We start from the raw sequence: 69,305 nt of genomic DNA, 5'->3' as shown, positions 1-69,305 counted from the left end.
ATACTCTTTCTTGGGTTTTGGGCTGATGGGCCGTCACTGTTATTGGGCTCGCAACTAGGGTTTAGTTGTTTAGTTCGTACCCCATCACCACCCCCCCCCGAAAAGCGAAGTGAATCACTTCGGCATTTTGGATAAATGTAAGGGGGAGGCTGACGTCAGGGGACGTGCCATGCGCGTGTCTGCATTAAATGTGACAGTAAATCCGGCCGTTGAATCCAGAAAAAGTGGGATTTGAAACGGCGCGACGGATTTGAAATGCCTTTGCGAATCCGATAAATATTTCCTTTCTTCATCATTGGAAACACTTTTGCGATTATTTCTTCTGTATTCTCTCCCTTTTTCGAAAAATTTTCTTCCGCTTCTTCAAGACTTTCTTCAGACTTTCGACCATCAGAGAGTAAGAATCATGTCTTCTTCTTCTGAATCTGTTTCTGAATCAGGTAGCGGTAGGAAGGGGGGGTAAGGGGTCTTCTGGCCGGAAGAAGTCCGGGGAGAAGACGGTAGAGTATTTTCCGAGCATTTTGAGTAAGGATACTGTGATATCCTTACACGAAAAATATTTTTTTCCTGGGGGGAAGGTTGCGATTCCCGACGACCTTCATAGGGCTGACTCGCCGCCGGAGGGTTACGCCACCGTTTACGAAGCCTGCTTGGAATGCGGGCTTCGTTTCCCTCTTCCCCCTGCCTTTGTAGAGCTTCTTGATTTTTTTTCAACTCCCTTTAGGTCAAGTGACTCCGAATTCTTAGAGGCACTTATCGGCCTTTGCGGCCGAACTGCGTAGATTAGGAAAGGATCTGTCTCTGAGGGCAATCCTTAATTTCTTTCAGTTTAAGAGGAAGGGATCCTGGTTTTACTTGATCCCTTTACAGCCCTTTAGAGCCTTTTGTAAAACCAAATGGCCGAAATGGCAAAATCGTTTCTTTTTTTACAATAGGACAGCGGCTCCGGGCTTTCCCTGGAGAGGGCCGAAGTCCGTAATTCCTCATCCTCGGTTAGAACCGTTGAACGAGCTCGAGGGCGAGCTCAATAAGATTCCTATGATTAGGAAACAGTACTCGGAATCTGAGCTCGTCAAGGGTGACTTCGTGTTCGATATCTCGTCTTCGGACGAAGAGACTGAGGGTGAGGATTTCTTTTTTATGCTTTACTGCTTTAACGACGAAGACTAACCTTGTTTTCTTGCTTTTTGGCAGTGAACATGCTAAACAAGCTCGGTCGCAAATCCTCCGAATCTAATGAGCCGGAGAGACAGAAAGCCACCGGCTCGGCGTCTGATGCCGAGAAGAATCCGAAAAGGCAGAAGACCTCTTCTTCGGATCCAAAAAAGCCGGAGTCGACTTCGGCAAAGGGGAATGGGAAGATTCAGAAACCCCCAAGAGCGCCGGAGAAAGACATTGTCTTGGCGGCCCCTTCGGAACATGTCTGTGAGCCTTTTGCATGGCCAACGGACTTTGTAGAGGTGAATTCTCTTCTTGATTTTCTGGCCTTGCTTTTTTCCTATATTTTTGTGGCCCCTCTGTTGACTTTTTCCTTTTTCCATTTTCAGAGGAACAATATGCTCTCCAAGCTCGTCGCCGTTGAACTCTCCAAAGCGTCCAACGATTATGCTGAGATGCAGAGGAAGTTGAATGCTGCTCGTCACCAGGCCGAACAGGCTCGGGCAGACTTTGAAAAGGCAAGGGCCGCTAGGATCTCGGCTCAGGATGAAGCTCAGCGTGCCAAAAACCAGCTCATCATCCAGAGAGAGCAATCTAAACAGAGGGAGGCTGCCGCCGTGGTTGCTCAGGGGGAGGCTCTCCGTGTTTTCGCGGAGAAACTCTTTTTGAGCAATCAATTTTCGGTCTTTATCGGTGATCTGCTGAAATTGATGACCGATAACGCTGAGCAGGGACCCGAAGTCGTCCTGCCGCTGTATGGCCGAGAGATTTCAGCTCGTCTCCAGAGTCTGCCGCTCCTTGAGGAGCTTGCTTCTTCCTCGGTCCTGCTCTCTGCTGAAAGAGTCCGTAACTGCCGCGCTGACCGGGACGAGAACATGGAGGCCATCTTTGCCTTCTTGGGACCTGTTTCACCCGCTTCAATCTTTAACGAAGAGGGTGGGCAGGAAAACGAGGCCGGCAAGGAGACCGAGCAGACGGATCAGCAGGCCGGCGACGGGCATGCCGAGCAGGAGGTGCAGCAGATCGGCGATGGGGGCACCGAGCAGGCTGGAGGGAGTAGGGAGGCCGAGGCTGAATCCGAAGTAGGCAAGGAGAAGGAGGCTGAAACCCACAGAGGAGCCGGAGACGAAACTGGCGGAGTATGATTTCGTCTCCCTTCTCTTAGTTTAGTTTCTTTCTCTCCTTGTAAAATGGCCTTGAAGCCCTCCTTGTGTAAAAAATTTTTCTTGTGAATGAAAAAATTCTTCTTTCTACACTCGTGTCTTCTTTATAGCTTTTCGTAATCTCTTTTACTCCTGTTGTGGTTTACTGCCTGCTCGGTAAACTGAAATGCCGAACTGACATAGCTGCTTTGTATTCTTAACTCTAAGGAGCTGGAGGTACTTCACTGGAAGCGGCTATACTCTTCGGCTTTAAACGAAGCTGAGAAAAAAGCCATAGATGACCAGGTGAAGTATGACGAACTCTTGGCTCGGTTAGTGGAGCTGGAGTCCGACAATAAGGACTTAAAGTCCATAAAGAAAGATCTGGATGCCGAGCTGAACACTGTCATCGCTGAGAGGACTGCATATGAGGATTTCATCTGCGGGCGCGGGGGAATGACCATATCTGAAGTTCAGAATCAAGTTGATGAACTGTGGGAGGAGCTTCATGTACTCCGGAAGAACAATGCGCTGGAGAGCTCGGCTTGCCAACAAGTTGTGAAGTCATTGCGGCGCTTGGCTTCTCGGTACGACATCATTCTTTCCCGGCGTCCCTCAATCGAGAGATTCCTTAGGCGTTTCCCGCCAACAGATGCTCACACTCCAACTCAAACCTCTAATCCACTTGCTCAAGATTCTACTCCAAACCAACAACGGACTCAGGATGAACCGGAAACGTCAAGACGAGAACGTACTCCAAGTCAGCAACGGACTCCGGAGCAACCGGAAATGTCAAGACGAGAACGCCCTGAAGTTCGTAGAGGAGTTGTGATTATGAGTGAGCAAGATCAGCGGATGCTTCGTGAAGAGACTCTTCGCCGCCGAGGTGCTAGAACTTCCCGGACTCAGGGAAGGGGCGGTAGGTCGATCAGAGCATCTCGTCGACCTACTTATTCTTCAACTGTTCGGAACACCCGAACTCAGCATCATGAGGATTTTTTGGATAGGTGGCTCAACTTTAGCAACCGTGGACAGTAGAATAGTCCTTTGTAATGGTGTAACGCCTTCTCGTAGGGCAGCGAAATTGTATGCCGAACAAGACTTAATAAATGAAATTTTTTCATTTCGCTTCTATCGCTGCGTATTTACAGTTCAGCGATTTTTTATTTCATTTATTGTACTCGTCCGCGGTCTTATGAAGAAAACTCTTCTTTGGCCGGACTCGTCCTCAGTCTTATGAAGAAAACTCTTCTTTGACCGGACTCGTCTTCGGTCTTATGAAGAAAACTCTTCTTTGACCGGACTTAGTTTGTGTCCTTATTTGGCGAGTTTTATCGCTTGGATTGGACTTTCCCTTTGTGTCCTAATTTGGCGAGTTTTATCGCTTGGATTGGACTTTCCTTTTGTGTCCTAATTTGGCGAGTTTTATCGCTTGGATTGGACTTTCCCTTTGTGTCCTAATTTGGCGAGTTTTATCGCTTGGATTGGACTTTCCCTTTGTGTCCTAATTTGGCGAGTTTTATCGCTTGGATTGGACTTTCCCTGGTTGACCGAAGTGGTTTTCGGCTTATTGCAGTCCGTTTCAGACGAACTGCTTGTTTCTTAAGCTGAATTGTGGTCTTGTATCTTCCTTAGAAGCTTGGACTCACAATTGTCTTTAATACATGATCTAAAAAGGGGATCAGCCTTTAAAGATCAATATACCTCAGTAATATTTATAAGAGACAAAACGCACATAGAGACTAAACGCACATAAAGACAAATAAAAAAGACGAAAAAGATTTTAAACTTTTATAAAACGACCAGCATAAAGGACAAATAGAAACATGAAAGCACATATCCCTAGGACCGAACTAGATACAAGACTGACCGGACCTTGTCTCTTACAAATGGAACTTCTTGAGGTTGGAAATATGCCATGTTCGGGGTACTTGTTCTCCTGACATGTGAGTCAATTTATAAGACCCTTTTCCCAGGACTTCTGACACCCGATACGGACCTTCCCATGTGGGTTCAAGTTTGCCCAGCTTTTCTGCTCGGCTTACTTCATTGTTTCTCAATACGAGATCTCCCACTTGAAACTGCAGCTTTTTCACCCTTTGGTTATAATACCGGGTTACTTGCTCCTTGTACTTGGCTGCTTTTATGCAGGCCAGTTCTCTTCTTTCTTCGGCAAGATCTAGTTCGGCTCTCAGTCCGTCATCATTCAGTTCTGTTGAGAAATTGAGTGTTCGGGGGCTGGGTATGCCGATCTCAACCGGAATTACGGCTTCAGTGCCGTACACTAGACTGTACGGAGTTTCACCGTTGGAGGTTTTTTGTGTAGTTCGGTAAGACCATAGGACTTGAGGAAGATTTTCTACCCATTGTCCTTTGGCTTGTTCTAACCGAGCTTTTAATCCTTTCACCAAAATACGGTTTGTTACTTCCGTTTGTCCGTTTGCTTGTGGGTGAGAGACCGAAGTGAACCGCTGTTGAATATTCAACTCTTGGCACCAATTCTTGAATGTCTTGTCGGTGAACTGAGTCCCATTATCCGAAATGAGGATATGGGGTATGCCAAATCGGCAAACTATGTTCTTCCAAACAAAATCCAATGCCTTCGAGCTCGTTATCGTAGCTAATGGTTCAGCCTCCACCCACTTTGTGAAGTAGTCCACGGCAACGATCAAGAATTTCATTTGCCGAGGAGCTTGTGGTAGTGGTCCTACTATGTCTATGCCCCATTGCATAAAAGGCCAAGGGCTTTGCATAGCACATAGATCGGTCTGCGGCATCCTTGGGATATTTGCATGGATTTGGCACTTCGTACATTTCTTAACGAGCTGTACTGCTTCTTGTACCAAAGTTGGCCAATAATATCCCCATCTCAGAACTTTTTTAGCTAAAGCTCTAGCTCCGATGTGGCTGCCGCACGATCCTTCATGAACTTCTCTAAGGATGTAGTCTGTCTCTTCTGGTCCTACACATCGCAATAACGGTTGAAGGTAGGACTTTCTATATAGGACTCCTTCATGAAGTTCATACCGAAGTGCTCGGCATGTGATTTTCCGAGCTTCTCTCTTATCCTCGGGCAGTTGTCCTTGATCTAGATACTTTGATATTGGCGTCATCCAGTTCGGCGAGCTGGTTACTGAAAGTACCTCAGCATCATCAATGCTTCTGTGCGGTAATTCCTCCACTTTTGAGCTCGGATATGAGGCTAACTTGCTTAAAGTATCTGCTCGGCCATTTTCCGCTCTGGGAATGCGGATTATCCGAAAATAAGAGAAACTTCGGCTAATGCTTTGCGCTTTGTCCAAGTATTTTTTCATCCTTTCATCTCGGGCTTCACTTGTACCCAACATGTGATTCACTATGACTTGTGAATCACAATGGATTTTGAGAGATTTGATAAATAGACTTTGCGCTAACCGAAGTCCGGCAAGAAGGGCTTCGTATTCGGCTTCGTTATTAGTGGTTGGGAATAAGAACCGAAGTGAATAAGTTACCTCGTGTCCGTCGGGAGCGATAAGTAGAATACCAGCTCCACTTCCCGTCTTATTCGAAGCTCCATCTACGAATCCAATCCAACAGTCCGGCGGCTCTACTTCGGGTTCCTGGGGCTGTGTTGGTTCATCATTGGTAGGGCTTTTCTGTTCGGCAATAATAGGGATTGCTTGATCGAACTTTGCCTCTACCAGAAAATCTGCCAAGGCTTGTCCCTTGATGGCTTTCCGAGGTAGATATTCTATTGAATGTTCTCCCAACTCTATGGCCCACTTGGCAATTCTGCCTGATGCTTCAGGCTTAGTCAAAACTTGCCGAAGTGGAAGATCGGTTAAGACGCATACCTTGTGAGCATAGAAATATGGCCGCAGTCTCCTTGCTGCATTTACTAATGCCAGAGCAATTTTTTCCAGAGGTTGATACCTTGTTTCGGGACCTCTTAATGCTCGGCTTGTAAAGTAGATAGGACGCTGCTTTAGGCCTTCTTCTCGTACAAGTACCGCGCTAATGGTTTGATCTGATGCCGCTAAATATAAGAATATCACTTCGGCATCTGTTGGAGCAGAGAGAATAGGGAGTTCGGCTAAATAACTTTTGAGTTCGTCAAAAGCCTTTTTCTGTTCGGCTCCCCACTCAAACTTTGGTGCCTTCTTCAAAACATTGAAGAACGGCAGTTGCTTTTCGGCTGCTTGGGAAAGGAATCTATTCAGTGCGGCTAGACATCCAGTTAGCCTTTGCACATCATGTATGGACTTCGGCATTGCCATGTTCTGAACAACTTGAACCTTTAGGGGATTTGCCTTGAGTCCGTCCTTTGAAACCCAACAACCCAGAAACTTTCCCGAATCTACCAAAAAGGTACATTTTTGGGGATTGAGTTTGAGGTTGGCTTTTTTGAGCACGTCGAGAGTTGATTTGAGATTGTCTTCGTAATCCGAAGTGCTTCTACTTTTAACAACTATGTCGTCAACATAGACTTCAACCTCTTTTCCGATCAGGTGCCGAAATAGCTTGTCTACCATCCTTTGATATGTGGCTCCGGCATTCTTTAAACCGAATGGCATCTTTTTATAAGCAAAAATGCCGAAGTCAGTAATGAAAGCCGTTTTTGAAGCATCATTCTCATTCATTAAAACTTGGTGGTATCCTTTATACAAATCAAGAAAACAGAAAATTTCGAAGCCTATCAAAGCTTCTACTTTTTTATCTATGTTCGGAAGGGGGTAGCAATCTTTAGGACAGTGCTTATTTAGATCGGTAAAATCTATGCACATCCGCCATCCTCCTTCTTTTTTCTTGATCATCACAGGATTGGCCACCCAAGAAGGATATTTTACTTCGAATAATACATCCGCTTTCAGTAATTGGCGGACTTCGTCATGGATGACTTGATTTCTTTCTGCCGCAAAGAGTCTTTGCTTCTGTTTTATAGGCCGGACTGAAGGATCAATATTTAACCGATGTGTAATTACCTCGGAAGACACTCCGGTCATGTCCAACGGAGACCACGCAAAGACATCTTTGTACTCTTTGAGGAGCTGGATGGTCTTTTCCCGGAGCAGAGGTGTTCCCGCGAAACCGATCTTGACCGTTCTGGATGGATCATCTTCGTATAACTGAACTGTCATCGAGTTCGGCTCCGGTGTGACTTCGGTCATTTCGCCTGCCTCTGACTCCGGCTGCTGTGATTGCTATGCTTGATGGTGCCGATCTGATTGCTCGGCACTTTTAAGCGCAATCTGCAAACATTCTTTTGCTCTCTTTTGATCACCTCGGATGACTGCAATCCCTCCTTTAGTGGGGATCTTGATTGTGAGGTGATAAGTAGAGCAAATGGCCCGAACTGTGTTGAGCCAGTCTCTTCCCAGGATGATGTTATACGGGGACCGAGCTTTTACCACAAAAAACTCGATCATCGTACTGGAGCTAGTAGGCGCTCTTCCCACCGTAATCGGAAGGCTGATAGTACCTTCAGGGCGGGTGTCTTCCTGGGCGAAACTTTTCAGAGAAAGTGGGGCCGGACTGAGCCGAGCTGGATCCACTTCCAGTTTATCAAAACATTCTTTAAAAAGAATGCTAACCGACGCTCCTGTATCCACAAACACTCTGTGGATCAGTTTGTTTGCCACTCCGGCTTGAATGACAATCGCGTCTTGATGAGGAGAAATGGCCGGGACGGGATCTGCATCTGAAAACGTGATTACTTCCTCCTTCTTCAGCCTTTTATGTGTTGGCTCCTCTCGATTGAAGCCTCTGCGCTCTGCTTTTAGAGACGATTTAGTCTTCCCGGCTGGGAGAGCGTCAATAGTCTGGATTACTCCGTCATATTGCGGCTCGTCATCGTCTTCGGGATCCTGTTGCCTTTTAGGATCCTGAGGAGCGCAGTTCGCACCTCTCTGTTTCTTATTCTTCTTCGGCAGCTTGCTTTGGTATTTTTTTAACGTCCCTGCTTTCACAAGAACATCAATACCTGCTGCCAAATTTCGGCACTCCTCGGTATCGTGACCGTGGTCTTGATGGAAGGAGCAGTACGTATCCTGACTTCGGCGCGTGGCTGATTTCGTCATCCGCTTTGGTTTTTCGAACATATCAGAATGCAGTTCGAAAATTTCCGCTCTCGACTTGTTCAATGGTACGAACTGAGCGGGCGGTTTCTCAAGATCGAGACGTGGTCCCAATCTGCCTTGTACCGGTGCCCTTTGGATTCTTTCAAAAGGAGTCCGGCGAGGAGGATGCCCCTGATCGCTATGATCGGGCTTCTTTTTGTCTCCTCTGGATGAGCTGTCTAAAGACCGTTTTCGACGGTCTGCCTCATCGGCACGAGAAAACTGGTCCGCAATGTCCCACATCTCTTGAGCTGTTTGCGGACTGCACTCAACGAGCTTTCTGTAGAGAGCTCCGGGCAGAATTCCATTTTGGAATGCCGAAATGACAAGTAGATCATTGAGATCATCTACTTGTAGGCATTCCTTGTGGAATCTCGTCATGAAGTCGCTAATTTTTTCATCGCGACCTTGACGTATAGAAAGCAGCTGAGCCGAAGTGATTCGGGCTTCCGCTTTCTGGAAGAATCTCCTGTGAAAAGCATCCATTAGATCTCTGTAAGATCTAATGCTCCCTTGAGGGAGGCTGTCAAACCACCTTCTTGCGTTCCCGATAAGCAGCTCGGGAAACAGCTTACACATGTGAACCTCATTGAGACCTTGGTTCGCCATATTATACTGATAGCGTCCCAGGAAATCATGAGGATCCACTAACCCGTCATAAGTCATTGACGGAGTTCGGTAATTCTGTGGCAATGGAGTTCTGGTGATATCATCCGAGAATGGAGTCTTCAGCGCTCCATACATAGCGAATCCGACATCTCTCCGGTATGGTGGAGATGGAGTTCTCCTGTGATTTCGGTAACAAGGAGGAGAAGGAACATGTCGGTGGTGAGGATTCTTTCTCCTGGAAGGTGCGACACTACTGCGGTAGTGACTTTCATGTCTGGAGGGGGAGGGAGAATCCGCTGTTTTCTTCTCCGGCTTCTGGCTCTTTTGCAGGAATGTTAGGAACTCATCCTGCTTCTCAGCCAAGAACAACTTGACAGCCTCATTCAAAGCGAGCTGCTGGGGAGGCTCGGTGCGATGACTTTTTGAGTGGTTTGTTCCTTCACCGTGAGAACTGGAGGCAGATTTCTCCCGAGGCTGTTTTCCAGACCTATGGACTGGACTAGCTTCCTCACCTTCATCACGGACGAAAGTATGGGTATTATGTGATCTGGTACGCATTTTTTTTTTTGGTAGAAAAGGATCAAAAACTCGCTTTTATCACAGTTTTGGTTCTCTGTTTCCCACAGACGGCGCCAGTGATGATGTGGCGAATTTTTGATGGGAATAAATGCAAGTAATAAATGATCACAACACGGAAAATTACGTGGTTCGATTTACTGAGGTAAATCTACGTCCACGGGAAGAAGAGAGGGCAAATTTGTATTGCTTGGTCTCGCTTACAGATTACAATACTGATTTGCTATAAGATTCAAGATCTAGAGAGCTTAACCCCTGTCTATCTGATCTAGGTTCTATTTATACATTGAACTAAGATCGTGGTTTGCAGCACCACTCACTAGATCGTGGATGGTTGATAACTGCTTAACACCACTAAATAGATCGTGGGTGTAATGGAGGTCGTGGAGATCCTGCATGGGTCCACTATCTCCTTGTTCGGTCGAACACTGAGACCGAACTGCTGAACTTTGCCGATTAGCTTTTGCCGATCTGAGAGTAGAGCTTGATTGGTTCTTTTGCCGATCTGAGAGTAGAGCTTGATTGGTTGGCTTTTACCGAGCTGTAGGCTGCGACCGAACTCTTTGGTTGTGCCGAACCGAACTCTTTGGTCATGCCGAACTGATACTCTTTCTTGGGTTTTGAGAGTAGAGCTTGATTGGTTGGCTTTTACCGAGCTGTAGGCTGCGACCGAACTCTTTGGTTGTGCCGAACCGAACTCTTTGGTCATGCCGAACTGATACTCTTTCTTGGGTTTTGGGCTGATGGGCCGTCACTGTTATTGGGCTCGCAACTAGGGTTTAGTTGTTTAGTTCGTACCCCATCATTGAAAATCCTCTATTTTCCTTATATTGTTTGAATCATCATATAAGATGATTTTTTTTATGTGAAAATAGAAAATTCACCTCATTTTACTTATCATAGTCACATTTTTTAGCCAATTTTTTTTTATATGGTAATAATTGAAAATGGTTTAATTATAGTTTGATCTCAAGCTTTTACACAATTTTCAAAATCTATTCCAAAATTTGTCAAATATTTTTACACCTTATCTATTAAACTTTTATCAAATTTATTGCTTAAATTAGTTTTTGACATCACATTCATGACATAGCATGCCGAAGGATGTACTATTATCTTATGTATCACTTTCCAAAGAACAAATGTTTGCCTTTGCCATGTCATGTCTTCGATATGATGCTTGAAATTGAATTTAATGATGGATTTAATAAACATTTGAAATAATATGCATATACAGATATTTTACCGAGATCTAGTTTGCTTATATTTTGGAAAAAACACTGAATTGGAGGAGCTTTGCAAAAGTATTGAATAAGATGAAAAACAAAGAATGTAAGTCAAATTAATTGACAAATAAGTCAAATTAACTGTAACTCATTGTTTAGTGAGCTCAGCCCAGGCCCACTTTGTTTCACTGGTGGGCCGGACTGGCCTGACCTAGTTGACCACTGTAGATAACACAAACGAAATTGGATGGACTATTTCTGAAAAGCATAGATACAATTCTATCAACTCTCTAAAACAAAATGTATGTTAATAATCGAGTAACTGGTGCGTTGGTTTGGAAAAACTGACCATCTCTCTGTTCAAAACATAAATAGGTCTTGGTAATTAGTGATTTCTCGACGGTCTAATCCCAACAAAATTAATACTTCATCCGTCCATAAAAAATAGACAAGTTTTACCATTTTTGGCCGTCCACCAAAACTAGACTAATTCTAAAAATAAAAGGTTTTAAACCAATACTAACCCTACACATCATTGTAAATATGGATTTTCATACACCGCGGTGTACCGCGGCATACAGAAATTCAGTATATACCGTAAGTTTGAATATAATTATATTAAAAAAATATTTAATACATTTATAAGTTATAAAATCTAATGTGAAATATATACTAGTATATGACTATATACTCCCTCCGTCCCATATAAATAGTCTTTTTTTTCATTTTGATCTGTCTCACAAAAATAGCCCCTTTATAAAATCTAATGTGAAATATATACTAGTATATGACTATATACTCCCTCCGTCCCATATAAATAGTCTTTTTTTTCATTTTGATTTGTCTCACAAAAATAGCCCATTTTCTATTTTTGGCAAGTATTTTCTCTCTTATAATGTTGGCCCCATTGTCCATTAACAATGTTTCAATCACTTTTTCTTTTTACATCTCTCCTATTTACCAATTTGATAAGCCGAGTTTTGTGCCTTGGTTATTGGTTGGTTTACTATGCTTAAACAGGCAATATGTGCAATTTAGTTGCAAGTGTGTAGGAAAATGATCTAAGCTCATGCAAGAGGCGCCGAAGGCAAATCAAGTAAAAAAGGCAATAAACTGGTCAAATATACATTTCTTATATGAGCTCAAAACAAATTAAATTGTTGCTCCAAAATACTCTGAAGGCCGAATCATATTAATAGGAACCCAAAGTGCAGCCTTTAGTTCAAATTTCATCAAATGAAAAATACAAACAGGTCCACCAAGATAAAAGAGTAGAAGAAGAAATTACGACGACGAATATTTTGTAAAATTAGGAATATCATAATCCAAAACTGATTAGCTTTTATTTTTTAAAAATCAATTGTTGATATAATTAGCTATGATATAAATAAAATAAAAGGCAACACTAATCCATAAGGTTGTGCGATGCCATGAAATTGAAGCAAAGGAATTACATAGGATGATGCTTGACGTGGGAAATGAACATGGAATTTTCAACTTTCTATTACAAGAAGCAAAATCTTAACTTTATTTCTATTAGTTCCCATTATAGTTACCAATACTGTAAAGCAACACCAACATATGTTTATGCACGTTTGATCCAACGACATGCATTGTCTTTTTTTATAAAAAAAATATAAAGAGAATAAAGTTTGGAGCAGTAAATCTCGTATGCATATTTATGTATAATCGTACGCAATAATTTATTTAATTTTATGTCTAATTCTTTTGTTTAACAATATGTAAATTTGTATGAATCTTAAAACAATTTGAGTTGCGATTATACCCTACTACAATAAATTAGTGCCTCTCTACTTATAAGAGCACCCGCAACGCGTCGCGCGGGTGTCTCGTATCTCGTCCCTCCGAGACGAGACGGCAGCGAGACGCGTTGCAGCATCCCGTTTCGTCCCGGTCTCACCGAGACGCCCGTCCCACTGAGACGGCTGGCGCGCCTGCGCGACGTGGCGCGCGCTAGCGCTAGGCGTGACGCCCACTCGCCGGCCGCGAGTGGGCTTCGTCACGCTGACGCAATAAATCATTTTTTATAAAAAAATTCGAATTTAATAAAAAAATATTAAAAATTCAAACGGTAATGTTACAGTTTTCGACCGTTTTTTTTCTTTTCTTTTTTTACTCTATAAATACTCCTATTCCATCCCCATTATACACACAAACACACATCTATTCTTCCCAAATCATCTCAATTTCCACTCCAATTTTCATCTAACCTCTCCAATTTTCATCACAAAATGTTCGGCGACGGAAACTCTGGCGGCTCCGGCGGGTTTGACATCAACGCGTTTGGCGACTGGGGGCATATACAATGTCTTGGGTGGTTTCGGTTCCGGTTCGTCGACGCCGGCGGGGTACCAACCACCCCATTTTGATGTGGATGCATACGCTCGTCCCTCCACCCCGAGGTATTCGCAGGGATTATCCCAAATTAGGGAGGATTATCCGGATGAACCCAATCCGGAAGGAGGACGAGGCGGTGGAAGCTCCAGGGCATTCGACGCCGTGGATGAAGAGGAGGAGGCGACCGAGGAGGAGGAGGATGTAGGCCTTCATCCGTACAGGCGCAAGGACACGATGGCTCTGTACAACGCCTGGATCAGCGTCTCGTACGATCCCATCGTCGGGAATCAACAATCCCGGAAGTGCTTTTGGGAAAAGGTCACCGAGGCCTACAACGAGATTAAGCCGAAGGGGTCCCGCCGCCGCACATTGAAGATGCTCCAAAGTAATTTTGACCGAGTCGACAAAGAGGTCAAAAAATTTTGCGGCATCTACAAGAATGAAGCGGCTCATTACCAAAGCGGAGCCACTGGAGCCGACATTCTGAGATCGGCTTTGCGAGTCTATTTCAACGACAACGGCAAAGAATTCAAACATGTCGATGTTTGGGAGGCCGTCAAAGACGTCGAAAGGTGGGACGGCGGTGTCCAGTCCAGCACGGGCTCGACCTCGAAACGCACGAAGCACACGGCGGGTGGCCAATACTCGTCTAGTGGGGGCGGTTCAAGCAGCGCCGCACAAGAGGTTGCCTCGCAGGAGGTTGAGGGCACGGCAGACGATGCAGGGGGTCCTCCCGTGTGCGCTGTCGGCCGCAAGAGACCAAGGCGGCGAAGGCGGCTAGAGGGAGGAGGGGCTGAGATGAATCAAGTCAGGCGGGTTCCCAAGGGCCGCCCTCATCCCTAATGTCCATGTACTTCACCGCCACGATGGCGGACACTTCCCGGATGACGCCCGCCCAATACCAAGCCCATCATGCCGGCATTGTGTATCTGGCGGGACAACTTGGTATTCCGCCTCCATTCAGTGTACCACCACCGCCTTCGGGGGATGATTCGTCGTCGGAGTAGTTTTTATAATTTCTATAAATTTGTATTTTAAATTATGTCTTTTTTTATTTATTTTGCCACGAATTTAATTATGTATTTTTTTAGGATTTTAAGTTGTAATTTTATTTTATTTAATGAAGTGTGTTTTTATTAGTTGAATTTGTTGGAAATAAAAATAAAAAATGAAATTGAATGAATAGTTAAGGGATGAGATGATTAAGAGACGGATAAGAGATGGAGGGTTGCAGGTGCTGTCTCCTAATTAAGAGATAGAGTGAAAGTACAGTGGGACCCATGAATAGTTAAGAGATGAGACGGTTAAGAGACGGATAAGAGACAGCGTTGCGGATGGCCTAAATTGCTAATCCTAACCTTAGTTTAAAATGATTTAATAATTATTTTGTTCAATTTTATTCTACTAGTATTATTTATCACCTAATATGAGACCATTTGATTTGATTTGATTTATAATTACATATCAATGTGCTTGATCGGATCGAAGACAAATTAGGCACACTCTGTTGCATTCAATTGGACATCCATCCACCCTAATTAATTAACAATCGATAAATAAATCATAACAAAAGATTAATAAACTAGTATACCTAACAATGCATCCATATTATTATTATCTTAGTTATGATATTCATGTGAGCAAGCAACACAATTATTCTTTCCTTGGCAAATCACTTTCCCAAATCAATTTAGCTAGAACATGTGAAGGATCTTTTTAAAATGTGCATCTAATTGCTAGTGTTGCTTGTTTCGTTCAAAGCGTGACAGTGATACCAAAGAGAATAAACTGAAGCAATAAAACAGAGCATCTGCATAAGTTTGTACTTAAATCTTCATTACAACAGATAATTCTAAAACTAATTAGCAAATGCTACAGAAACTTTACTTGCACAATTAGATTCTTTACTGGAGTAGTGAGAAAGGTTACCCTTGTCATTGTTTGTATTGGAAGGCCATTTCTAAGCTCATTGCTACTACCTCATAACATCACTTCACCTTGCTCCTCAGAATTCTCGCTCTCACAAACACATTCAAATGTAGGAACAAAACAGAGAAATGGAGTAAACCAAAAAAAGAAGCAAAAGATGAGAGATCATATCTGGAGAATGTTCCTCATCATATCACTCGTCGCGTCATTCAGGGTCCAAGTAATCAATGGAGCACAATCAAACTGCCCGGAGCGTACATGCCAGCACAACAGCAGGAGAATTCTGCACCAACCTCTGTTTCCGGTGGACTCAATACCGCTGCCTCCACCTCCGCCTCCCATGCCAGACATCCCGGATGAAGGCGAGCCGTTCTCAAATGAAGTTCCAGCATTTTATCAGGGCTATCAACCCCCGCCTTTGCCAGACATCGGTACATCAGTGGCCAGTCCAGCCACCAAGGCTCCTCCACCACCGAACCCAGTCAAGAAACCGGTGATCATAACAGCATCAACACTTGTAACGGTGGGAATGCTGTTAGTTTTGGCATTTTTTCTCTGCAAGAACCGCCGAGAACACCACAGCGACGAGTCCCAGAAGCTTGTTGGTGAAAATCTACAGAGGATAGATGAAGAATCAAGACTGCCACCACCTGCATTCCCCTGCCTTGAGACAACAGAGCCATCCACCACCAGTGGTTTGGTAAATGAAGCCAACATTGCCAGTGGCTCACCGTACCACAAGCTCAACTCGGGTAAAAGATTCAATCATTATAGACCCAGTCCCAACCTTCAGTCAATGCCACCATTGACGAAGCCACCACCACCTCCAAGAATGAGCTCGCCACCGCCCATGTCATCATCAGATGATGAGGGCCATGATACCTGTTTTGTCACCCCACGAGATATGTCTCCAAGTAACGAGTCCCCAAGTTCGCAACACTACAATGTAAGCAACAAAACCAGCCCAGTGAGCCAGGCCAGACCAGATAATCCTGCTTCTAAGCCTCTACCTCATTCCAAGAGGACTCCACCAAAATCTCGATTTTAGCGTCTTCTCCAGATACAAGGCCTGCGAATGTACCATCAATCAAACCGCCTTCACCACCACAACCAACAACTTCCTTGGGACCGTTGCAGTCATGCAAACCACTGCCACTTTCTCCTAGCAGGACCAAATTTTCAGCATCACCTCCATTGCCAGTCATACAACAGTATCGATCTGGATCAGTGGCCAATTATGAGCAGAAGGCATCAAAATTTACAATTCCACACCCACCACCACCACCACCACCTCCACCTCCCCAGCCATCAGCAATGACAAGAAAACATGCGGCGGCAAAGACATATACTTCACCTATTTTCAAGCAAACAAGAAGGTCAAGCTCAAAAAGTCCTAGCCCGAAAGCAAGTCCATTGTCAGAGAAGACAAGGCATGTCAAAGAAGTTAACAAAGGTGTCTGTTCACCAGAAAAGTTTGATGCTGAGAGCAAGGAATCAAGAACCAAGATGAAGCAATTGCATTGGGACAAAGTACGGGCCACTACAGACAGAGACACTGTTTGGGACCATTTAAAGTCAACCTCATTTCAGTAAGTAAAATAAAACCTTTCTTATAGGAACTAAGAGTGGTTCTATGATATTTCTTTCGTGTGCCCACAGGTTGAACGAGGGTGCCATGGAGTCGTTATTTGGATGTAATTCTGCTACTCCAGTACCAAGACAAGCACCTAGGAAATTCGTCCTCCCATCTTTTGAGCAGGAGAACAGAATACTAGATTCCAAGAAGTCCCAGAATATTGCTATTCTTCTTCGTGCTTTGAATGTGACAAGAGATGAAGTCTCTGAAGCACTTTTAGATGGTATGTACCCTTTCCCCTATTCCAGTTTCTATAGCACAGGAATAAAAATAAGTTAGCAGCTAGCTAGCTGTTAACCTGATGTCCTATACATGTATCTAAGGAAAACATGAATTTGAACTTGGTAAAAATAGACTATAACCAGAAAAGTACAAAGATGACTTGATATGTAAAGTAAATTTTCAAATTTGAAGTCCATTCAGACAGAAGATTAAAGTTTTTGGTGTCTGCAAAAGAAACTATTACCTCATTAACTGCAGGATTTATGTCCAAGCGAGTCATTTGTAAAAACTATATGAAGCAACAATCAAGGTTTGAGGGCCAAATGCCAATCAGGGATAAGACTGTGTGTAATCAATTTCTAGTTAAGAGGCAATCGGCAGGGTCCACAGCCACGAGCCATCAGAGTGAATTCCAATAAAACTATATGCCCACATTTGAAAACCCACATGCTAACTCATCATAAAAAAATTGAACTACCAAGATGCAGTAACATAATATGATAGTTAGAATAGCATCATATTGAGATAAGTGAAGATGATAAGCACTTGATGCAATAAAACTTCATCACTAGGTCCATGAGAAGGGATTGGAGTGTTGCTGAGTGCACACAGTTTTATAATTCTACTGCACCGGGATGTACAATCTTCCTTTGCCGTTGCGCAGCCTCGGTACCAAAGAAGTCGCCTGCGGCGTTTGTGTACACATTCAACTGTTGAAGCACCCTATCTTCCTCTGCTTTTGATGTCGCCAATCGATTAATACATGCATATAACCCTTTAGTCACCACACTGTCAAAGTTCAAGTCCCTGTTATCATAGAAGATGCTTGGATTCAGAAAGTATCCAGCTGCATGCAATGGCCTATGGAGTTGACAACTCCATCTTTTATCAATTATCTTGAAAACATCTTCATATTTTTTTTCAATCCCATTGAAAGACTTCTTGATCGCCTCTTTCGCCTTCTCTATTGCCTCATAGATGTAGCCCATCGCTGCCTTCTTCTCACCATCCACCATTCTAAGCACTCTTACAAGGGGACCCATTATTTTGAGAATGTAGACGACATTATTCCAAAAGGAAGTCTTCATGACGGTCTTTGTTGCTTCGATCCCCTTCGCCTCCTTTGATAGCTTGTTTTGCATCCACTCATCACAAGTAAACATTTTCCTAAGGTTCTCCCTTTCCTCTTGAAGCCTTTGCAATGATAGATAGGACGTAGCAAATCGAGTGATGGCCGGCCTCACTAACTCCTTCTTGTTTGTGGTAGTCCTTAACAAGTTTAAGGTAAAACCATGACTGTAAATATAGCCAACAAGACTAATACTCCTCTTAATTGTATTCTTAATCACGGCAATCTTACCAATATCTTCGAGCATTAGGTCTATACAGTGTGCCGCACATGGAGTCCAATAAAGATGCTCTCTCTTTGCCATCAACAACTTCCCGGCTGCAACATAATTACTCCCGTTGTCTGTTACTACTTGGACAACATTTTCTTCACCAATTTCATCAACCATAGAATCAAGCATCTCAAATATTTTTTCTCCTGTCTTCACAATGCCAGATGCATCAATAGATCTAATAAATACCGATCCACTAGGAGAATTAACTAAAAAGTTAATAATACTCCTCTGTTTCCGATCAGACCATCCATCTGACATAATCGAGCAACCAACCTCCGTCCATACCTTCTTCTTTTTCTCCAATAATGCTTCAGTATGTTCCATCTCTTTGTGCAAAAGAGGAACTCTGATGTCATGATAGCTCGGAACTGGCAAATTCTTGCCAAATTCTCCAATTGATTTAACCATCCGATCAAAGTACGACAACCGAATCGCATTGAACGACAAGCCTGCATGATACCAAAACCGAGCAATATCCTGGTGGACTAGTGCTACAGCATTTTTATCAAGAGATTCTTTCACATTCTGTTGCCTCATATTCTCTTTGCTTAGTTTTCCAGCACTTGCAGCTGCACCCCTTTTCATAAACGCATCCATCGGCCCTCTCACTACTGTAGCATCTTCATCTGCATTGCCAATGCCACTCGTACTATCAGTACTACCTAGATCGACATACTGTGTATACTTCGCAAAATCTGAGCTTCCAAAATTTTTTTTGGATTGGAAGTGATCCCAAAGCTCATCTCGCACCTGTTTCGGACAACTAGGACATGGGGCAACCTTTCCTTTCTTGCCCATCAGATGCTCTTTTGCTCTTGTGATGCCCCCGTTCATCTCTTTGTTGCAAAAGTGGCATTTGACTTTACTAGTCAACTTTTCATCAACGGGAGAACAATACTTCCAGCCCGGATCAGTTCTATTCGAACATTTTCCACTAGTGGCAGCTGTTGAAGCTTCTCCATGAGACATTCTTGCAAATAAAAGAAAACAATAAAATGGGTAAAGCATGTGATATAATTAGAGAGTTGAATAATTGTCTATTTGGAGCAGAAGAAGAGCAGTTGCTGATCTATAAAAATTATTAGATCCAAAATCAAATTCTGATTAATTCACTGGTCAATATATTGTGTTTGCTTTATGTTTAAATGTAGAGCAATATTTTGTAGAAAGGTTTACAACATATGGAAAAATGTTCTTCTCCATTTAAACTTTGAAAGTAAAAGATACTATGACACTCAGGCTCAGCCATCAAAAGATGGCAAGGGAGGAATGCTGAGTAAACAAATACAAAAAAATTCAAGACTGATTTCTGTTCCTTCTTTTCCTATTTAAATTACAGTCGCAAGTTTGAAGCAAAAGAGCAGTTGCTGATCTATAAACATCCTATGATGCTAGCTCATACTACGACATATGAACAATAAACATCGTTGATGGTAAAGCATGTAATAGAACCACAAAATAGAAAAATACCTTGTCGGAAAGCTGAAAGGTGCTGGAAGGTGCTGAAAGCTGGAAGGTGCTGGTCGCTGGACTGTTGTTTGAAGGTGCTCGGCTGCTGTCGGCGGCAACAGTGGGTGGCAGATTGTGGGCGACAGTAGAGATTAAAAGGGTTGTGGAATTAGGGTTTAGAATTATTGGGGTTAGAATTATTTGGGTTAGAATTATTGGGCTAGAATTATTTGGGTTAGAATTATTGGGCCTATGCAAAATTAAATTAAAAAAATAAAAAGCCCAATAAAAGTCAAAATTAGCACCAAAAAGTCAAAATTGGGCTAAAATACCGCTATTGCGGGATATGGTAGCGCTATAGCGCCACGACCGCCACGGGCTTAGCGGCCGCCACAGAAAAATGCTACGTATCGGTGTAGCGATAGCGTTTTCATTAAAAACTGATATGCTATAGCGCTATATCCCCGCTATAGCCGCTATTTGACAACATTGTGCCTATCATACATATATATTTAGGTTTTATTTATTCAATAAGAACAGAATCATTTTGCTTGTAAAATTCATGAAATGCATATTCTATTTCTGTATAAAACCCATAATTATCATATATGACAGAAATTTTAGAATAGTTTACCATAAAATGGAAAAAAACATCTGTTTTGGTGCCACAGGAAATCAAGAAGGACTAGGTCCAGAACTTTTTGAGACTTTAGTGAAGATGGCACCAAGCAAGGAAGAAGAGATAAAACTTAGAGAATATAATGGCGAGATCTCTAAACTAGGCACAGCGGAGCGATTCCTCAAGGCAATACTTGATATTCCATTTGCCTTTAAAAGAGTGGAGGCACTACTTTTTAAAGCAAACTTCAATACGGAAGTAAAGTATTTGAGGAAGTCTTTTCAAACCCTAGAGGTACTACCCATTAATCTGTTTAGTTTAACTTGCTGCTACAACAAGAGCTACATATATTTGTGCACCTGCTCACCTCAGTTACTTGTCAGCCACATAAATGGTCTTATATATGGTTTTTGATGCAATCAGGAAGCCAGTGAAGAACTGAAGAATAGTAGCCTATTTCTTAAACTACTTGAAGCTGTTCTACGGACAGGAAATCACATGAACGGTGGTACTAACCGTGGTGATGCAAAAGCTTTCAAATTGGACACTTTGCTGAAACTAGTGGACATAAAAGGAAAAGATGGTAAGACAACCTTACTTCACTTCGTTGTCCAAGAGGTTATCAGATCAGAAGGAACAGGTACCAATACAAGAAGTGAAAGTCAGCTGCAAAAAAGCAATCTAAAATTCAATGAAGAAGATTTCAAAAAGGAAGGATTGCAGGTTGTAGCAGGGTTAAGCAAAGAGCTTGGCAATGTCAAAAATGCAGCAGGGATGGACTCCGATGTTCTGAGCAGCTATGTAGCCAAGCTCGAACAGGGATTTCAGACAGTCAGGCAGTTCCTGCAGTACGAGAGTAATATTGCACAAGACAAGTTTGTCGACTCGATGAAAGTGTTTCTGGAAGAAGCTGATGATGAAATTTCCAGGGTCAAGGCTGAAGAGAGAAAAGCCTTGTCCTTGGTGAAAGAGGTAACACAGTATTTTCATGGAGATGATGCGAAAAGAGAAGCTCATCCCTTGAGGATTTTCATGGTCATACGAGATTTTCTCTCGATACTAGATAATGTGTGCAAAGATGTAGGGAGAATGCAAGACAAAGCTACGATGTGTTCAGGAAGATCATTCAGAATATCAGCGGCAGCGCCATTGCCGGTGCTTAGCAGATACAACATGCAGAATGATAGAAGCTCCGACGATGATAGCATGTAATACTGCATAAGTCAAGAGATAATCAATAAAACCAAGTATAGCAAGAATCAAACAGCCATATACTCACATTGGAATTAGACAGCTCTGAATGCATCAGCAGCAAAGTGGAATACATACTGAAGATCTTTAGTAGCAAACAAAGGAGACATGTAAACAGCAGGTTTTGGATTCTGAATAAACACATGTTGATTCAACCAAGAGTAGTGAAACAAATCAACAATAGGAAAGAGGCTTGTATTTTTTGGTGCTTAGCTGTAGCCATTGATAATAATATTGGGCTTGTTTCTATTTATACATACCAAGATCATTTCAGTAAATTTCATCTTAATTTTTACAATTACACTCCAATTTCATCCCTACTCTACCTAACAACATTACAATCTATGATGAATGTATATGTATCACTGCATAAAACAGAGTAATCGCCTAAACTGCAGATTGAAGAGAAAAGAATTGCCAAAGCTGCAGCATTATGATTACTCACCCAAATTGGGCTCTCACTACTTTTTGCCCATTCTTCCCCAAACATTTTTACCCCTTTTTATCGACACATTTCACTTAATTTTGGGCAACTTTCGCGGACTGCTTCTCCTAACTGTTGCAGAGTTTCGAGGTTTCACCTCCTTCTCATATTCCGTCAAAATAATAGCATTGCATTCTTCCAAATCATCGCCGGCGGAAGTGAATCAATCTCTGAGATAATAAAAACAGAACTAAATAAAGAGAAAACAATTATTGATATTTTTCTTAAAAATAGTTTTTGACGTGGACAAAAGTAAAAAAATTAATAAAAATAGTTGAATTAAAATATTATCAGTGAAAAACGACATTTATTTCACTATAAAAATAGATAAAATTTAATTTTAATGAATTTACTAAAATAAAATAAAATTTTCAATTAATAGTTAATTACTACTATAAGAGAGGTATATGTAATATGCTGAAGTATTTTAGAATTATGGTCTAATTAAGCAAGATGGGGCATTGAAATAAAACTGGTAAATACTACTCCCTCCGTCCCAAGCTACTCGCACTTATTTCCTTTTTGGGCGTCCCAAGTTACTTGCACTCTTTCCATTTTTAGTAAAAATTTTCACCTACAGCCGTCATTTTTTACTTTCCTATACACTCATTCCTTAATCTCCGTGCCGAAAAGGAAAGGAGCGAGTAGCTCGGGACGGAGGGAGTATTACTTAAGAGATGTTGCGAATATTAGTTCTGTACTTCTGTAGGAGTATTTTTAGAATGTCAATTGGGTCGGTTTAAGGATTTTAGATTAATTTGGGAATTAATTAAGTGCGGCCTAATAACATTGAAATTTTATCATGTTATAAATTTTCAATTATAATTTTAAATATTCAGGATTCAGACTAACCTATCGAGCTAATCGAGTTGCTAACGATAAAATTAACATATGATCAATACAAAATATTCATAGAAGGTAAAACAATTAATTATAAAAAATTACATATAAACTTAAACTCAAACATAAATAATTATTAATAGTATAAACAATACTGACATAAGATAATAATAATAATAATAATAATAATAATAATAATAATAATAATAATAATAATAATAATAATAATAATAATAATAATAATAATAATAATAATAACATGAACTGAACATTGAATATAAAATTTAAAATGTTAAAATAAAACATAAATACATTCTGAAAAAAGTAAAAGCATATTTTTAATTAAATTTTTTTCTAAAAAGTATTGAAATTTTCAATTTATTTATATGTTAGTATTATATTAAAATGATACAAACTAATAGATTAAATATAAAAAGAAAGATTCTGTATACAATTATTTTTATTATAGAAAGTTATCATTGAAATGTCAAATCAGTTATTAAACAAGACGACAAAAATAGTACATTAGGTTCAACCCACTGGGACAGCGTATCAAGTTCCAGGTCAGCCTTATTTGAATTGCAGGTCAATTGTATGCAGACTAATCAAATTGTAATTTTATTTGGTCAAAAATTTCTAACCTGAACCCTCTAAATTTATCTGAGTATTAATTTTATTCAATTAGGTAATTACATGTAGCCATACTATTTGTAGTTTGTACCAAAAAAATTGCTTTTTAATATATTTTATTTATTAGATATTCTTTCCATAAAATTTTGAACCCACAATCGTGCTCTTGCCAACGAGCACGGCTGTGGGCCCGGCCCCACTATTCCTGCATGCTCTTAGGCAAGAGCACAATATCCACAGCTGTGCTCTTCCACAAGGACCAACACAATTCAATTTAAAATTCAATTAAATAAAAACATTTCCATAATATTAAAATTCATTAAAAAACCACAATAAATATTACAAATTTCAAATAAAATAAAAAGATATAATTAAAATCCTAAAAATTGAAAATTACATAATTAAAATAATAAAAATTAAAAATTACATAATTAAACTCCTAAAAATTAAAAACTACATAATTAAAAGCTAAAAATACCCCCCGTGGAAGACTACTCATCCGGCGGCACTACCCCCCAATTGTTTTTGGACGCCCAATATCATGGCCTCGTGCGATCGAAGTTGCGAGGGGGTCATAGTGGACCTATCGGCCATATTGAGTTGGGCCAAAAGGGTCCACAATGAGTTGGTGGGGGGTGGAGGTGGCGCATATGGAACGGGAACGGGAGCATCGGCGGTTGGCCACCGCCTTCTTCCTTCCTTGCGGTCGGCTTTGGGAACCGCTCGTGCCGACGTCGGGCTACCCAAGTTAGCTCCGGCGAGTTGGCTAGCCACTTCTTCGGAGCCGGCGTCGGATATGGATACAGACCTTGACCGTTTGGAGGAGCCGCTAGAGGAGGATGTTATGCCTCCCCTATAATTCGGGTGCGTCCGCGTCTCCTGCAAAACGTTGAGGTACATGAACGGCTTGTAGTTCATGGATTGGTAGGTGCTCATCGCGGCAGTGATGATGTCGACCTCGCTCCGGCCGCTCCCCGCCGACCGCTCTTCCTGGAGGAAATAGCCATTGAACTTGTCAATTTCTTCGTTGGCTCGGTAGATGGCGTTGCGCACCATACTCTCGTTGAACTCGATTGTTCCCGGCGGCTGGTTTTCATTGTACCGGCGAGCGATACGCCACCAAAAGTGATTGCCGGATTGGTTCGTGCCAACCGCCGGATCTTCGGAGATTTCCAAGTACGCCGTGAACAATTTATCCATCCCCGCCGGAGTGTACGGTGTGCTGACACCGCGAGTAGGAGGAGTCGAAGTTTGGGAGGGGGCGGTCGACCTAGGCTCGGGTGTCCACCCGTATCGCCCTTCGGGGGCATCTTGGTCATCGATTGGGTATGGCCGGTTGTCACCCGGAACGCCCGAACTTTGGGTTTGAGGAGGGGCCGAATATTCCGTTTCCGGACTAGGAAACGGTTGTGAACCGAACCATTCGGGGTTCCAACCGTGGGAGCTCGGGGGGTTATCGCCTTGGCCGGACATTGTTGAGAATGGAAGATGAGAGAATGAAGATGATAATGGATATGAGAATGGAAATGAGAGAATGTTGATGAGAATTGTGTAGTGTAGTGTGAATTTTTGGGTGTGAAAGTGAGGGTATTTATAGATGAAAATGTGTATTTTAGGGGGAAAAAATAAAAAAAAATTTAAAAAGTGGTAGAAAACGGTTTAAAAATGGATATATTTTTTTTGGGAAGTGGAAAAATATATTTTTTTATTTTTAATCGATTTTTTATTAAAAACTGATTTTTAATAAAATAAAAAAATAAATTCAAAGGCAACGGCATAACGTTGCCCAATCGCGTGCTGCCACGTCACCTGCTCGCTGGCACGGACGTGCTCGATGCAGCGAGCAGCGAGCAGCGCCGTGCCAGCGTGCACGGACGGACGGACGGACGCCGTCCGTCCACCGTTGCAAATGCTCTAAAAGGAGTAGCTCAATTTTTCGTTTCCAATAATAAGATTCGAATGACGCCTTTTGGAAATTTCATGACTTCATTCTAATGTAGCGTTGGAAAGTTTATATATCCTCAATATCTTTAGCCCATACTATACAAATACAATTAATTTATTTTCTAACTAGTAGTACATAATTTCTCTCCCAAAATTTCTACAAAAGTCAAGAAACATTAAAAATTTAAAACACACACAAAAAAAATGGATTCCGGAAGCTCACAGCCACGTGAAGAAGGCGACGGCTTCTGCTCTATTTCCGATTCCGACCGCCAATACATCGAAACGCTATTGCAAACCGAGCCCTCCGTTCAATCCCAAGCCGACGCCGATTCTGTCTTGACGGACGCCTGGTGGTTTGAATCCGAGCGCAAAGACATCATCAAGTGGATTCTTCGAGTCTGTTTCTCTCATTCTTGAGCACTAATTTCCTCTTTTATGATTGAATTGAAAATTTGAAATCTTACTCTGTTGCAGAAACGGGTTGAATTTGAGTACACAGCGCACACCGCGTATCTATCAGCTCTCTACTTCGACCGTTTTCTGTTAAGAATTGAGATTTCTGTGAGTATGCATAAGTACATTAATCTTGTCTTTTTTTTGCTTATAGCTGATTTTTTGAGGACAGGATGTGGAGCAGAGGGTGATGCTTCGGATTCTGTCGATAGCATGCTTGTCGTTGGCTGCGAAAACAGAGGAGATCGAGGCGATGCCGTTAGGGGAGCACGTCGGAGAGAGGCACTACTTATTTCACTTGAATTTGATCAAGAAAGTGGAACTGAAAGTGTTGGAGGAATTGGAATGGAGAATGCACATGGTCACTCCTTTTACCTTCTTCGACTATTTTGCCGCCGTATTTAGCGTTAAACGTAGTGATCATCGAGATTTGATCGGAAAAGCCAACGATCTTGTTTTATCGATAATGGAAGGTATTTGAAAATTTGAATTACTCACACTTTTTATTTAATTTATAATTTTTTTTTGTGTTGATTGGTGTTTTTTGGTGCAGATATTGATGTGGCGAGGCATCGGGCGTCTGTGGTTGCGGCCGCGGCGGTTTTGGCAGCGCATGATGAGTGTCTAAGTAGAGAAGCATTGGGGAGCAAGATGGATGAAGTTCCTTTTTGGGGTGATGTTGAAAAAGTGAGTTTGTTATGTCAAATTATGAATCGTTGGTAATTTTATTGGTTGATTTATGTGATTTAATTGGTGTTTGTAGGAAAGTGCAGTGTCATGCTACAGCAGGATGCAAGGGATTATGGAGTTGGGGACACCAGAATCGGTTGTTGTTTTACATAATGTTGCAATTGCAGTTGATGATTCAGCAAGCACAAGCAGAGGGGTCAAAAGAAGACTTCACTTTGATTTTTAGAAGACATCAATTGATGAATGAATGTTTAGGTGCTTCATTTTTGTTGTTACTCACTTACAATTTCCTTCAATTTTTGGATTGTTGCAATAATAAGTAAATTTGACTTAAGAGGGATTTACATAGTGAAAAAAGCGTGAAGTGAACAGATAATCAATAGCAAGAATCAAGCAGTTATTATCGAATTGAATTTAAGGATTATTAAATGGTTAGTTATTATTGAATTGGGAAATATTATAGCATTCCGTTTATACAAATATACGGTTGTTTAATACATGTCATAGATGATAGATTCTAGTAAAACTTATGTCGTCCATAACCAAGAGAATTTTTTGTGAAAGTATATAGGTAATTTAATCAAGACATTGGAATATTATATATACTACATCAGTTCCTTAAAAATAGAAATTTTTGAAACGGCACGAGTTTTAATGCACAATTGATAAAATAAAATAGAAGAATTGCTAAAGTAAGAGAAAGGAAAACAAACATGGGCAAAGTAAAAGAGACGAAGAGAAAAAGTATTGTTAGTTATTGACTTATTGTGATGTTTAATTCCTAAAATAGAAAAGTTTTTATTTTTAAATGATGAACTAAAATGAAAATAGTTTTTATTTTTAAAGGACAGGAAGTAGTAGCATTGCAGTATTCAATCAAAAGTATAATGAATATAGTCTATTTACATTTGCATAATATGCTTATCATTTGTGACAGTATCTAAGAAATTAATTATATGACACTTATTGTTGAATTCTGTTTCTATTAGATATACTCCATGACAGATAAATCTTACTTGTAAGTTCTCGAGTAACATCCATTTGCGAAAAGTCTCTTATTCGTCAACCATTACACTAGATTCCACATACATTCACTAATTAAAATTTTATTTCCCCTCAAATTTTCAAAAAAAAGACTTCAGCTAATGACATTATTTTTCAGTTAACCTTTTGTTTTTCTTGTGTTAAAAGAAGTTCTTAAATTGTGTGTGATTAAAAGTCAGATTGCGGCTAAGCTAACTATATTATCACAATAATCTCATTCTGCCGAGCAAAAAAACTAGATTAAAAAAAACTCCAATTTCTGAATAATTTCGTTCATCAATATTGTAAGAATAATGAAGCGAGTGAAAGAAAAAGAGAAAACAGAGGTGGAATTTATTTTTTATTTCTTAAAATTAATTAAGTCAAAATGAAGTTATTTTGATTGTCACATATTTTCTAATTTTCCATTATACCAGTTTTGTTTTTCCGTTTCTGGAGAAATACTAGAAAAATCAAAGTTTATGTATCCATATTTTAAAAATAAAGTTCAAGGGAAAAATAAAAAAATATTAAAGCATATTGGTTTATGTAAATTTCGTTAATCAATATATAAAGCATATCGTAAGTTGTTTCACTGGTTTTCTATGGTTCTTTCCCGGGATCGTAATGAAGAGACAAGTTTTCTATGGTTCTTTCTTGGCTCACGGGTTCGTAATGAAGAGACAAGTTTTCTATAGTTTTTTCTAAGTTCATAATCGAGAGAGTAGAATGCAAGGGTCTACATATTATAAATATAGTTTTTGGCATTAATATAAGAGCATTCACTACGCGTCCCGCGCGCAGCTCGCATTCCGTCCCTGAGGGACGGTTCCGCCGCGGAACGCGTTGCAACGTTCGTCCCGTCTCGTAGCCCGTTCCGTAGCCCGTATCCGTGAGACAAGGGACGCGCCAGCCCGTCACGCGCCCGGGCGACGTGGCGCGCCCCCGATGCATGCGTGACGCCCACTCGCTGGCCCGCGAGTGGGCGTCGTCACGGATGACGCAATAAATCAATTTTTTTTTAAAAAAATTGAATTTAAAAAAAAAACTTTTTATTTATAAAAATTGTTTTTATATTTAAAAACAATTTTTACAAATAATTAAATTCAAGAAATTCGTAATAGCCCACATATATTTGATGGGCTTGCGAATTTATGAAACTCATTCTTGGTTGCTTCTCTTTTATAGAGACAACCTTGAATGTTTTATGTTCCACTTTCGATGTGGGACAAAGTCATTCTTGGTTGCTTCTCTTTTATAGAGACAACCTTGAATGTTTTATGTTCCACTTTCGATGTGGGACAAAGTCATTCTTGGTTGCTTCTCTTTTATAGAGACAACCTTGAATGTTTTATGTTCCACTTTCGATGTGGGACAAAGTCATTCTTGGTTGCTTGATCTCTTTTATAGAGACAACCTTGAATGTTTTATGTTTCACTTTCGATGTGGGATAAAATCATTCTTGGTTGTTCTTCTTTTATAGAGATATCCTTGAATGTTTTATGTTTCACTTTCGATGTGGGACAAAATCATTCTTGGTTATTTCTCTTTTATAGAGACATCCAAGAATGATTTTGTCCCACATCGAAAGTGAAACATAAAACATTCAAGGATGTCCATATAAAATTGTATTTTAAATTATGTCATTTTTATTTTTTTAAGATTTTAATTATGTTTTTTTTTAAATTTTAAGTTGTATTTTTATTTTATGCTGTAATGTTGTTTTAATTTTAATGAATTGTGTTTGTTTAAATTGAATTGGGTTGAAAATAAAAATAAAAAATGAAACTGAATGAATAGTAATTAAGGGACGAAATAAGGGACGGTTAAGGGACGGAGCGTTGCAGGTTCCGTCCCTTAGTTAAGGGATGGAGGAAAAAAGGACAGTGGGGCCCTCAAATAGTGGTAGTAATTAAGGGACGGTTTAAGAGACGGTATAGAGACAGCGTAGTGGATGGCCTAAGGAGAGAAGCCTTAAAAATCATGAACTTTTCCAAAAAATTGGTATTTCCCATAAACTTTGAAAGTGGTGGGAAATACCATGAACTTTGATAGATGTACGAATTTTCCATGAAATGAATTTTCCGGCCAAATTTAAGTAACTAGCTCGCCGAATGTCCTACACATAACCTCCGTAAATAGGATAAATGCAGTGCTTTTAAAATAGCAAAACGTGATCGTTTGAATACTAACTACAATTATAATCATATTCCCCAAAATCAATGAACTTGGATGGAAAATTCATTTCATGGGAAATCCGCACATTTATTAAAGTTCATGGTATTTCCAACTGCTTTTAAAGTTTGTGGGAAATACCAAAATTTTAAAAAAATTAATGATTTTGAAGGCTATTCTCCCTTAATATGAATACAATAATTTTTTTTGTCAATATCTCTTCTTTCTCTAAGTTCTCATCAACTAGGGTTTGCAGCTCCTATCCTAATACATCATCCAACACAGTCTTCCAGAATTTTTTCTCCTGTTTATGAATTTTACCAAGTAAGTTATGTTCTAGTTAACAATATTTTTGTTCTTTATTAAATTATGAAAAAAGGTCTTCTAAATCTCAATTCATCTCATTTCACTTATTTTCCGTTGTCTCGTTTAAATTGTCGACACGTGGCTTATCTTCTGTTGTTTCAATTAGAATTTATTCTTTTCTCTCGAGTCATTGTTTTGGTAGACGCTGCAAATTACAGTGTCTACTATGTCACAAAAACCTAGAATTATGTACTATGAAATTGCTAAACTATTGCATAATGAAAAGAGTGATGCTAAATGGCCATAATGTGGCCGGCCATAAAAAGTTAATTTAGTTCATTTACACGTATAAAAAAATTAGAATTACCAATATAAACTTATATGTGTGTGAATGGACTTGTGAGTTGATACTTATCTTTGAATTCCATTACGTAAAACACATTAATATCACGAATTACTGTATACGTTGAGCAACAATCAAGAAATGACAGTAGTAATAAGTTGAGCAAAAACTACGAAAGAACAACACTAACATGTTGAGCAACATATAATGAAGATGATATAAAAGTAAAATCAAATAGTATTAAACCAAAAATTTGAAAAAAAAATCAATTTTTTTTGTTATTTACTTAATTTATGGCTGGCCATAATGTGGCCGCATAGCATTATTCTAATGAAGAGTGATGCTAAATGGCCATAATGTGGCCGACCATAAAAAGTTAATTTAGTTCATTTACATTTATAAAAAAATTAGAATTACCGATATAAACTTATATGTGTGTGAATGGACTTGTGAGTTGATACTTATCTTTGAATTCCATTACGTAAAACACATTAATATCACGAATTACTGTATACGTTAAGCAACAATCAAGAAATGACAGTAGTAATAAGTTGAGCAAAAACTACGAAAGAACAGCACTAACATGTTGAGTTTTCCTAGAAAATTTGGGTGTTGCATTTTATTGATCAACGTTAGCACTTAGCAGGAGCTTTTGGAGCAACTATTGAATACCCTTGGAAACTGAACTTTGCATGATCAACAGAGTCAATATCATAAACCAAAATCTGCATTTGATCGGGAGCTAGGCGGATAAATGAAGTGCACAATTCTACGATGGATCCCATCACCGGTGGCGGATCCATGGACTTTTTGAGTTGAGGTGTGAATTTTATGATAAATAAATATATAAAATATTAAAAATAAAATAATATTCTCTCTGACCCAAAATAAGATTCACACTTTGCCATTTGGTTCGTCCCACAATAAGAGTCACATTTCATTTTTAACATAAATGGTAAATAGGTTTCACATTCCACTGACTCACTTCACTCACATTTCTTATTCCTCTAACTTTTCCAACTCACTTTCTGTACATTTCTTAAAACTCGTGTCCACAATAAGAGTGACTTCTATTGTGGAACGGAGGGAGTATTTTGAAAGTCACATATATTAAAATACAAAACAACACCTATATTATAGCATAATTAAACTAAAAATTTGTATTAAGTAAAAAATTACTCCCTCCGTCTGCCATTAGCAGTCCCATTTGATTTCGACACGAGTTTTAAGAAATTTAAAGAAAAAGTGAGAGAGAAAAGATAATGAAATGTATGATCCATTTTTATACAGTAGTTTTATAATAAAATGTGAGTGAAATGAGTTAGTGGAAAGTGAGATGTACTTACCATTTATAGTAAAATTGAACCCGGACTCCTAATAGCGGACGAACTAAAATAGAAAATCGGGACTCTTAAGGCGGACGAAGGGAGTACTAACTACTAATATAACTACAAAACAAAAAAAAATGTAAATCTAATATCTAAAATGGAAAATACGACCCAAATTGAGTTCCTAAATTCATACTAAAGAAATAAATATTAATTAAAATAAAATATTCTCTCCGTCCCTTCAAAGATGTCACACTTGTAGGATGACATGGGACAGAGGGAGTACTAAGACTATCTCCATCCGTGACACTCACCCAACCCAACCCCAATCAACTTTTTAATAAAATATTCATTTCTCTATCCTCCACATACACAACTCTCCCCCAATTCAACCCCCATTAACTTTTTTACTTCCATCAGTGACCCCAACCCAACCCAATTAAATATTTTCTTTTTCATATATTTTATATTAATATTTTAATTTATAGTTAATTTAGATATATTAAATAATGTCTAAAAATTATAATAAAAAAATATATGATTCAAATTTAAAACAGAAAATATTAGATATTCAAATAATTAAAGCACAATATAATAATAAATTACACACATTAAAAAATACAAGGCTATAATAGAAATAAACAAACCAAAATACAAATGAAGAGTTAAAAAAAAGCTAGCTTGAACAAGATAAACATTAGTACATATTTAATTGTTTGTGCCTAATTTAATCCAAATGTGCTCAATCAAATCTTCTCGAAGAGCAATATGAGCTTCTCTATTGCGGAGTTGAGCTCGATTAGTCATATATGATGACAAGCTTCCGATCCGTTGAGTGGAATAGCGAAAGGCTTCAACATTTTCTTCACGTACTCTTGTATGCGTATCTTGAATAAACTCAGTGGCATCATAATAATTTTGATATGTATCACGTTCATCTTCTACTATCATATTATGCATGATGATACAAGTCATCATAATTTTTCCCATCAAAATCTTATCCCATACAAGACACGGCCTTCGCAAAAATGCGAAACGTGCTTGTAGGACTCCAAATGCTCGCTCAACATCTTTTCTAATAGACTCTTGGTGTTGAGCAAACAACTTATGCTTTTGAGTTTGTGGAGAAGTGATTGACTTGACAAATGTAGCCCATGCAGGATATATGCCATCAGTAAGATAATACGCCCTATTATATTGATGACCATTCACAACGTAATTAACATATGGTGCTCGACCTTCTAAGACATCATCAAAAACAGGAGACCGATGGAGTACATTAATATCATTGCACGAACCTGGAGTCCCAAAGAATGCATGCCATATCCATAAGTCGTATGATGCCACAGCTTCCAAAATGATCGTTGGTTTTCCACTTCTCCCTGTATATTGTCCAGCCCATGCGTTAGGACAATTTTTCCACTGCCAATGCATGCAGTCTATACTCTCTATCATGCCTGGGAAACCACGTTGATCTGCTACATATAGAAGTTTAGCCATATCTTGTTTAGTAGGTCTTCTAAGATATGTGGCACCAAAACATGAAATAACACCATCAACAAAATGCATTAGAGAGTCTCTTGTCGCCGTTGAACTCATCCGCAAATATTCATCGACGACATCGGATGATGTCCCATACACCAACACCCGCATAGCTCCTGTACACTTCTGTAAAGAGGACAAACTTTGTCTCCCAGTAGCATCGCGTCTCTCCTGAAAATACTCATTGTTAGCAGTTACAGCTTCAACTATCCGAAGGAATACGGATTTGTGCATGCGAAATCGGCGTCGGAACACCTCTGGTCCGTACGTCGGGTTGGGACCAAAATAGTCATTGATCAAACGCTCAGCACCAATCTCGCGTTGCCTTTCACAATACCTTTTTCTGAATCTAGAAGCTTGGACCCCTGCAGTTAGATTGGGAATGTTAGATAACATATTCTCAACAATTGTATAAATTTGATGATTTTGTTGAGAAACTCGTTCTTCCCATTGATTGAGTGCAATGGTATTTGAATCATCAGAACTTGAATCTGATGAAAGTGATGAGTTTTCACTGGAAGACATTTTTTGGAAATGGAGTGAGTATTTGGTGTTATCTTCAAAAAGAACTCACAAGCTATTTATAAACTAAATACTGTTTACAAGTGGCACAAAATTCATATTTTCACCTCCACATGTGATAGACACACTTGCAGTAATGCATGTGACATATCAATCACTTTTGCCAGGAAATGCATGTGATAAAGAAATTGCGCTTGTGACATATCAATCACTTTTGCCAGAAAATGCATGTGATAAAGAAATTACTGACATCCCACTTAATTTTGCATGTGATAGAGAAGTAATCTTCCTGACATCTTAATAATTATTTTTACGGGTACATGCATGTGATATCAAAATCATTTCTGCAAATGCATGTGGTCAAAATGATGTTTGTGACATCCCACTAACTTTTGCAGAAAATGCATGTGACACTAATTTATATTCCCTCCGTCCCGCACTACTTGCACTTATTTCCTTTCTGGGCGTCCCAAGTTATTTGCACTCTTTCCATTTTTAGTAACAATTTATACATACAGCCGTAATTGTTGACTTTGTTTATCACTCATTCCTTAATCTCCGTGCCCAAAAGGAAATGTGCGAGTAGTGCGAGACGGAGGGAGTATAACGTAAATTTATATTACATAAAGTGCAAACAAAGATCACACCAAATGAAGAAAATTAAGATTACACAAAACTAACATTACATAATTAAAAGCACACCATACAAATATTACTACAACTAAGATCACACCAAACTAATATTACATAACTTATTCTCACACCAAACTCATCTCAAACTAAAAGCATTCATTTTCCAAACACAATCTCTGTTAGGTTGCGTTTCATGTCTTGATCTTCTGGGGACAAGTGCTCTTTCTCCAACAACTTAAGCAACATTTTTTTGTACATCTTCATAGAGGGCCTATCCAGCTTTTCACGTTCTAGCTGCAGTCGAGCCCTTGCTATTTCGTTCTCATTATCTTTAGCTAGCCTAAGTGCATGAAGATCTGCAGCGCATTGTGCATTAATAGAATCAGATTGTGTTACCTTGGCTTTTCCTTTTCTTTTTGCCTTGTCTCTGCCTATAGGTCGGGAACTAGTTGAATGTCCAGATGTGGGAGTTTTCGGATTTGAAGGGATAGTATACTCGCCGGATTCAGAAGTCTTTGTCCTCTTTGAGTTGCTATCATCCTGTTCATTAGCAAAATATTCATTGTCAGGAAATACCTGTGTTGCAGCATGAACACTCCACTTCTCATGTTTACTCATAACTTCATTAAACACTATCAAATCTTGAAAGCCGTTGCCTCCGTCGCCTTTGTAGATGCTATGAGCTTCATTCTCAACATCCTGGTCACTCATTCCGCTCCTCTTTCGGGCGTTGGAAGCTCTGCAAGCAGCCACCCATTTGTTGCCGTTTCCGTTAAGTCGTTTCCATCGACCCTTCAAAGAGTCCATATTTCTTTTGTTAATTACATCTGGATTTTCTGCTTGGCATTCATGATACAATTTATGGACATTTAGCCATAATGTATCTCCCTTCTGATTTTTACCACGCACACTATCTTCGCTTGCATAGACCCAAGAAGACATAAGTGCTATATCTTCTTTCACACCCCAACTCACATTTTTTGAGCTCCTCTGATTTTTGTTCGCTTGTTGGACATCTCCGAACAAATTGCGGGTGATATTTCCAGACGTGGGAATTTTAGTAGATGTAGGAATTTGGCTTAGATTTGGAGAAAATTCAAGGTTTTGTGAATACTCCGAATTTGAAAAAAATTGGGAGTTTGGTAAAAAAGGACGATAGTCTGGATAATTTGGATCCATGAAACCAAATTTATCAAAACAAGAATGAAAAGAAAGTTAGTTTGTTTGTGAAGAGTTTTGCAATGCTTAGTGGGATATATATAGAAAAAATGAAGCACAATAAAAAAGTACCAAATAATAAAGAAATAATAAAAAATAATAATTAATCATAATAAAATGAACTAGTTCACGTGAATTTTTCAGAAGAGGGGCTCACATGAATGTTTGGAAGAATAATTCACATGAGTTTTGAAATGATATATAAAGACAAAATAATAATAATTAAATAAATTAAATTAATAACTAAAATAAATTAATTCAAATGGCTTTTTTGGAAGAACGTTTCACAATGAGTATTGGAAGGATATATTGATAAATATAATAATAATTGAATAAAACAAATTCATAACTAAAAGTAATAAAAAAATCAAAAATTAATTTAGTGTAAAATGTTCAAGATTAAAAATGTAAATCTATATATGGATAAATATATTTCTTATTGCAATAAAAATATAAGTACAAATTTATACAATAACCAAATTTGTACAACTAGTAATAAAATAAATCAATAAATAAAAGTAAAAGTATTTCAATATTGACCAATAGGATTGTGCCATGTGTACATGACCTCCACTTTTTGCTTGGGCCGGCAGGTTGACAATGGAAGAGGAGGTTGGGTTGGGTTAATATAATTTAGAATTATTTTTATTTATTTGTTTTTTGTCCTATATGGGTGACCCTTTCTCCATTGTCACGGATGGAGGTGGTCTAAGAGCACTTACCTACTATCTAAACTAGAAAAAAAATGAAAATTTGAATTCTCCAATTCATACTTAAGAATTAAAATGTAATGCTAAAATACAATTATATAATAACAGATATATATATGTCTCGTTAATTAATCTCAATAAAAGGTTAAACATTATAATATTTTATTTGCTTGTCCGCATGCTTCACTAGCGCCTATCTTCAATAATGATTGGATATTAGCAGTTCGGAAGCATTGCTAGTAAAAACATTGCTTGAACAAAGTCAGTTGGTTAATTTGTTTCATTTTATTTTTATATTATATATTTTATTTTTAGTATTTTTAAATTTTTGTATTATACTTTTATTTTAAGATATATAGATGGTTTTTAGTGTTAATTTATTATCATTATTAAATTTTTTTAATATTTAATTGACTTTATGGGACTTCCAAATATCTACCGTAAAAATAAAAGAGGAGAAGAATAAAAAGAGATACACTGGCAATAAGAATACTCACATGATTCATCCAATCTCTTGTTCTATTTATAGTTGGTGGATGAACTCATTATATTTTCTAAAGTTTTCTATAATAAGTGGAATATCTAGTTCCATAATTTCTAGATTTCTCTTACAATTGTCTAAATAGATATTTTTCTAAAAGTTCTAAATATTTTTAAATAGCTAATTTAATATTATCTCCGTTCCATAACAATATGGGCACTTTCATTTTTGTTCGTCCCATAAAAATATGTGCATTTCCATTTATGAAAAGTTATCCCAATTTATTACTCATATACATCAAGTTATTTACAACTTATACCACCATCAAAACAGTAATATTAATATAGATCTCACAATTCAGTAACAATACTTTAACTACCATTCTCTTCATCTCTTTTACTTTAACCAACTTTATCTTGATTTATGTGTCATATCATATGCTCATATTTTTATGGAACGGGGAAGTATTCTCTATATCTAAAATAGTAATCCTTCCGTCCCGGCTAAAATGACACATTTCTTAGCCTACACAGGATTTTAGAAGCTATTGGTTAATATGTTTAATTGGAGAGAGAAAATGAGGGTATAAGAGTGTCCACTATAGGCGGACAGCCCCAATAGCCCCGCCCCCTTTTTTGTCCACAGCCCCAGTTTATATGTTTACGCCCATTGACTCAACTTTATTTTACCCAAATAATACCCGCAAGTGTACGGGGTTATCGTAGCAAATAGCAAGCAAGAGTATATCGTATCCCACAGAGACAATTAAGTGTAAACTTAAGTACCACGAACCAATTTCAACTACTATCCAGACAATCAGAAATTTTTGGTTTTAAAACTAACAACTACTAAAAGCATGTAAAGTCAGAGAATAAAATAGAACACTTAAACACAAAAGCAATTAAGAAAGCTGTGTAAGATGGTGGAGAAATATGCAGAATTCAAGGATCCGATGCACAACTCATAGCCTAACCCAATTGAAATCGATTTACCATTTAAAGTCTCTAGAATTATTGAATCAATCACACATGTAGATTAAACCCCCCTCCCGATGTGAGAAACCTGTAGATTAAGTGTAACAATTGAAGTCCCCTTCTAATTCTTAGACCTAACTCCCAATAGATCGATTAGATAACAGATTCCACTCAAAACCTCAACTCTCACGAGTTCTATTGAATTAAGGTGTGAATTATTCTTCTTTCAAGATTAATTATTTCATCTCCCGATTACTCTAAGAAACCCTACACTCCCAATTGGTGATCAAGCAATTGTTAGGAAAAAGCACAAGAATAATTCAAATAATTACAAGAGCAAGATAAAAACGAAGTCAATTGGATTAATAACTATGAATCAATGCATCTTCACCAAGAATTCTACACAAAGTGTTTAGCTACTCATGTTCAAAGTAAAAAAACAAACAAAAACTAAAGAAAACAAAAGAATTCATGATACGGAATACAATTGGCGGATGAATTGAAGCTTGAATCTCCAATCTTCTTCCAAGAGTGCTTCCTAGAGAGAGAGAGTGTGTTTTTGCGGCTTGTAGAGAATGATTTTTCCTTGCCCTAGCTTCTCTCTTTTATTTTTCCTTCAAAAAAAATCACGTTTGGGCTAAAAATCGTCAGTCAGACGGACCCGGCCGGGTGGAATTATTGCACATAAAATCCACCCGGTCGGGTAGAAGTCTCTGGACTCTTTATGAACAAAATTGGCCACCCGGCCGGGTGGAATTATTGCACATAAAATCCACCCGGCCGGGTATCTCCCGGCAGTCCGCGCGGCTTTCATAGATCGGTCATATCTCTCTCATCCGAACTCCGATTGGGGCATGTGAGGTACCCACGCGAAGCTCTTTCGATGATGAAGACAATGGTACTCTCAAAATAGGATTTGGACCCCATCTTGATAGTAAGATTAACGTTTGAAGTAGACCCCAGTCACGGCTTGGCTCATTTTGACCCTTTTTTACCTATTTTTACTTCAAACACTGGATAAACTCATCAAAGCACCTTTATAGTGAAATATGGACGTAAACTCAAGTAATATGCATTTAAACACCAATTATCATCATGTTTAACGCCCAATAAAACAGTTAAAATACGAGTTTATCAACTCCCCCAAACTTAATCACTTGTTTGTCCTCAAACAAGAAGCAGACAACAATCAAATATAAACTCGTACACATAAGTTGGATCTCATCATTGCCTCAGTTAATAAACAATAGCATGCATCAATAACTTCACACACATGTAAACCAACTGATCATTGCTTCAAGTTACTAACACGTATGCAACCTTGTCAATTTGCCCTCACAAGATAGATATGTAGTGTAATTCTCCCACTCTCAAAGTGTATAGGTAAAATACAAGCTCTCAAATCAATCAATCATGCATAGTTTACCATAGGCTTGCTCGAAATCTAACCTCTCCTCTACTATTTTGTGACTATAAATCAAGGATCTGAAAGGTCTTATTTGTAGGTTGTAATGTAGGCTTTTTGGTTAGGTGAGGAAAATTTGGCCAAAGTGACTTATAATCCCTTTCGAAACTATAATAACTTCGTTCTTAAAACAACTCAACTCCTCAGTAGTCTTTATAGACTCTTCTCATCTACCAATTCTCCCCCAAACTTGGTTTCTTACGCATTTCTAGACTTCTTCTAGCTTATACCACCAAATTATTCTTTTTTTTTACAACTCTTTTTTTCACAACTAAAAGCATACATCCACTTTCCCAAAGATATTCAAGTCAATACTTCATCTTTAAACTCTTCTTATCATCCAAAAGTGTTCTTTTCCCCCAAACTTATTTTCAAGCATATATACAACCCCAAGTTATCAAATAATAGGCTATTAGGCTCAAATATGGCTAACAAAGGATTATGATTTTTATTTTAGGGTGAAAGTAAAGACAAGGCTAGAACGGATGGCCTAACGTCACTTCCTAAATCTATACTCACTATGTAGACTCAAGGAAGATCGCGAGCAAGTTCTAGAAACATATAACACAATGACGATAATCACACATTTAGAAATATATAGGCTCAAGTCTCACAGGGTTATGGCAAAGGACAATGCAACGAGCAATTCACTTTAGGCAAATCACAATAAGGACATACAAGCATGCTTGGTCATATCAACAAGTTTTCACAAACATTTTAACATATAGCATCATTAGCAACTCATCCAACAAACATGCTTAAATTCAATTCAAATTGCTCCGACCCCATTCAATTTCATTCAAGGGAGTTTATTAATCCTAAACTAAAATCCTAAGCAAAAATTTTTAAAAATACCCAAAAATAACATGAAAACAAATAAACATGCTCATAGGTTCACCATCCACCATATCACCCCCCAAACTTATTCAAAGCTACGCAAAGAAATAAGTTTTAAACGTTGGTGGAGAGGTGATGCCTACTGAGCAAACACACTAAAAGAAATACATAAAACAATACAAGATACCTTCCATGGGTTGCCTCCCATGTAGCGCACCTTTTTATCGTCGTGTGCCCGACGTCTTCAAATATCAACCGAGATCCCCTTTCATCCCAGAGTTGCCTCCAGGTGATCGTTTGGCTCCTCCTCCATGAGGAAATAGATCGTTCCACGTCTTGGTGAGCCACCACTTTTCAGGCTCTCTCGGGATAGGCTCCTTCAGTGTTGGAGCAGTTATCTTTCTTCCCTGGACATCAGTTGATATTTTACCCCCCATCCTAGGGGGTTCAGTAGTGATCACCGCGTGCACCGGTGAAGGGCGACTATGGTCTGCATCGATCCATGCTATTGGCTTCGAGTCAGTGGAAGCCATCATCTCCATGTGAAGCTCATAAAAGTCCTTCTGCTTCACTTTTCTGACTGCACTCGATCCTCCTTCTTCCGTAGTCTCTTGGTGCTTCAGACGCACCACCTTGCACTCCTCAGTTCTTCCATCCATGCTTCTCGGTTTGTGGGAAAACGTTTGACTTTCTTCTCCCATGAAGATTGTCAACTCTCCCCTTTTCACGTTTATATTTGCCTCAGCAGTGGCAAGGAAGGGGCGTCCTAGTAGTAGGGGGACTCCCTTGTCTTCTTCCATGTCCAAGACCATAAAGTCGATGGGAAAAATAAATTCCCCGACCTTAATCAGTAGGTCTTCCACGATGCCCTTTGGATACACGACAGATCTGTCTGCCATCTGTAGTGTGGCTGAGGTGGGCTTCAAAGTACCAATGTTCATTTGCTTGAACACCGATAGTGGCATTAGATTAATGCTCTCGCCTAGATCGCAGAGAGCATTCTCCACCTTATAGCCCCCAATCAGGCAGTCGACAGTAAAACTTCCAGGATCCTTCAGCTTGGCAGGCAGTTTCCTTTGCAGCAGAGCACTGCAATTTTCAGTTAGATTAATAGTGTCAACCTGCCCCCAACTGGTCTTCTGGGCTATCACCTCCTTCAGAAACTTAGCGTACTTAGGCATCTGCTGCAGTGCCTCGATCAAAGGGATGTTCACATGCACCTTTCTGAAGATGTCCAGAAATCGAGTGAACTGCTCATCTTTCTTCTTCTTCTGATTCAGTACCTGCGGGAATGGCACCTTTACTCCAGAAGTGGTGCCAGTATTCTCCTTTTCAGCCTCCTTTTCCTTCTCTGCCACGGCAGCCTTGGGCTCAAGAACGGTATCAGATGTGGTCGCAGGCAGTGAGGGAGCTTCATAAACAGTGCCACTCCTTAGATGCACAGCTTTGCATTCTTTGGGATTTATGATGGTGTTCGAAGGGAATTTTCCCGGTTGAGTAATAGTACTCACAGTCTGGGAAATCTGGCTGATCTGTGTGTCGATGTTCTTGGCCATACTTTGCACATCTGTCTCAACCTTCTCCATCCTTTGATTGTTCTGCTCCATGAGCTTGTTGGACTGTAGCATGAAAGACTTGAGTATGTCTTCCGTGGTCATCTTCTTCGGATCATTAACCACTCCATCAGTAACTGTGAACCCCGGGAGTGGTTGCAGAGCATTATTTGGGTTTCCATAAGAGAGATTGGGATGCCATTTGTTCCCGAACTGATTATATCCTCCACCCTGAAAGTTGGGGCGGTGATTATTGAAGTACCGGTTGTTGTCCCCTTGATTCACATAGTTCACGTCCCCCATTTTTCCTTGGGGTTCTTGAGACGGTTGCCCCATTGCTATACAGTCGAATTTCATGGTCAGCGCATCCAACTTGTCGGATAGGGCGCTCATAGGATCATGATATGTAGTAGAAGCCACCCTATGCACCTTACTCCTGTCGTTGCTCCATCCTTCGTCATTAGATGCGAGCTCCTCAATCACTTCCATGGCTTCATTCACTCATTTCTTGAGAAAATTACCGCCTGAGCTCAAGTTCAACTCCCGTTGTGCTTCAGGCATGCATCCCTTGAAAAATGTAATGACTTGAACTGTCGGGGTTAACCCATGGTTGGGACACCGTTTCATCAAAGATTTAAACCTCCCCCATGCGTCTCTGATATTCTCTGCAGGAGTCATCTGAAAGGCAATGATCTCGTGTTGCCTCTTTATAGCTTCACTAGGGGGGTAGAATTTCTCCAAAAATTTTTCCACCATAGCATCCCATGTTCTAATCGATCCTGGCTCCAAACTCTCCAACCAATCCTTTGCTGAATCCTCTAATGAGAAAGGAAACAGCCTTAGTCGAACCTGCTCATCTGTAACTCCATTCATCTTTGTTGTGTTGCAAATCTGGATGAACTTGGTGATATGCTTGTTAGGGTCGTCAGTGGATTTGCCCCTAAAAGCAATGTTCTCCGCCATCTGGATTAGTCCTCTTTTCAGCTCAAAAGTATTAGCCGCGATGTTGCTATGAACAGTTGGATTTGCCTGGCCTTGGTATACATATTGATTCTGCACAGGCACAGGTGGTCCACGGTTGACCTGTTGACGCAACTCCTCCAGCTGTCGTAGAAGCTCAGCATAATTGGGAGGAGGGGGTGGTGGACCGTTGTTACCTTCTTCGTACTCCATCAGACTAGGAGAAACGGGATCAAACAGAATATGGTCTTGAACTGGTGATCGGATGGGTGAAAGGTCCCTTTGAACTGAGGATGCTCCTATGCGGTTAGGTGAAGAAGCTTGAATTTTCTGTGTGAGTCTCCTATAGGCGTTCCTCTTCCGGTTTGTTGCTTCGATCTCCGAATCGAAAGGTTCTAGAGGCAAGCCTTTAGAACGTGTGTGCATACACCTGAACAAGAAACACAAATGTGAAACTTGAAAAAGTAAAAGAAAAATTAATAGAAAAATAAAGCAGTAAAAACTGAAGTAGTAATCTTGATTATTATCACGATATCAAGCTATATAACACAAAATTGTCCCCGGCAACGGCGCCAAAAACTTGACTCAACTTTATTTTACCCAAATAATACCCGCAAGTGTACGGGGTTATCGTAGTAAATAGCAAGCAATAGTATATCGTATCCCACAGAGACAATTAAGTGTAAACTTAAGTACCACGAACCAATTTCAACTACTATCCAGACAATTAGAAATTTTTGGTTTTAAAACTAACAACTACTAAAAGCATGTAAAGTCAGAGAATAAAATAGAACACTTAAACACAAAAGCAATTAAGAAAGCTGTGTAAGATGGTGGAGAAATATGCAGAATTCAAGGATCCGATGCACAACTCATAGCCTAACCCAATTGAAATCGATTTACCATTTAAAGTCTCTAGAATTATTGAATCAATCACACATGTAGATTAAACCCCCTCCCGAGGTGAGAAACCTGTAGATTAAGTGTAACAATTGAAGTCCCCTTCTAATTCTTAGCACCTAACTCCCAATAGATCGATTAGATAACAGATTCCACTCAAAACCTCAACTCTCACGAGTTCTATTGAATTAAGGTGTGAATTATTCTTCTTTCAAGATTAATTATTTCATCTCCCGATTACTCTAAGAAACCCTACACTCCCAATTGGTGATCAAGCAATTGTTAGGAAAAAGCACAAGAATAATTCAAATAATTACAAGAGCAAGATAAAAACGAAGTCAATTGGATTAATAACTATGAATCAATGCATCTTCACCAAGAATTCTACACAAAGTGTTTAGCTACTCATGTTCAAAGTAAAAAAACAAACAAAAACTAAAGAAAACAAAAGAATTCATGATACGGAATACAATTGGCGGATGAATTGAAGCTTGAATCTCCAATCTTCTTCCAAGAGTGCTTCCTAGAGAGAGAGAGTGTGTTTTTGCGGCTTGTAGAGAATGATTTTTCCTTGCCCTAGCTTCTCTCTTTTATTTTTCCTTCAAAAAAATCACGTTTGGGCTAAAAATCGTCAGTCAGACGGACCCGGCCGGGTGGAATTATTGCACATAAAATCCACCCGGTCGGGTAGAAGTCTCTGGACTCTTTATGAACAAAATTGGCCACCCGGCCGGGTGGAATTATTGCACATAAAATCCACCCGGCCGGGTATCTCCCGGCAGTCCGCGCGGCTTTCGTAGATCGGTCATATCTCTCTCATCCGAACTCCGATTGGGGCATGTGAGGTACCCACGCGAAGCTCTTTCGATGATGAAGACAATGATACTCTCAAAATAGGATTTGGACCCCATCTTGATAGGAAGATTAACGTTTGAAGCAGACCCCAGTCACGGCTTGGCTCATTTTGACCCTTTTTTACCTATTTTAACTTCAAACACTGGATAAACTCATCAAAGCACCTTTATAGTGAAATATGGACGTAAACTCAAGTAATATGCATTTAAACACCAATTATCATCATGTTTAACGCCCAATAAAACAGTTAAAATACGAGTTTATCACCCATAAAAAAATTGTCCGCAGCTATAAGGTGGATACTTCCAATAGCCCCAAAAGTTTTAGCCACTTATCATTTTATTTTTTTCATCTATATTAAATCGATTAAAATTATCGGAATGTAAATAATTAGAAAATGAGGTAATTGGGACCGAATATTCGTTGTATTGGAAACGGTAAAATTATACAACGAACATTTAAAAACAATAAAAAAAACCGCCACCGTCTACTCGGTGGCGGAATCGGATTCCTCCTCCTCTTCTCCGCTGCCTCCCCCGCTGCCGCCAGCCGCCCCAGTACAATCCTCATCAGACAAGCCTAGCCGGCGCTGGATCTCCCCCATGAGTTTCCAGTATATACCCTTGATGACCGGGTCGGTTGCGGTCTCGTAGAAACGACAGTTGTCCTGCAGTTGTTTCAACAACTGCACATCTAGGTTCTCCCTCAAGACCTCGTGGGGACCAGGGGCCATGGGTTGCGGTATAGGGCGGGCTGCGGGATGCGCGATCCCGACGTGGCCGACGATATGCAGGAGGAACTTCAAGCCATTCTAGCGCTTCGGATAGAGGTCTGTTGTCCCGGAGGGCGTGGGCGCCTAGAGTGTGTAGCGAAGGGCTCTTCGGTTTGCTCGTCGTTGAGGTCGAATGATTGCGAGCCGCTGCCGCTGCTGTAGTCCCAGGCTATGTTATGTCTAGTACGCTTCGCCCATGAGCTCCTGCCCACTCTTGTGCACAGATGGCCCGGAATTTCGGACAGTGCTCGAGAACAAGATACTCCTCCCACATGGTGAACTTCGGCTAGCCTTCTGTGTTGAATTGGGCCATAGACAGCGCCTTCACGTTGGCTTCGCTTCGGCCACTCTCAGCACTGAGCAGGTTGTTCTCGTATATGGAGCTGAACCACTTGGTGGCATACAGAATCCTAGACCATTTTTTGCTGAGTTGTTCCCCGTCACGCGGTTTGGCGCCTCGAGGTTTGAACTCGTTGTATGCCAACAGGACGCACTTCCAAAAGCTCCCCTCGGTCTGATCGGTGCCCACTATGGGGTCCGATGTGACGGCATCCCACGCCCGCGCCACAGCAATGGACTCCGCTTTGGTGTAGTGCGTGGCCAGTCCACCACCGGCTGCCGGCGCCGCTGCCCGAGCCGCCACCGCCACTGCTCGCACCGCTGCCACCGCGGCTGCCGCCTCTCCCGCCGCCATTGCTTCCACCCGCCCCACCGGACCCGCCGACCCTTGTCGGAACGGGCGTATCCACTCGTGCTGCCAGCGTTTCCGGTACGCCCAGACTGAGCAGACCCATCATTGTCTCCAGTGCATCTCAATCTGCATCAGTGAAAGGAGATTGGCTGGATTGGAAAGGGGTATCCGGCCGCGGATGGTTAACCTGGTCGAGGTTGGGTCTGTAATCTCCAAACGCTGACCGACTCAAATTCCTCTGAAAAGGTTGGGGCGTGGGACTCGACCTCCACGACTGAGATGGAGGAGGAGTTGGACTTGATCCCCGCAGAGGAGAAGTTTGAATCCAACCCGACGGCTGGGAAGGATAGCCGCCATATCCCGATTCGTCAGTGCTGGGTGATTCGTCGTCTCCACCGTGCATTTTTAGAGAGTCAAAGTGTAGAGAGTGAATGAATGAAGATTTTTTGAAAATGGTGTAAAATGGGTGGCGGTGGAGTGGTATTTATAGTAGAATTTTTGGAAAAAAAAATAATGGAGGCGGCCGGCGCGGCGATCGGGGACCGACGCGTCCTCGCACATAACTCACCGGAGTGTCGTCCGCCCCAAAAAAATCGTCCGCCCCGAGGCGGACGCTCCCTCCACTATAGGCCGGTGGGGCGGTATCGGAATGGGGGCGGCCGGCGCGCCGCCCTTATAGTGGACACCCTAAGTAATAAAATAGAGAGAGAGAGAGAAAGAAAGATGAATATTTTAATAGGAGTGAAAAAAGTGGTTGATTGTATTAATTGGAAAGAGAGCTTGGAAACGTGTCATCTTATTTGAGACAAATTAAAAAGAAAAATGTGTCATTTTAAGTTGGACTGAGGGAGTACTTTTTTTTATGAATCAATGAATGGAATATAAAGGCAAAAAGTAAAGTACAAGTAAGACATGGGCATACCCGATGGATACATGCCTAAGAGCCGAAGCTAAGTAGGCCGATGGGGGGGGAAGTAAACTCTAGGCAAACAAAGCCCTAAGAGTTGGTATCATAAACCGAAAAACAACATATAATATCAGTGCATCAACAAAATCAACATAAGACATCACTTCGGTTAAAGTCTTCAAGATGGGATCCACTAGATTTGCGTCAGTACTTCTTTCCATCAAGGTGTGCTTGTACTTGAAGTGGAGGATGTAATCGCTCGACTCTAATGTCGAATGACTAGACTCAGGAGTAAGCGAGTGTGCACATATGAGAATTAATGCAAAGCTCGGTCCAGACACAACGCTCCTTAAATCCGCTGGATCACTGGGTCCAGGAACTCTAGAGAACTACAGTGTTTTTGTCGTTGGACACACTCGACTCCTCTTCAAAAATAAATCCCTCAACCCGAATACTATGAATTAGTATAGGGAAGTGGGGTCGATCCCACAGAGATGGATTCGCAAAGTAGTGCTAAGAGACTATGGGAACAAACGGCTGCTGCCACACAAAGGGGTTGAGATTTAAACTACCACTAGATTTAGGCAAGAAATGTAAACGCTAGACCTAGGACACAGAAAACTTACTGGAGTCAAACATCAATACCGACAGACCCAATTACCCCCTAGACTGAGTAAACGACTACCTAATCTAGCTAAACAGTAAGCAACTAACAGTGGGGACCATCTTTCCAAAAATAGCAAGTACGGTAAAAAGCTGCAGATAACCAACCCATGCTCCAGCTAACTACGACATGCACCTTCGCAACTAAATTAAACTCGCAGATGAAGAAAACAGAGCACACTCCTAAATTCAAACAGAATATAAAGATTTGGACTCTGGAAACTTGCTATGAATCGGAAATACATCAGATCTACGTAAACTAGGCGAAATGAAATGAAAACACGTAAGCTAGGCATAAAATTAAAACACTCCTGCTCAGAATTACTTCAGACGCTCAATCCACTCCGGATCCAAGCCATCCGAACTCAACAACCAACAAAATCAACTCCATAACTCCGATTCTCACAGATCTGCTCCGATCAACTCCAGATTCCATAATCACAAACAACTCCACAACATCAGCAAAACAAAACCCCGATTCATCCACAAACAAACTCATTCTTCCAGATCTCACCGTTAACCTGCAGTAATCCAGAAAATAACCACGAAAACAACCAACTCCAACAATCCAACTCCAAAATTCAAGTAAACACAATCAATCATCAAAAGTCATCACGATCTACGTAAGCGAAAACGAAACTTGCATAAAAGTAGAGAAATATCCAGAAACAAAAGAGGACCGAGCTTCGAACAGCGAAGCTCGGCGAATTCAGCAGAAACGAAAAGAAAACATAAATAAATTATTTCTTCGCCCCAGAGAAGGACGGTGTTACAACCCACAACACTATCGGAAAGCTAAATATGAACCCCAGCGCGAATTAGAACCAAGTATGTGAAAAGCGAACTTAGCAACAGGCTATACGTGAGGCCTCCACCCAGAAGGTCCCTCCAGCTTGCATGCTTCTTCCTTTTATAGATGCGGACATAGCCTTCTAGAGTCTTCGTAGAAATCCCTATTCTACCCTTCAACTCCGAGGCTTCCTCCGTCAAGCAATTTCTTTCATAATGTCCGCTCTTTCGCCAGTTCCCTAGGACTATGCAAGCGTCCTCTTCTTTTCCTGGATCTAGCGAAAACCTTCACACACCTGGCTTAAAACATGCGTTAGACCCAGTAATTTCACGAAATAAAACCCCTAGACCGATGCATGAAATTAGCCTTATCAGTGCTCATTGCTACCGTCCACGTTACCCCAATGAAGGTAGGGGTAGGGCCTCGTTAAAACCTCCTAGAGATAAAACCCGATGGGAAAAAATCCCTAGGTGGAAAAAGAGTACCCCCGTGGCCGAGAGCAACGCTAAACTCCCAAGTGCTCGGTCACTTGTTTATGCGGATAAAGGGAGTATAACACCGCATATGTTACCTTCTTCACTTCGAACACCAAGTGCTTGGGTTCGAATGCTGATCCGTCAAAAATCAAGGCATTCCTACCTCTCCACATTAGGCTGACCATTGCGATGAGGGCTAGCCTTCTAGCCTTGCGGATGATTGCCGCGCCACTTCTTTCCTTGATCATCCACTTGATGGCGCTCGGTATGGTGGTGATGTTCCTCCGTATTCTCAGTCAAGATTTGATCTCCTTCCAAACTGCCCAAGTCTTGTGGCATTTAAAGAAAGGGCGGTCCACGGACTCCGTGTGCGCCATGCACAAGGGGCAGCGTTGATCGATGTTCATGTAGCCCAGTCTGTCCCTCGTTGGAAGTCGTCCTTTGAGAGCTTGCCAAGTAGTGAAGGAGTACTTTGGTGAGACAAACTCATTCCACACAAAACTGTGCCACAGTCATCGTTCTTCTTTTGTCCTGAACCACTCGTATGCCTCGATCGCTCCCTTGCTCCCAAACCATTGTCCCAGCATCTTCTCCACTTCTCTTCTCGGCCGGTCGGTAAGCAAATCGTCTCGTATATCAAGCAGCCTCTTGAAGAGTGGTGAGTCCCGCGATCTTGCCGTCCATTTCCACAGCTTCCTGTTCTTGAGAAACTCACTATGGATCCATTTGATCCACAGGGAATCCTTCTTGGTATGAATGTTCCACAGGTTCCGAGCCAAGAGTGCCTTGTTCCACGCCCCGAGGTCCCGAAAGCCGAGTCCCCCTTCATCCTTCGGTAGGCAGAGTTCCTTCCAAGCCACCGGGGGGTATTTCGTACCCGAATGGAACTCACGGCATATAGAGATGATCCGGTCCCTCACGTTTGCCGGCAGGGGAAAGACTTATAGCCAGTAGCACTCAACTCCCTGTACAACAGAGCGCACAAGTTCAGTTTTACAGGCATAAGAAAGATTCTTACCTATCCACTTTTTGGTGAGGGATGCGATCTTCTCAATTAGCGGCGTGTAGTGCATGATGTTGAGCTTGCTCGATGCGAGGGACAATCCTAGGTACTTCACCGGCAGGGAACCTAACGGGAAGCTGAAAATGCTCTTGATCTCCTCCAAGTCCTGGGTTGGCAGCTTGCCGCCTGAAAAAAGGTTGGATTTATCCTTGTTGATCTCCAAGCCCGAGCAGCCCGAAAATTCCTCCATAGCATTCGCCAAGATCTCCATGGACATGTAGTCGCCCCTACTAAACAGCATAAGTTCATCTGCGAAGGCTAAGTGAGTAATCTTTTCTCTCGCACATTTTGCATGGAAATTAAAGTTGGAGTTCGTCGTTCGGGCTGCAAGCAAATGAGATAAGTATTCCATGCAAAAAATAAATAGAGTAGGAGACATAGGATCTCCCTGTCGAAGGCCCCTTTTGCCGGGGAAGAATCCGTGCGGGCTCCCGTTGATCGCGATCGAGAACCTAGGTGTCGTGACACACTGCATCACCCAATAGATAAACTTCGGGTGGAAGTTCAGCCCATGTAGGATGGATCTGAGGAAGTCCCAATCCGTAGTGCCGTATGCATTTCAGAGATCGATCTTGACCGTACACTTAGGAGCATTCTTCTTGTCCGCATATCCTCTCATAAGCTCTTGCGCGAGATGGATGTTATCCATGATATGCATTCCCGGAATGAATGTCGACTGTGCCATGTTCACCAGCTTGTTCAGTAGTGGCGCCATCCTCATCGACAGGATCTTCGTGATGATCTTGTAGAAGACGTTGAAGCAGGAGATAGGCCTATAATCGCCCACTGTTGGGTTGATTGAAGTCTTCGGAATCAGGGAAATCATCGTTGTGTTGAAGCTCTTCAACAACTGGCTTGTTTCAAAGAATTCCTTGACTGCATCAACCATGTCTTTGCCAACTCTCTCTCATTGCTTCTTGAAGAATGCCGAGGAGTAGCCATCTGGCCCCAGTGCCTTGTCATTCCTGATGTCAAACAAGGCTTCTTTGATCTCCTCGATCGTGATGGCTCGCAACCAAGTCCCTGCTATCCTCCTCACTCACAAGAGGGCCTTGTCTAATGATGTCCAACTTGATTGGTTCCGGCTCCTTCTTGGTTCCCAAGAGTGTTGAGTAGAATTCCACAAACTCACTGATAATTTCCTCTTGATCCCTTGTGATAGTGCCGTCTCTCCTATAGAGGAATGCAATGTAATTGCGTGAGTTGTTCCTATTAACAAGAGAATGGAAGAACGAATTACTACGATCACTAAGGAGTAAATGTTTGAATTTAGCTTTTTGCTTATAATACTCCCTTTCAGAATTCTCAAGGTAGGCAGTCTTCTTCTTCTGATTGGTGATCTAGACCTGAAGGGCTCGGTCTGTAGTGTCCCTGTCCGCCAGTTTTTGTAGCGCCTCAAGCTTTTCCCTGGCCTCCTTGGCCCTCTTTGATAGTTCACTGAACTCCTTGAAGTTGAACTCCTTGAGGTGCTTCTTAAATTCTTTTCCACGTACGGCGAGCACAAATTGTGCCTTCCCTTGGACATTGGTAGCCCAATTTTCTTCCACGAGCTTATTGAATCCTGCATGCTTGAGCCAAAAATTAAAGAATTTAAATGGATTTGGGTACGATACGATGTTACCAAAGAGGGTGGTGACGGCCGGTGAGTGGTCCGTGTACGCTCCCGATGGTAGAAACTCCGTACTAGCCAAGTATCCTTTGGTGAACCAAGCGTCATTGATCATGGCCCTATCAATCTTGTTTGATAGCGCACTTGGTAGTGCGGAGCTGTGGTGACATGAGGGAGTACTTATTTACATAGAAAGTGGAGTACATTAGTTCCGGTTTTAATGCCCAACGATATCATCCAACGGATTCTCCAAGTCATATTTTCCCTACCTTTTCTATTAACAAAGAAAAAAGAAATTAAGATGAAATCTTGGAATGGAGAGTCCATTGCAACACTCCTTTGGCTTCTTCAACAATGTTTTAGACTCAATTAGCATTTATACTTACATGGATAAAAAAATATAAACAAGTCATGACTAAAAAACTAATTTCTAAATAATTTCACGTGAAAAAAGTAACTTTATTTTGTGTTATTTTGTGTATAAGTGGAGAGAGTAAAGTAAGAGAGGGGGAATAAAGTAGAGATAAAGATATTTTTAATTTTAATAATGAGTCATCTTGATTGGGACAAATCAAAAAGAAAAGTGAGTCATTTTTAATGGGATTGAGGGAGTAATAGAAAGAAAAGGCAGTGGTAGATTGACCAATAGATCATCCAACTTTACATCAGAAATCATCCTTTACACAAATGAACTATACAAAGACAAAATATATATATTCCTAAGCTGCTAAACAAAATTATTACATGTCAAGAGGCTAAGAAAACCAAAATGCTACTTCTAGTTGCAAAGTCTTGATGATTAGTGCATGGTTCCTTCTTCCTTGAAGAAGAGCAGCAGTTAATTACTCATAGGAATGAGTGTTTTCAAGATAACAGCAATGGGCATGCCTAAGAAGCCTATGAATATGCTTGCTTTCCATTGCTCCATTGTGAGAGGAGTGGTGTTTGCAAATGTCCCTAGAAACTCCACAATTATGATCTGGAAAACGACCGTCAACCCAACAACAGAGGCGAATACGTGGTTGTTAAGTATCCCTTGAAGCACGTTTATCTTCTCCATCTCCCTCGAGTTCACCTCGTTGAACAGCTGCACAACCATTCAACGTCCAAGTAAATATGCATAATTACATTAATTTTAGCTACTTTGTTTTAGCATTGTTGAACAGAACTTACCTGGCAGAAGACAAAGGTGTTGAAGATGATGGTGTTGAGGATTAGGTCCGAGTTGGGGTAGTTTTCGATTTCGAAATAAGCCTTCCCATATGCTTGAAGGAACCATATGACCACAAACTGGTAGACTGATTGGCCAAAGATGTTCCTCCACATCACATTGCTGATGAAGTTGCCACTCCTTCCCACGGGGGCCTTCTCCATCAGCGCCTCGTTGGGAGGCTCCGTTGCTAGTGCAAGCGCCCCCAGCGTGTCCATGATCATGTTCACCCATAGCAGCTGGACTGCAGTCAGTGGTGCACTCCCTAAAATGGTCACAATTTTGCATCAGTATATATGCGTATAAGTTAAATGAAATTGTACTTATATAAAGGCATGATTTGTTACCAGTCAAACAAGCTGAAGTGAAGTTTACAATGAGGGCAACAATGTTGACAGTCAGCTGAAACTGCACAAACTTTTGGATGTTTACATATACTGAACGACCCCATTTTGCTACTGTGACAATGGTCGAGAAATTGTCATCCAAAATTATAACATCAGCACTCTCTTTAGCCACCTAAATCCAATCACAAAATGGAAACTTTCTCAATTAAAAACAAAATGGGAATTCTTATTCATGTACTAACATTGAAAGGGAAGTTAAATACTTCACCTCAGTTCCAGCAATGCCCATTGCTAGTCCAATATCTGCTTCATGAAGCGCGGGAGCATCGTTCGTCCCATCACCGGTCACAGCCACAACCTCGTTGAACGTGGTTCTCAAGTGCCTCACCAGCGTATGCTTATCCAGTGGCGAAGAACGAGCCATCACCTGGATCTTGGGGATCAATTGGTGCAATTCCTTCAAACTCTTCTCGCGAAAGTCGGGACCTTCTATCGCAATCCCATCATCTGTAAGAATCCCACACTCTCTAGCAATAGCCTTTGCAGTGTTGATGTTGTCTCCGGTGACCATCCGGACAGTGACACCAGCCGATCGACACAGAGCAACGGACTCCCTCACCCCGGGCCGGACAGGGTCCTTGATCCCCACAATGCCTATCAGAGTGAATCCAGAGGCAGGGATGGAATCCTGTTCGTCGAAGTCATCCTCGAGCTCCACGTACGCGAGGCATAGAGTTCGAAGAGCCTCGTTCGCAAACTGCTCAATAGTTTCCTTCAAATGATTGAAATATGCATTATCCAAATCCACCACCTCCCCCTTCTGATTCAGCACACTGCTGCAGCAAGCCAGGATGATCTCCGAGGCCCCCTTCGTGTGAGCTCGTAGGCCCCCGGGAACCGCCACCACCACTCCCATCCTCTTCTTAGTCGAATTAAACGGCTCAACTTTCAATATCTTACACCCCTGCCTCTCCCCTTGAAAATCCCCCCCGAGCGACAGCCCAAACTCGAGTATCGCAGCCTCAGTCGGAGTCCCAAGAATCTCGCGCCTCTCTTCCTTGTTCACCACCACCTCCCCGCCCGTATTGGTGAAGATCGACTGCAAGAGCGTCCTCACCACCGACTGCGGGAGCTCAGAGCACAAAGCAGAGGCGTGCTCTGGCTTCGTGATCTCCTTCACATTCATACAAATGCAAGCCTTCACCACAGTCATGTGGTTCGTCGTGAGAGTTCCCGTCTTGTCACTACAGATACTAGTCGCGGACCCCATGGTCTCACACGCAGCGAGATGGCGAACGAGCGCCTTATCGTTCATCATCTTTTTCATCGCGAAAGCAAGGCTAAGCGTCACAGCAAGGGGGAGCCCTTCAGGGACTGCAACAACGACGATGGTGACAGCTATAGCGAAATACTCGAGAAGCTCAAGCGCATCATCACCCGACCAAACCAAACTAGTCCCATCTCCCCATTTCCGAGCAACAAGCTTCTGAACAAGCACAGCAAATGTAACAACCGCAAAAGCAAGACCAATCTTCCCAATTATGGTGGCAACTCCATTGAGCTTCACCTGGAGAGGCGTCTCGTCGTCGCCTCCTTCACTCAGCTTCTCCATCAGCTTCCCCCACTGCGTCCTCATCCCGACGGTAGTGACCATCATTTTACAAGTCCCATCCTGCACCTTCGTCCCTGACAACAGAAAAGGATGCTCACTGTTAACCATAACCGGCTCGCTCTCACCGGTCAAACTCGACTCGTCTATCAAGACCGAGAATCCGGAGAGGAAAACGCCATCAGCAGGGACTTGATCGCCGATGGACAGATGCACGATGTCTCCGGGGAGAAGCTCGTATATCGATATCTTTTGCCTGTAACCGTTTCTGGTGACGTGTACATTGATCTTCTTCTTCTCCTTATCCAAATCTCTAAACTGCAGCGACTGGCGGTAGTCGCTGGAGGCGGTAACAAACACGACCAGTAAAATGCTGGCGGCGATGCCGAGGCCGTCGTGGGCGCCGCGGGGCCAGCCTTCGGTGGCGATGCCGACAACGAGGGAGACGAGGGCGCAGGCGGCGAGGATCATGAGGGTCATGTCGTGGAGGGCCTCCCAGACGAAGTGGAGGAAGCTGCGGGGGGGGCTTTCTTGGAACTTGTTGAGGCCGTAGAGGGCTTGGCGGCGGGGGAGGTCGGCAGTGGAGAGCCCGGAGTAGGCGTCGGCGGCGAGCTTGTCTGCGAGGCCGGCGACGCCGCCGTGGAGGCGGAGCTTCTTGAGGTCGTGGCTTTCCACGATGAAGCCTAGCTCTCCGGCGCAGATCTTGAATCCGGCGGCTTCGACTTCGTCGGGGATGGTGTAGTTGCTCATCTTCGCGCCTTTTATGAATTCGAATGCGGCTTTGGAGACGAGAACTGCTATCCTCAATTTCTCCTGAAATCGTCACAACTTATTGTGTTAATGGTTTGATAGAGTTATTGGTCGTTAATATCACAAACTTTGACTTAATTTCGGATTTTTTTTGCAATCATATTTATAGTTAAAAATACATGAACTTTGGAATGGAATATTAATTGGCTGGTCGGATAATCAAGGTCGACTCATTGAACTTGAAAAGTAACGATGAGTTCCACGCAAATATTGTGATTTAACTTCAGTCCAAATAAAATTAGAGCTCGCGTCCAAATACAACATGTTTGGTAGGATAAATAACTCATCTAGTGATGAAATTGTATGAACAAAAATGTCATTTTTTCCATAGAATTCCATCCCTAGAGTTTATTAGTCATCTTCATCGAATTTTCTCCTCTTCTTTCGATTATATGAGTTGGCAAAGGTCATGCATGTTTGATTTCTGCAAAATTTTGAATTATGGAAATTCTCTAACATGGTCAATATAACTAGTTTTGAGGTCGTTGGAATATCTGAAATTCGAATAAAGTTTGTGATATTAACAAGCAATAAACAGATGAGAAAAGAAAAGGGAGAAAAAAAAACAGAGACATGATTTTAATAGGACATTATCTGTGAAAATAAAAAAAATGTAGATTTGAGATTGGGTTGAATAAGGGAAAATGGAAGCAACCTGGTTGGTTTTGCGCATTTGAGCAGCCTCATGACGTTTGGCGATATTAGCGGTGAATCGGAATCGTCTTTTGGGATTCTTGACGACGCCGCAGAGATCGCGCCACCGCTGCAGCACCTCCGTCGACGAATGCTTCGGCTGAAGCTCCCATTTCTCACACAGTAAACTCTCCATTTCAATTTCTTATTTTCTTCAAATTAAATACTTCTTTTTTCTCCCTGAACAAGTCATTGCATTTCAGCTTAAATAAAAACTCAAAAGAAAGGAACTTGCTGCTCAATTTTCTTAAAAACATAAATCGATGGAAACAACCACCAAAAGGCAACGAAGTTTCCTAGCATTTTCCTCAAAAAGAGATTAAAAAAAATTTACTGAGTGGAAAACGATGAACCGATTTCTTTTGTGGGTAAATTACAGCGGCGCGCGATTAACGGGGATGGACATATGTATTTGAGGTAAATGGTTAATAAGATATTTAAATACGACTATTGCGCTGAGCTGATGCTCCCTTCCACCCAGTAGATTGTTTCCACGTGGCAATTTAGTTGATTTACTGATTAATTTAGGAATGAAAAAGACATGTAAATTTTCTTTGGATATAATTGTGTTACGCGTTTCAAACACGGGGTGAAAATAAAGGCACAATTCGCCACCATTTTCCACTTCCTAAGTTAGGGGCGTTTTTTTGGACGTAGGTATACCCTACTTCCGCGCTTTGGAAAGACCCAAGAAATTCAGTAATTGTAGTCGTTCATATCTATATTATATTTGCAATTTCTTTTAGATTTACACACCCCCTACATTCACGACATAACAAATAATTTAGCTCTAAAGGAAAATAAGAATGTATTGCTTCATAGAACTTGTGTGTATAACGAACTATATATCCATGATCACCTATCGATATATATCATGCTAGAGTTAAATTAAAGTTTAACGAACCGATAATAAAGCATCGTATATGCAAATAGGATCACGAGCAATGTGATATTCACCCATCTTTCTATCACATTTCATTCATGGCCACATAAGGATATCTTTCCGTTGGTGTGTCACGCTCACCGTTGGTGCATCTATGACCTACTTCTTGAATCAATTTCCTTGGTTGATTCCTTATATCTGACTAAGTGTACGTCAAGTTCAATGTGCTTAGAATGAAGAAAACCTATACTATTATTTGAGGTACTTGCATTTGTAGTCCTAGCTCAATTAGAAGTGATGGACATTGAGACTATCTTCTTCAACATATCGATGCATATGTTCGAATTGAGGCATCCATCCACTAGTCCATCTCGTTGCCATCCAAACAAAAATTGGCTGAAAATAGCATACAATCACCGACGAATGAATCTTACTCAGGAATGAAAAGCCAACTGAGAAGCCATAATGTCGTACAAATAGAAGGGAATGATTCTTAATGGATCCATTTTTGAAAATAAAGATGGAGAACATAATGAAAATTAAACCAAAGGGGAGACTTATACAAGTTTGAAGAAGTGATAAAAGAAAGGCAAACATGAAAATGGTGAAGACAATGAAACTAGTCTTTTAAATACTCCATGAAACACCATGGCTTATAAGTTATAACGATTCTAGTGTAGAAAACTATCTCCGGTTATAAAATTTTGTATAAAAATGCCAAAATGGGGAATATAAATTACTACTACTATAATTAAATTTAATCTTAAAATTAATACTATAAGTTAATCCTCAATTGCTTTTTTTCCAGATCTTCTAACCAGAGATTACCTCTCCGATCACAAATTTTCGGTCTCCACCTGCACTGAATCTGGAGTGGTATATACACCCTTTACTTCGGACAACCTTAATTTGTAAACAAATTTATAGAGGAATTTGTCTTCTTCTTGTGATTGCAGAGCTTGACATCATCCACAGTGAAAAAGGGAGGATACTCATCTGGTGATGTGCAACTCCAGTATGCATCCAACAACACCGCAGCTGATCTCAAAGTCGACACCGAATCTAATGTCCGATGCTCAAACTTATCAAACAAGCTAATTTCATCTCAATTTTAGTACTTTTTTTTCCTGATCCCCTGTTTTGGCGTTGGCAGATTGCAGCAACGCTGTCCGTTGCAGATATTATTCAATCATCGAAGACCATTGCATCGCTGAAATACCCAAATTATGATTCCGGCAAGGTGCTTTTTCATTCATCAATTTATAAGTATGATTTCAGCAACCTCTGATTCCTCTCTCTAGTTATGGTTGTGCAGTTGGAGTTTCAATACTTTCAACCTCATGCATCCTTAACTGCTTCAGTTAGTCTGCACCAAACCCCTCCTATCAACTTCTCAGCCACCCTCGGCACGCCCACCTTCGCCTTGGGCGCAGAGGCAGCCTACGAGACTTCCTACCGTAAGCTCACAAAACACACTGCAGGCATCACCGTCACCAAGCCCGACTCATGTGCCTCAATAACTTTGTTAAGTGCTAAGCAAGTGATCTTATTATATATAGTTGGTTTTGGGATGTGATTTGAGTGTTGTGCCTCTTCTTGTAGGGGCGCGACAAAGGGGACATGCTAACGGCATCATTCATACACTATGTGGATCAGTCGAAGAGGAGCGCTGCTGGAGGGGAGATCGCTAGGAAGTTCTCGACCAACCACAACACGTTCACGGTGGAAGGGTCTTACGCTCTTGATGACCTCATGCACGTCAAGTTCAAGCTCAATAATCATGGCACCTTGGACTGTTTTGCAGCACCAAATCATAAGGAAATCTGTTATAACTATATCGAGTGAGCTTGACACCAAGGCACTAAACAAAATCCCCAAATTTGGAGTTTGTTTTGCTCTGAGACCTTAAGATGTTTGAGGCAAATTTTTTGGTTTTTTTTCAAGAAATAAGCAATCTGCTGCAGGGTAGTTATTTTTTGCATTTTCGCCATATCATTTGCAGAGGCGTTTTTGGAATGAGGAATATTGTTTTAGATTAATATTACGCAATATTACTGTCAGGGCTGACAAATCGTGCGTATTAGGTCGTTATCGTGTCGACACGATAAGGACACCATCCAATAAGGATAAAGACGAACACGACCCGTTAAGAAAATCTCAGACACGAACGACCTGCTACCCTCAAACCCGAACACGACACGAACCTATTAACAACACGAACCATCTTGGGTCAACACGATACGAACATGACAAGGCACGATAACGATACTATAACTACATGACCTGATAACACGGTAAAAATATAATAACAAAATAACAACTACTCACGATTTAAAAATTATATAACCTTGAATCTGATTAGGAACTTGAAATCTAATTACACAATCTAGTTTGATGAATAATAAGATCAATAGATTCATACTTCATAACAACAAAATCCAACACGAACACGACATGAAATTTTGGTATTTAAAATAATAGTAAAAATCAATAATATTAAAACATAATTTCTTAACAAGTAACACGACACGAACACAACACGAACCCAATAAGCCTTGACCCAAACCCATTAATTTCGTGCGGGTTCGTGTCGTGTTATCATATCGTGCCAAAAATTGCCAATGCTTCGAGTTCCTGCTCTGTTTTCTTGTCTCATATGGCTGTCTCACAATTGATGATCAAGTACTCGGATGCCTAAGATGTTGTGAGCAAACGTTATTCCAAATTTTGATTTTTCAAATCTAGTACTGTTACTCTAAAAATGTCTAATTTCTTACTACATAAATTGGATTTATCAATTATATTTCGATTGTAACTTAACTGGATCGCAAATAATTTCATACTCTCGTCCCATTCAAGAAAATGACTTTTTTATATTTAGAATATCAAAACAATTTAAAAAACAATGGAACATTAAAAAAAATTTATATTATATGATAATATGGTATATAAACATTAAAAAACAATGGAACATTTTCATACTTACTAAAGTAAATAATTTCTCAAAAAATATGAAGATCTCCCAAAAATATTTACAGTATAATTTTATATTTCAAGCAAAAAAAACACATTTCAACTGAACATAAAAAAGTGAATAAAATTTGTGATATTATTATTATTTCAATTGAAACTACTAAACGAAATAATTAGGTCTAAACGAAATCAAACAAATAATTAGGTCTAAACGAAATCTCATCCAGAAACAAAATTCACACACAGATCAAAGACCAAAAACGTGAATTATGAATATAGCTAATACAGTCATCACAGAAGTGAAACAAAATCCATCAAAATCACATAACATAACTTGGTTTCTCTCATCGAAACAGATCCAAAATTTAACAACCGTTTTAAAAAAGACGACGAACCTCCTAATCGATAGTCTGCATGATGTCCTCGGCGGTGAACTTGGTGCCCTTGTCCTTGTCCGCGACGGCGCGCCCCTTCTCCTTGCGGTCGAGCAGCGATTTCCGGTCCTTATCGAGGCGGAGCTTGGTAATCACGACCTTGGACGGGTGGATCCCGACGTTGACCGTGGATCCGTTAACCTTCTCCCTTGTGATGCGCTCGATGTGGATCACCCACTTCTTACGGTACACCTGGACGACCTTTCCCTCTCGCCCCTTGTAGGTGCCGCGCACCACCTGGACCTCGTCGTCCTTGCGCACCGGCATCGAGCGGACGCTGTACTTGGTGCGGAGGTCGCCGGAGAGCGGCGCGCTCATGATGACGCGGCGGACGCTGGACGGCGCCGTGAAATGAGCCTTGCGGCTCTTGCGCCGGGAGGACGACACTCTGGGGTTGTACTTCATCTTACCTTACCTTCTCTGTCGCCGCCGCCGCTGGTGATCGGTGAATTTGGGGGTGGGTAGTGGAGGCTGAGATTGTTAGGTTTTGGGGCATATATTTAGGAAATGCTAACGGCGTCGTTTAGGCCAGGGTTTGTTTTTGGCTTTAGGGCTTTGCATTTTGTTGTTGTGGGCTTATGGCTTGAGGTATATTGTTTTTAGTTAGTTTGTATGTTGAGATTTTAAAAAATACTTATTCCGAAATATTCATGACTAATAAATTAGAGAAATTGGCATACTTCTTTGTAGAAGTTGATGTAACTTGTTTTGTGGAAAATGAGTACACACTGCAAATACTCAGTTATTCTCTTAGTTATTTAAAGATACATTTTGACTTAGCACGAATTTTAAGAAATTGTTTGATTTTATAAATGAAATGAGTTAAAAAGTTTGTAGAATGTGAGTTCCAATTATATACTATCCCTCCGTCCAATTTTAGCAGGCCCGTTGACTTTTCTGCACTCATTTTATAAAAATGATAATAGTTAAAGTGGAGAAATGGTAAGGTAAAAGTGAGAATAATATTGAGAAGATAGTCTAAAATGTCATTTTTTTCACACGATTTTCTATCTTTTATCTATGTATTTTCCATTTATTAGGAACTTTACTTGACATACTTAATAAAGTGTAATCCTTTTATGACTACATAATAATATACTCTTGCGCCACAACTTAGTATGGATTTTATAGGACGAAAGAAGTAAAACTACAATTTAAGTGAAATATAATAATTGCACATGCCATTTACTTTCCAAATTAAAGTAAGAGTGAATTACGCAAATGGTCCTTGTATTATGCGTTTTGTCGTAAATGGTACCTAAATTTTAAAAATATCATGGATAGTCCTTGAACTAAGATGTAATCACATTTATGGTACTTTTCACTATTCATCATAATTTTACACCTAAAATGCCACACGGTATGAAGGACATTTTTGGACTTTCATATCTAGGTACTAATTTTGATATTTTCTTTATCTCTCTCTAGTATTGAATATGATATTTTCTTATAATTTAATTATCTAAAATGATATTATTCACTTCACTTTTTCAATCACTTTATGTCGGATCTTCTTTTTCTCTCCTTCTCAAAAACTTTTAGAAAGTACAAAATTAAAATAAAAAATAGTATGAAATTCAATTAAAATTATAAAGTAATTGTTAAAATAGTTCGTAGAAAAATTTAATTTTGATTATGATTTGATTTTTTTAATATTAAAAATTTTTATTTTTTAATTAACGCAAAACAATTTAATTTTTAATTAATCCCTATTTTTTAATATTTAATATTAAAAAAATAATCAAATCAGAATCAAAATTAAATTTAGCTACAAGTTATTTTGATAATTAAATTTATAATTTTAAATTTTATTCCATAAAAATTTCATAGTAGTATTTTTTTATTTTAATTTTGTACTTTCTAAAAGATTTAGAGAAGGAGAGAGAAAGATGATCCGACATAAAGTGATTGAAAAAGTGAAGTGAATAATATCATTTTAGGTACTTAAACTATAAGAAAATATCATATTCAGTACTAGAGAGAGATAAAGAAAGTATCAAATCCAGTACCTAGATATGAAAGTCAAAAAAATGTTCTTCATGCCTTGGGGGCATTTTGGGTGTAAAATTGTGATAAATAGTAAAAAAAGTACCATAAATGTGATTACACCTTTGCTCATGAACTACCACGACATTTTTAAAGTTTAGGTACTATTTGAGTGCAAAACACATAGTTTAGGGACCATCTAGGCTCATTTGCGTACAACATGTAGCGCAGGTTAACCTGAGTTGGCAAGATTAAGAGCATCCACAGTGGGGCGGACGATAGCGCACCTGATGCATCGAGCGCGCTATCGTCCGCTACTGTGGCTCCGCGGACGACGGACGATGCATCGCCCGCGCCCTACGCTTAGTCCGCGGCGATAGAGCATCGTCCGCGCCATCGTCCGCCCACTGTGTGCGTCGTGGACGATGGCGCGGACGATGCAACGCGTTTTTGTTTTGTTTTTAATTCGAATTTTGTCTATTTAAACCTCAATTGTTATTCTATTTTTCATACGAACATTTCTCGCATCTCTCATTTCTCTCATCTCTCACTTTTCTCCATCTCACAAACCAAAATGAACCACGACGACGACCGGAGTTCCTCGGAGGACGGTAGTCCGACCTTCTCTTAAGCCTTAAATGCAGTCGTGCACGATGCAATGGCGAAATGCTTAGCCATAATGCAACGCGAGGAGGCGGCGGCAGCGGAGCAGATCCGCAGGCCTATTCGACGTCGGACGTTTGTCCCACGCGAACACGACGTAGCTCACGAACGTCTATTTGCATACTATTTTTCCGAGCAACCACGGTGGGGCCCGACGGTTTTCCGCTGCCGGTTTAGAATGTCTCATTACCTTTTTCTCAGCATTGTCCAGACGTTGGAGTCATGTGATGAATACTTCCAGTATCGGGAAGATGGCATCGGCAGACCCGGACTTACGCCGTTGCACAAGTGCATAGTTGCACTCCGTCAGTTGGCCTACGGCACCAACGCTGACATGTTCGACGAGTACCTCCACGTCGGGGATACAACAGGCCACGAGTGCCTGAAGAGATTTTGTAGGGGAGTTTGCGAAAGCCGACAGCTGTAGATTGCCAGGGCCTAATGAGAATGCACGAGACGGCGCACGACTTTCCTGGGATGCTAGGGAGCATCGACTGTATGCACTAGGAGTGGAAGAATTGTCCGACGGCGTGGAGAGGCCAATTCACTAGTGGATACAAGGGCAGCCCGACGATGATCCTCGAAGCCGTCGCTGACCATCGGCTCTGGATCTGGCATGCTTACTTCGGTGTAGCCGGGTCGAACAACGACATCAACGTCCTCAACTCATCCACCCTCTTCACCGAGCAATGCAACGGCAACGGCCCGATCATCGAGTTCACTGCCAACAGGCGCCAATACCACATGGGGTACTACTTGGCTGATGGCATATACCCAAGGTGGCCTGTTTTTCTGAAGACGATCAGCTGCCCAATTGGTGAGAAGAGAGTTTTATTTGAGCAAAAGCAGGAGGCAGCGAGGAAGGATGTGGAGCGGGCATTTGGTGTGCTCCAAGCACGGTGGACAATAGTGAAAGGGCCAGGCCGTCTCTGGTTCAAGGAAGTCCTCGCCGATGTCATGTATGCGTGCATAATCTTGCACAACATGATAGTTAACATGAAGGTGGGAGCATCACCGATTGGACCGATGACTAAAGTGCATCTAGCTCCTCCAGCACGGCGACCGAGCCCCCCCGCTCGAGGATTACCGATGGGCTTCAATGAGGTTCTATCTAGACAGGCTTCAATGCGCAACCAACACGACCATGCGCAGCTCATGAACGACATGGTTGAAGAAGTGTGGGCCCGTAACCGCCGTCGATGAGTTTGCATTTTTTTTAATTCGCATTGTAATGTATTAATTTTATAAATGAAATGAAAGTTTTCCCCAATTTTTGTAGTTATTTAAGTATTCGAATAGAAGAAAATGCTTTGGGCGCTCCTTAGGGCGCTCCACTGCAGGTGGAAGGGTAGGAGGATAAAATGCTGACGTGGTTGCGCATAGGCGGGCTTTAGGGCGCCCTAAGGGGCGCCCCAGTACAGGGGGAAGGGTAGGAGGATAAAATGCTGACGTGGTTGCGCATAGGCGGGCTTTAGGGCAAAAGCAGGAGGCGGCGAAGAAGGATGTGGAGCGGGCATTTGGTGTGCTCCAAGCACGGTGGGCAATAGTGAAAGGGCGCTCCTTAGGGCGCCCCACTGTGGATGCTCTAAAGTAATGTAATGTATCAATTATATTTTTTACTTTGTTCGTCCTAGCCTAAGTGAGGTGTATTTCTAATTGGTTGTTCCAATTTAAGCGAGTTATTTTTATGGAGAAGAAAAAGTATTTTCATGCTTTGGTGCATAATCCAAGTATTTTCAATCTTGTAGTTGTTGGTGAGTAAAAATATAGCCAATAGAAATATTTTTTAATATTTTTAAAAAACATTTAGTAATATCAAAACAAGAATGTAATCAAATGGAAACTTTAAAAATTGTACAAACTCTAAACTATGATCAGTATCATTAAAAAATGTCAACAGATGACAAAATAGTATCAACAGAAAATGTCAACACAATGTCAACTGTTGATGTTGTGTTGACATTTTTTGTTGCTACTATTTTGTCATATGTTGATATTTTTTAATGGTCCAGATCATAGTTTGAAGTTTGTACAATAATGAGTTTGCATTTTATCGTACCCTATCAAAACAATACTATAGTTTTAGTTGTAGTTGTGGTGAGTAGAGATATAGCCAATAGATTTTTTTTTATAGTACTTAAAAAAACACTTAGGACCTGTTTAGGTTGTGGGTTATGGCAAGAAATAGGTTTAATTCTAACTAATTATGGGTGTTTAGGTTCTAGTTTCAAAAGTGGGCAGCCCTAGTTTCAAATGAAGTTGAATTTTTCAGTTTGCCCCACTGAAATTAGTTTCTCTCCCCCCCCCCCCAAATTGCAGCATTCATTCCAGAATACAGTTGCAAAATCACTGGTAAGCAAATCAAACCCATCAATTAAATTTTAAAATTAAAATTTAGAAACGTTGACATCAAGTTTTGTACTTCCTCCGTCCTAAGATATTAGACTCATTTCTTTTGGCATAAGAATTTAAGAGGTGTTGTTTAGTGATGTAAATGGAGTTGGTAATAAAGTAAATTTTTACCGTAAATAGAAATGACTCAAGTATTTTGGGACATCCCAAAGTGGTATACGAGTCTAAGGCCATCCACAATGGGGCGGACGATATCGGGCGCGCTATCGTCCGCCCCATTGTGGATGGCCTTAGACTCGTATACCACTTTGTGATGTCCCAACATACTTGAGTCATTTCTATTTACGGTAAAAATTTACTTTATTTGGCATCAGGTGCGCTATCGTCCGCCACTGTGGCACCGCGGACGACGGACGATGCAACGCGTTTTAGTTTTTTTTTAAAATTCAAAAATTTTGTTATATATATACCTCAACTTCACTTTTCATTTGTAACTTTTCGATTAACTTTTAAACTCTCAAATTACGCTATAAAATGGATTCAGGTGGATACTCAAGTCCTACTTTTTTTAAAATCAATGAATTTCTTGCCGTTCTTTTAGTTAATCGCTGTGTTTTTTTAATAAGTTTGCATTTATATATTTAAAAACATTTAAATTAAATAACAAAACAATAGTAAAATGCTTAGGGCGCCTCTTAGGGCGCGCCTTAGGGCGCTCCACTGCAGGTGGAAGGGCATGACGATAAAATGATGACGTGGCGGTGCAAAGGGCGCGCCTTAAGGTGCTCCATTGTGGATGGCCTAATATCTTGGGACGGAGGGAGTATCTATGAATCTAAACACCCAAATTTGGTTATAAAACTGTGGACCTTACTTGGCCAAATGTAATCAAAGTTTTTAATTCTACCCAACCCATACCAAACAACTTGAACATGAACATGTCCTTAGCAATATCATAACAACATAATTTTAGTTTGGCACACAAGTTTTAATTTGACACTATCATTTCCAATTTTCTTCAGAATATATTTTAGGGGAAGATTGAAATAAATTAATAGTTTATATATTTGTTATAAGAGTGAACTACAAAAATGGTCCCTAGACTATGGGTTTATCTCGCTCATAGTCCTTGGACTTTAAAAATATCTCCAGACATCCCTGGACTAAGGGTTTATCTCAAATTTGGTCATTTTGCCATTTTTTGATACGAAAAATACCTTTTTGAACATTTGGGCAATTTGGTCTTTTTACACTTTTAACATTTTAAATCTGATATTATTTCAGTGATGTACTAAATCTGATATTATTTTAAAATTATCATTCTTTTTCCTTTTTGTCATCCTTCACTTTGTTTCATTATTTTAATATTAGATTTAATTTTATAAAATTTAAATTTAAATTTTGATTTTAAAATATCAGTAAATTTTTATTAATTATTAAAAGTGTAAGAAGACCAAATTGCCTAAATGCTCAAAAGGGTATTTTTCGTATAAAAAAATGGCAAAATGATCAAATTTGAGATAAATCCTTAGTCTAGGGATGTCTAGCGATATTTTTAAAGTCCATGGACTATGAGCGAGATAAACCCATAGTCCAGGGACCATTCTTATAGTTCACTTTTGTTATAAAAAAGAGTGAACTACGCAAGTGGTCCCTAAACTATGCGTTTCGCACGCAAACGGTCCCTGGACTTTAAAAATATCATGGGTAGTCCTTGAACTAAGGTGTAATCACATTCATGATACGTTTTCACTATTCATCACAATTTTGCACTAAAAATACCCCCAAGGAATGAAGGGCATTTTTGGACATTCATATTTAGGTACTAAATATGCTATTTTCTCTATCTATCTACTAGTATTATATACTAGAGTGAACTACATAAATGGTACTTGATCTTTCTCTGTCGTACGCAAATGGTACCTGATCTTTATTTTATACTCCCTCCGTCCTGCTTTAGGAGTCTCGGTTGGGATAAACTAATAAAAAATGCCTACAAAGTAAGTAAAAAAGTATTAAAAGTTGGTCCCAACATCCACTACAACATTTATTTATTACACACTCAATTAAAAGTGGATCCCAACATCCACTACAATATTTATTTATTACACACTCAAACACTTTCTTAAAACATGTGCCCGACTCAACCGGGACTCCTAAAGCGGGACGGAGGGAGTATCGTTTTTGGTACCATGTGACAAAAATAACCCTAGGTACCAAACATGTTATTTTTTTGTTATGCATGATATTTTTGGAAATTGCAATTAAATAGTATCAAATATGTAATTTTTTTTCTTCCTTTCTTATTTCTTTTTTTCTTCTTTAGTTTCTTCTTCTTTCTTTTTTCTTCATCTTCTTCTTTCTTTTTAGTATTTTATCTTCCTTTCTTCTTTCTTTTTTCTCCTTAGTTTATGTTTCCTGTTTTTTATTTTCTTTTCTTTTTCTTCTTTCTATTTAGTGTTTTATACATACATCTAATTGCATTCCTAATATAAATCAAGAATTAAACACCTAATTAAATTAATTATTTAAAATAATTAAATTAATTAAATATTTTTTATTAAATTAATTTATACTCATTTTAGGGTTGAAATACCTAACTAAAAATATTCAACTCTTAATATCATTATGAATACAATTCACAATTTTAAATTTTTATTAAGATTATATTGATTAGTTATTAATTTAATATAAAATAATATTAATAATAATTATTATATATTGTGTGATTCATAATCTAAATAATTATACTATAATTATTTATTAAATACAACTAGTTTATAGTATTATAACAATAATATTATTATAATAATTATTATTAAGTATATTTGAATGATATTAAAAAATAAATTAATTTATAACATCAAAATTTTAATATTAATATTGATTAATATTAATAGTATAAAGAGTGAGAAGAATGAGAGAAGATATTATAATATCAGGTACCAAAATTGTGATTTATAGGTACAAAAAATGATATAAAATAAAGATCAGATACCATTTATGTGCGAAAATGAAAGATCAGGTACTATTTATGTAGTTCACTCTAGATACTGTGATATTTTCTTATAGTTTGAATACCTAAAATGATATTTTTTACTTCATTTTTTCAATCACTTTATGTCAAATCCTCTTTCTCTCTCTTCCTCTTAAACTATTATAAGTTAAAAAATTAAAATAAAAATAGTAGTATGAAATTCTTAAATAAATTAATTTTAAAAATTAAAATTATAAATTTAATTATCAAAATAATTTGCAACTAAATTTAATTTTGATTGCGATTTGATTATTTTTTTAATATTAAAAATTTTAAAAATTAATCAGTCCTAAATTTTTAATAACACTCAAAATGAAATTTAGCTACAAGATATTTTAAAATTATATTTATAATTTTATTTTTTATAATTAATTTATTTAAAAATTTCATTGTATTTTTTGTTTTAATTTTTTACTTTCTAAAAGTTTTAGAGCAAGAGATAAAAAGAAGATGTAAGATAAAGTGATTGAAAAAATGAAATGAAAAATATCATTTTAGGTACTTACGGTAAGAAAATGTCATATTCAATACTCAAAAGAAAGATAGAAAAAATATCATATCCAGACATAGATATGAAAGTTCAAAAATGCCCTCCTTGCCTTGGAGGCATTTTTGGCGCAAAATTATGATGAATAGTAAAAAAGTATCACAAGTGTGATTACACCTTAGTTCATGGACTATCTACGATATTTTTAAAGTTCGGGTACCATTTGCGCCTGAAATGCATAATTCAGGGATTATATGCATAGTTCACTCTATAAAAAATAAAGTTAGGAGTCATATGGGAAAATATTG

General features: G+C 40.0%; 7 protein-coding genes and 2 pseudogenes across 8 annotated transcripts; 3 read left to right on the top strand and 6 right to left on the bottom strand.

Annotated features, from left to right (window-relative positions):
- The first annotated feature begins 14,939 nt into the window (after positions 1 to 14,939).
- Positions 14,940 to 21,649, top strand: LOC121784778 (annotated as a pseudogene).
- On the bottom strand, positions 16,839 to 19,914 carry LOC121784767. 2 transcript variants are annotated; one of them, XR_006046779.1, is made up of 3 exons: positions 19,825 to 19,914; positions 17,196 to 19,324; positions 16,839 to 16,980 (listed from the first exon to the last, which is right to left on the bottom strand). XR_006046779.1 is itself a non-coding variant. In XM_042182999.1 (2 exons), the coding sequence occupies exon 2, from the start codon at positions 19,321 to 19,323 to the stop codon at positions 17,566 to 17,568; it is 1,758 nt and encodes a 585-aa protein (XP_042038933.1). In that variant the 5' UTR covers position 19,324; positions 19,825 to 19,914; the 3' UTR covers positions 16,946 to 17,565. The 2 variants fall into 2 exon arrangements, 1 of the variants encoding a protein (XP_042038933.1); XM_042182999.1 differs by having other exon boundaries at positions 16,946 to 19,324.
- A 4,126-nt stretch (positions 21,650 to 25,775) lies between the features above and the next one.
- On the top strand, positions 25,776 to 26,943 carry LOC121784064 (cyclin-D5-1-like). The gene is made up of 5 exons (XM_042182247.1): positions 25,776 to 25,970; positions 26,049 to 26,135; positions 26,200 to 26,500; positions 26,581 to 26,714; positions 26,791 to 26,943. The coding sequence occupies exons 1-5, from the start codon at positions 25,776 to 25,778 to the stop codon at positions 26,941 to 26,943; spliced, it is 870 nt and encodes a 289-aa protein (XP_042038181.1).
- A 5,657-nt stretch (positions 26,944 to 32,600) lies between these two features.
- LOC121784063 lies at positions 32,601 to 33,965 on the bottom strand. The gene has a single exon (XM_042182246.1). The coding sequence runs from the start codon at positions 33,957 to 33,959 to the stop codon at positions 32,601 to 32,603; it is 1,359 nt and encodes a 452-aa protein (XP_042038180.1). The 5' UTR covers positions 33,960 to 33,965.
- Positions 33,966 to 34,745: 780 nt separating this feature from the next.
- LOC121784062 lies at positions 34,746 to 35,531 on the bottom strand. The gene has a single exon (XM_042182245.1). It carries the CDS (start codon positions 35,529 to 35,531, stop codon positions 34,746 to 34,748), a length of 786 nt encoding a protein of 261 aa, XP_042038179.1.
- Positions 35,532 to 40,525: 4,994 nt separating this feature from the next.
- Positions 40,526 to 42,316, bottom strand: LOC121784061. Its single transcript, XM_042182244.1, has one exon. It carries the CDS (start codon positions 42,314 to 42,316, stop codon positions 40,526 to 40,528), a length of 1,791 nt encoding a protein of 596 aa, XP_042038178.1.
- A 9,835-nt stretch (positions 42,317 to 52,151) lies between these two features.
- LOC121784995 (calcium-transporting ATPase 2, plasma membrane-type-like) lies at positions 52,152 to 56,561 on the bottom strand. Its single transcript, XM_042183312.1, has 5 exons — positions 56,145 to 56,561; positions 53,339 to 55,492; positions 53,071 to 53,242; positions 52,687 to 52,988; positions 52,152 to 52,600 (listed from the first exon to the last, which is right to left on the bottom strand). Exons 1-5 carry the CDS (start codon positions 56,316 to 56,318, stop codon positions 52,352 to 52,354), a joined length of 3,051 nt encoding a protein of 1,016 aa, XP_042039246.1. The 5' UTR covers positions 56,319 to 56,561; the 3' UTR covers positions 52,152 to 52,351.
- An 801-nt stretch (positions 56,562 to 57,362) lies between these two features.
- LOC121784060 lies at positions 57,363 to 58,974 on the top strand (annotated as a pseudogene).
- A 637-nt stretch (positions 58,975 to 59,611) lies between these two features.
- Positions 59,612 to 61,039, bottom strand: LOC121783276 (60S ribosomal protein L26-1-like). The gene is made up of 2 exons (XM_042181305.1): positions 60,434 to 61,039; positions 59,612 to 59,759 (listed from the first exon to the last, which is right to left on the bottom strand). The coding sequence occupies exon 1, from the start codon at positions 60,875 to 60,877 to the stop codon at positions 60,437 to 60,439; it is 441 nt and encodes a 146-aa protein (XP_042037239.1). The 5' UTR covers positions 60,878 to 61,039; the 3' UTR covers positions 59,612 to 59,759; positions 60,434 to 60,436.
- Between the last annotated feature and the right edge of the window lie 8,266 nt (positions 61,040 to 69,305).

The sequence above is a fragment of the Salvia splendens genome, chromosome 21 (genome assembly GCF_004379255.2).
Source record: "Salvia splendens isolate huo1 chromosome 21, SspV2, whole genome shotgun sequence".
In the NCBI taxonomy this organism is placed as follows: domain Eukaryota; kingdom Viridiplantae; phylum Streptophyta; class Magnoliopsida; order Lamiales; family Lamiaceae; genus Salvia; species Salvia splendens.
This window is presented reverse-complemented; position numbering and strand designations above follow the sequence as displayed.

Excerpts from the sequence above, each read along its gene's own strand:
- LOC121784062 (XM_042182245.1), bottom strand. The coding sequence starts at position 35,531 with ATGTCTTCTTGGGTCTATGCAAGCGAAGATAGTGTGCGTGGTAAAAAT.
- LOC121784767 (XM_042182999.1), bottom strand. The coding sequence starts at position 19,323 with ATGTCTCATGGAGAAGCTTCAACAGCTGCCACTAGTGGAAAATGTTCG.
- LOC121784063 (XM_042182246.1), bottom strand. The coding sequence starts at position 33,959 with ATGTCTTCCAGTGAAAACTCATCACTTTCATCAGATTCAAGTTCTGAT.
- LOC121784061 (XM_042182244.1), bottom strand. The coding sequence starts at position 42,316 with ATGGAAGTGATTGAGGAGCTCGCATCTAATGACGAAGGATGGAGCAAC.
- LOC121783276 (XM_042181305.1), bottom strand. The coding sequence starts at position 60,877 with ATGAAGTACAACCCCAGAGTGTCGTCCTCCCGGCGCAAGAGCCGCAAG.
- LOC121784995 (XM_042183312.1), bottom strand. The coding sequence starts at position 56,318 with ATGGAGAGTTTACTGTGTGAGAAATGGGAGCTTCAGCCGAAGCATTCG. Across the intron at positions 55,493-56,144 it reads AAATGCGCAAAACCAACCAG|GAGAAATTGAGGATAGCAGT; the intron begins GTTGCTTCCATT and ends TGACGATTTCAG. Across the intron at positions 52,989-53,070 it reads CACTTCAGCTTGTTTGACTG|GGAGTGCACCACTGACTGCA; the intron begins GTAACAAATCAT and ends TGACCATTTTAG.
- LOC121784064 (XM_042182247.1), top strand. The coding sequence starts at position 25,776 with ATGGATTCCGGAAGCTCACAGCCACGTGAAGAAGGCGACGGCTTCTGC. Across the intron at positions 25,971-26,048 it reads TCATCAAGTGGATTCTTCGA|AAACGGGTTGAATTTGAGTA; the intron begins GTCTGTTTCTCT and ends ACTCTGTTGCAG. Across the intron at positions 26,715-26,790 it reads TTTGGGGTGATGTTGAAAAA|GAAAGTGCAGTGTCATGCTA; the intron begins GTGAGTTTGTTA and ends TGGTGTTTGTAG.